The sequence below is a fragment of the Corylus avellana genome, chromosome ca11 (genome assembly GCF_901000735.1).
Source record: "Corylus avellana chromosome ca11, CavTom2PMs-1.0".
Classification (NCBI taxonomy): Eukaryota; Viridiplantae; Streptophyta; class Magnoliopsida; order Fagales; family Betulaceae; genus Corylus; species Corylus avellana.
Window position 1 is genome coordinate 4,385,207 of NC_081551.1, and position 71,221 is coordinate 4,456,427.

General features: G+C 35.7%; 6 protein-coding genes across 7 annotated transcripts; 4 read left to right on the forward strand and 2 right to left on the reverse strand.

The window, feature by feature from the left end:
• Positions 1-4,143: 4,143 nt before the first annotated feature.
• On the forward strand, positions 4,144-5,534 carry LOC132166482 (succinate dehydrogenase [ubiquinone] iron-sulfur subunit 3, mitochondrial). Its single transcript, XM_059577300.1, has 4 exons — positions 4,144-4,446; positions 4,521-4,759; positions 4,834-5,043; positions 5,145-5,534. The coding sequence occupies exons 1-4, from the start codon at positions 4,177-4,179 to the stop codon at positions 5,329-5,331; spliced, it is 906 nt and encodes a 301-aa protein (XP_059433283.1). The 5' UTR covers positions 4,144-4,176; the 3' UTR covers positions 5,332-5,534.
• A 4,251-nt stretch (positions 5,535-9,785) lies between these two features.
• Positions 9,786-16,406, forward strand: LOC132165908 (protein SCO1 homolog 2, mitochondrial). The gene is made up of 8 exons (XM_059576607.1): positions 9,786-9,916; positions 10,151-10,330; positions 11,393-11,525; positions 11,706-11,781; positions 15,316-15,516; positions 15,599-15,688; positions 15,804-15,936; positions 16,018-16,406. The coding sequence occupies exons 1-8, from the start codon at positions 9,786-9,788 to the stop codon at positions 16,124-16,126; spliced, it is 1,053 nt and encodes a 350-aa protein (XP_059432590.1). The 3' UTR covers positions 16,127-16,406.
• A 2,491-nt stretch (positions 16,407-18,897) lies between these two features.
• LOC132166541 (inactive TPR repeat-containing thioredoxin TTL3) lies at positions 18,898-22,353 on the forward strand. Its single transcript, XM_059577372.1, has 5 exons — positions 18,898-19,921; positions 19,989-20,184; positions 20,277-20,449; positions 20,594-20,927; positions 21,999-22,353. The coding sequence occupies exons 1-5, from the start codon at positions 18,948-18,950 to the stop codon at positions 22,173-22,175; spliced, it is 1,854 nt and encodes a 617-aa protein (XP_059433355.1). The 5' UTR covers positions 18,898-18,947; the 3' UTR covers positions 22,176-22,353.
• Positions 22,354-23,561: 1,208 nt separating this feature from the next.
• On the reverse strand, positions 23,562-24,403 carry LOC132166254 (PLAT domain-containing protein 3-like). The gene is made up of 2 exons (XM_059577039.1): positions 24,295-24,403; positions 23,562-24,214 (listed from the first exon to the last, which is right to left on the reverse strand). The coding sequence occupies exons 1-2, from the start codon at positions 24,370-24,372 to the stop codon at positions 23,768-23,770; spliced, it is 525 nt and encodes a 174-aa protein (XP_059433022.1). The 5' UTR covers positions 24,373-24,403; the 3' UTR covers positions 23,562-23,767.
• Positions 24,404-28,088: 3,685 nt separating this feature from the next.
• On the forward strand, positions 28,089-28,895 carry LOC132165910 (NDR1/HIN1-like protein 13). The gene has a single exon (XM_059576616.1). The coding sequence runs from the start codon at positions 28,089-28,091 to the stop codon at positions 28,893-28,895; it is 807 nt and encodes a 268-aa protein (XP_059432599.1).
• Positions 28,896-41,910: 13,015 nt separating this feature from the next.
• Positions 41,911-44,840, reverse strand: LOC132165627 (probable trehalose-phosphate phosphatase J). Of its 2 annotated transcripts, none has more exons than XM_059576267.1 (11): positions 44,623-44,840; positions 44,213-44,515; positions 43,943-44,083; positions 43,761-43,832; positions 43,528-43,620; positions 43,268-43,423; positions 43,011-43,088; positions 42,848-42,917; positions 42,540-42,610; positions 42,358-42,450; positions 41,911-42,225 (listed from the first exon to the last, which is right to left on the reverse strand). In XM_059576267.1, the coding sequence occupies exons 2-11, from the start codon at positions 44,486-44,488 to the stop codon at positions 42,157-42,159; spliced, it is 1,119 nt and encodes a 372-aa protein (XP_059432250.1). In that variant the 5' UTR covers positions 44,489-44,515; positions 44,623-44,840; the 3' UTR covers positions 41,911-42,156. The 2 variants fall into 2 exon arrangements, with proteins under 2 accessions (XP_059432250.1, XP_059432249.1); XM_059576266.1 differs by having other exon boundaries at positions 43,519-43,620.
• Between the last annotated feature and the right edge of the window lie 26,381 nt (positions 44,841-71,221).

Genomic DNA, 71,221 nt, shown 5'->3' on the forward strand with positions numbered 1-71,221 from the left:
TATTTGTTTTTTTTTTAAATTTTTTTTCATATCCCGTTTCATATTCTCTACAAAAACATATTTAATAATAGAAAAATACTTATAAAAAATTGTAAATATATACATTGAACATGCAACAAATAATGGTACTAAAATAGAAATCATTAAAATATAATGTTTATAATAATTAATGAGTAATGGTACTTTTTACAATCATTTTACACCAGCTGACTTGGCGTATTTTAAATAATTTTTTATGTTACCCACTTAAAAAACAAAAAATGGTAGCCACTTAAAATACATTAGGTCATGCGGTATGAAATTAGAGTGATAAATGGGTGTAAATAGTATCATTACTCTTAAAACAATAAAACTTAACACTATTAGAGTAGATACAAACTACCCCAATACCATCCAATCACTCCAATACGTGGCAATAATCATATAGTCATACGTCTAACATGTGACAATTATTAAGTAACCAGGAACCATTTGCAAAGAGCTTTCCCTTAAAAGAGGCTTATATGCCCATATATGTACAACTTTCCCAGTCTCTACACACACACTCTTCCTTTTACAGAAACACCCATTCTCTTCTCCTTCTCTACCACTCTTTTCATTTAATTTTTTGGCAAAGAATCATTTACTGACTTAAACATCAAAGCTTTTCTGGTCCTCTGGGATTGGCAATTTATGGTGACTTTCTCTTGTTTTGTAAAAGCCCCATCTCTTGTCCGATTGTCCATAAATTTACATCAACAACTATGATGATAAGCGGTCGAAATTCAAAACAACAATTAACTAAAATCAACGGCTTATGATCATAGATAGCATGTGAATGTAGGGGAGAAAATATATAAACTAAGAAAGAAACGAAAAGTGAGATAATATATTGACAGAACAAAAAGAAAAAATTAGAAATGATCGAAGTAAAGAAGAGGAAAAACAAATACAAAAAGAAATCACATTGACACATGCATGTAATATCACCATTTTTTTTTCTTTCTTTCTAAACCCTTGTAGTATGCCATGTTGCATTCTCACACGCATTTTTCTAAAGTCTTTTTTTTTTTTTTTTCATAGATTTTTTTTATTAGATCAGTATTCACTCCAGATAGCGTTAAATCTTAAGCTATGCAAAGTATATAGGAGGATTAGTTATGGAAGGCCATAAAGTGAGAGGATGGCGGCCGCTCCACCTTTGATACCTAAGTCAGATTTCAGATAGAGTATAGTAATGTATGATGACAAAAAATCTCGGAGAGTGTAAAACATGTTAGAGGAGGCAGTAGAAAAAATAATAGAAGCTTCTTCTTCGTTTGTTTCTTTGTTTTTTTTTTCTTCCTATTTTATTATTACCCATTTACCTTTGTAAAGAAGAAATCAGCGGATGGATGGGATTTTGGGCAATGTAGTGATTGGCAATGTGGGCCAAATTAAGAATAAATCAAAGCTGAATTTTCTTGATGAAGGACTACCTAACCCCAATATTCAATTTTAAGGTCTATTTCTAGAACCCCTCCATACGTATTTGATTAGACACCACTTGGCCTTTGCTTCTATTTTTTCCTTTCTTTTTGACTTCATTGTTAAAAATTGCTCCCAAATGAATTGAATGCCGCTCCCTTTGCTAAAATTTTAGAATATATATACTCTCAAACTCCATATTCTCTCAAACTTACGAGGTAATTTATAATATTTTAATTGTAATGTATTTTATTTGTACAAAAAATGAGAAAAATATTCTTACAAAAATTTAGAAAGAATATTAAAAAAAATAAAAAAAATAGTGTTCTCTAAGGTAGTCATCAGACCCAAGGCCACAGCCACTATGTTTTTTTAAAAATAAAAATAGAGAGGTATATTGCAGCTTTCTGGTAGTTCAAGAAAAGAGAGACTGTTTTAATTGAAAATTTAAAAAAACATTGTAAATTGTCTAGCAGTTCGAGGGTACGTGTACTTTTTTCAGAAAAAATTTGTTTTTTCTTTTCAAAATAAAAATATTAACAAATAACTCAAATACAAAACCCTCATTTTCATTTCTATGTGGTACCAAAACACGCTTTCAAACTAAAAACACACACCAAACAAATGGAGCCCCTAATTTTTGATTATGTAATTGAATACGTCAAGAAGGGGAAGGTTTGCTTATTAATTTTCAACAAAAGTAGTCGGTGTTTATGGATGAAAAATACACAAAGATATTAAGCTTGGTATAAAGTTGCAGATTTATGATTGTGGTTGCTTGGTATGGAATAGACCACCTTGGTATATTCTGAATTGAACGTTGAATCTTCAAAGGGCTCTCTCTCTCTCTCTCTCTCTCTCTCTCTCTCTGTGCAACATTTCCTCCTTCAATTGCAGTCCACTAAAATGCAGTAACAAGACAAAACACCTCCATTCTTTCACACTTTCCACCTCAAGTTTATGTATTAGGCAGGCCCTAAAAGCCGTACACTTCGAACAGTTACATCACAACTCACCAATTTCTCTTTCCTTTTTTTTCTTTTTTTTTTTTTTTTTTTTTTTTAAATAAAAAATTATTTTAGTTATCAATTTTTTCAAACATGTCCATTTCACTTTCTATTTAAGGTATTTAATTTTATTTATTTTGTTGAAGTAGCTAGCCAAACTTGGGTAATTCTTCATTCAAATTTGCATCATTTGACTAATCGGGTGTGAATCGAATGCTACAAATACTTTGAAAAACGTTGGAGGTAGTCCAATTTTTACAACAATTTCTTTACAAATTGATGTTTCTGTTGATAATTAAGGCCATGTTTGTTTGCATCTTAATTTGTTTTCTATTTTCAAGATAAATACATGAACAAAAAACTCAAAACATTAAAGAATTTTCACCTTTATATCACACCCGAACACATTTTCAAATTAAGAAAGAAAAAAAAAAAAAACACAATAACAAACATACCCTGAGAGTTTATAGTTGACAAATCAATTACTAACTAATCAAATTATGATAAGAAAATTTGTAGTATGATTAAGTTGTAGGATTGGCCGTAACGCCACTCCTTGTAGATATGTTGTATCTTTTAATTTCTTTTATTGGGTGATAACATAGCACATGAAGGCTGCTCAGCTTTAGCTTGTTTTGCTCTTAAACCTAAACTTAATCAATGGATTTGATATGAAAGTGATATAAAGAGCGAGCATAATTTTCATGACAAGAATGTAATCACGATTAACAAGGAAAAATTGAAGGAGAAGTTGCCCCACCCCCACCTAACAGCCAAAAGTTTTAGGAGGGCCATTTTCTGGCTTTTAGGAAAAGTTTCCAATCAATTGAATCATATTGGCTAATTCTAACCAAACCCTATCTCTAACTGCTTCCATTTTTGTGTTCTTTATGGATCTCTCTCTCTCTCTGTCTCTCTACAGTTAATTTCGTGTTGATTTTCAGATAAAGTCAGATACTTGTGGCTTGGCCTTAGCCTCCTTCCTGCCCAAGAGGCCCCCATTTTCAGGCTTGGGTAAAACCCTGTTAAAGTCTACCTTACGGAGGTGGTCCATTGGTTTCCTGGTCCATAACTTCCTGTCCTTTAAACCTAAATCTGTGGTAGAATTTGACGGTTGACTAGTCTTGCATGTCTGCAGCACCTGATCCAATGCTCTGACTATCCAATAATTAGTTGACAAATGCCAGCACCACAGCTGCCGCCATGTTACTGTGTCTGCCACATTTTACCATGTTAAAAAAAGTAAAAAATTTTTCCTCTTTTCCACCGCCAACTCCTATCCACTAAGCAGTACGGTGGTGGTCCGGTGGACGACTAATAATGGCGGTGAAGATGATCATAATAAATATAAACGACCCGTATTAGAGCTAGCATGCAATACCCAAGATATTGGACGGGATCTCAATCTCATTTTTATTATTTTTGTTATGTGGCTTATTTTGACTCAATTATAATTTTCTTTGAAAACGGCCCAATTCACTTTTGTGCATTCTTTGACTCACAAATTTTGGGCCAAAAAAATCCAAGCTCATGGCCCAATTTAGAGCATGCATGTGTTTCAATTACAGGGTCACACATTTTATGTACCACTCTTAACACGTATGAGTCATGCAACTACGTGTCCCTAACCATGAGAAGCCTTAAACCGAGCAAAGAAGCTTCCATTCCAGGCTGAAGAAAACAGAGCAAAACCAAAGCATTTGCAGTACGTTTAGGGAGAGAAATGTCAAAAATCTGGCTTCGCCATGGCTACAGCAAGATAGCAAGGATACTTGGCAGAAAAGACCCAAAGAAGCAAAAATTTCCTGTATTGGAAGGTCACCCAGTGGGCCAAGAACATGCAGAAGAAGCTGCTGAGGCCCATGACACCATCCAAAGCAACATCAAGAAGCTCATAAAGGAATTCAGAATCTACAGGTGGAGCCCTGATTATCCCAACAAGAAGCCCCACCTGGAATCCTACTTTGTCGACCTCTCCAAATGCGGCCCCATGGTAAATTTTACATCTTTGATTCCCTTTCTTTATGGATTGCCAAAATGGGAGCTGAGTGTTAAAATTTTGTACAGGTTTTGGATGTGTTGCAGAAGATAAAAGCAGAGGATGATTCCAGCTTGAGCTATAGGAGGTCATGCAGGGAAGGAATATGCGGCTCCTGCGCCATGAACATTGATGGAACCAACACGGTGGCTTGCCTGAAGCCCATTGACGCCGACACTTCACGACCCACGATTATAACCCCTCTGCCTCACATGTTTGTGATCAAAGATCTGGTCGTCGACCTCACCAATTTCTACCATCAGTACAAGTAAATTTGCTCTGTTTTGCAATGTTTTTTAATTGCTTACAGTTACAGACGTGTGCTAATTTCCCATGACATAGATTGATTGAGCCGTGGCTGAAGGCCACAAAAGCTCCGGAGGACGGGCGGGAATATAGGCAATCGCCGGCGAACAGAAAGAAGCTAGATGGGTTGTATGAGTGTATACTCTGTGCTTGCTGTAGTAGTTCATGCCCTTCATACTGGTGGAACCCGGAGGAGTTCCTCGGCCCTGCAACATTGCTGCAATCTTATAGATGGATTTCTGACAGGTAAATTGTTCAAGACTTATCCTTTTATCAGTTCCAATGTGTTCAATTTCCGTCTGATTTGATCAAAAGGTGAGGGCTCTGTTTACTCGTTGGTTTTGCAGCCGGGATGACTTCGCGGATGAACGATTGCAGGCGTTGACGGAAGATGAGAAGAGATTATATAGATGCAGGACTATTCAGAATTGTACGGCTACCTGCCCCAAAAGCCTCAATCCTGCAGAGGCCATTCACAAGATGAAGACTAGGCATCTGCTTTCGCTGCCTGTGGAGGAGGTTGAGAGCCTGTAAGGCTATGAACATTCGATGAGAGCGGGAATTTTCAACAAGTTTTTTTTTTTTTTTTTGGTTTTGGTTTGTTTTTATTTGCCTTAGCATTGGTGAATAATGTTCCATCATGTTTGATAAATCATTGCCTACATGAGGTTTCAAGAAATTCAAGATACCATGAATGCTGGATGATCTTCATTGATGGAACTATATAGTTACAGAATTGGAGTTGAATTACAGTAGCAACTAAACAATCGAAAGAATTCATATCAATGTTACAGTGATGTTATCTTGAAACTCTGTTTCTCTATTGGAATTCAAATGACTGCCTTCTTTGTTATCTTGAACTCCATCCTTGTCGGCTACCATATTAGCAATACTTGCTGCTGCGATGCCTGCAGAATCATCTGCAGAATTTGTGTCAACATTAGTTACTTTAACAAACATCACCATATTGAGCACTTGTTGATGTTGGTGTCGGCGTGGTTTAAGATGGGGGTGTTAATGCGGTTTATAAAACCGCTAACCGCACTAATCGCTAATTGCCTTTAAAAGCGGTTAGTAAAAACTGTTAGCGGGATTTTGAAAACCGCTAACCCTTTTTTTAATTTTATATATATATATATATATATATAATATTATATTTTTATTATGTGTATTGAGTATGTTTATGTTTGTGTTACTTGTTTAGGATATCGACTCTAAGGTTTTTTAACAATTGGGTTTTCTTTGATTTTCATAATTGTATTATTTTGGGTTAGGAACTTGATAATCCTGATAATTTTCATATAACTATGTTTTGGGGTTTTTTTAGGTACCCTTTACATTTTTTTTTTTTTTAATTTTTTATATGGGCTCATTTTGGACCAAGCCCAATGTAGTATATCGCAACCTATATGCTTGTTAAATAGTGCACATTTTCATGCCAAAAAAGCACATGAAAGGCTAGAAAGGGCAAAATAAGCCCAAAACTAAAAATTGGACCAAAAGGGGGAAAAAAAAAAAGGTGAAAAAAAAAGGAAAAAAAAAATAATAAAGTGAGCCCAAAAAAGCCTAATTCTCAAATTCAACCAAAAGAGAAAGCCCAAAAAAGTGGTTAGTTAAAAAAGCGGTTAACCGGATGCGGTTAGTAAAATGTACTAACCACTTAAGCGGAAGCGGTTAGTGGTTTTAGCCATTAACCGCTAACCGCAACCGCATTATCACTCCTAGTTTAAGAGCCTTGATGTGATGGGTCTTCGCTCGAGGTTAGTTCCCAGTGGCCAATATCCATTAGCTCAATTAATGAAAAACATACTAAAGTTAAAAAAGTAGTTACTTTGATTAGCATTCAAATAAATAAAATCAAACATCATAATTAATAGTCAATAAAATGCAAAGTGTGATCTCCATAACAAAAATTTAGCAAAACAATACTTCAATTATTATATTTAATATTGAACAAAGAATACATCTTATAATTATTATTGGAAAGGTTATTCTCTCGGGAGGAATCTATTTCTATCCTTTTGGTACCTCTTAGTACCACGGACCAAGATGATAAACTTATTTGGCAAGGAACGGCAAAAGGGCTCTTTTTAGTAAGAAGTGCTTACCACCTGGAAAAAGAGAGAGAAGCGGCTTCTCAGGCAGAAAGTTCATCTCGGGTCCGTCACAGTGACGTATGGAGATCCATTTGGCAACAAAAAATAACAAGTATGGAGAAACACTTCCTCTGGCGAGCTTGTCATGAAATTTTGCCTACAAAAGCAAATCTTTGGGCCAAGAAGGTGACTATGGACTCTTACTGCCCAGTCTGTGAAAGAGCGGAGGAGACAACATACCATGTGCTATGGCAATGCCCTGCGGCCAGGGACATCTGGAGTGCTGGGTGTATTAAATTCTAGAAAAGCTGTCTTGAAGGGCTGTCTTTCCTACAGGTGGTGGAGGGAATGTTGAAGAGCTGCGACCAGATGGAATTTGCTCAGTTTGCAAACATTGCTCGTCGCATTTGGCTTAGGCAAAATGAGATGATTCACGGTGGTGATTTTCTACATCCCAATATTTTAATTCAGCAAGCCACACGGGCAGTGACTCTGTTTCACCTGGTGCGAGATGAGGTGGCACTGCTGGAGGTTGCTTGCGAAGCTTCTAACCACTGTACTTGGAAAAATCCTCCAATTGGGTGGTTTAAGGCCTACTGGGACACCGACGTTAATCAACACTCAGGGCGTGTGGGTCTCGGGGTTGTCATAAGGGATCATCAAGGCAAAATGTGGGCGGCAAAAAGCATGACTCGTCTGGGTTTTTTGGACCCAATATCAGCAGAAACTCATGGCAGCAAGTTTATGGCCAACGGCAAGTTTTACGGTTGGATGTTGAAGCAGGTTGGCTTTGACTTTTCCTACTTTTTACGATTTAGGAGGATTGAATCTCCTAGAATTCTTTTAAGATTTAAGTTTCTTAAATTTTGAATCCTAACTATTCATTGTATCTTGACGCTAAAAGTAAAAGGCTTTTCAGTTTTCACCTTTAAATTTCAAAACAATAATAATTAAAAAATCAAAATGTATTTTGACTTTAAAGGTAAAAACAAAAAAGCCTTTTTGTTTTGAACCTTAAGATACATTAATAGATGGACAAGATTTAAAATTTGAAAAACTCAAATTTTAAAAGAATTTTAAAGAATCCTGATCCGGTAGAGTACTCTTAAATCTTAATAGAGAGGGTGAGGTTTGTTAAATACACTAACGGAGCTAATTAAAGAGGTTGGTGACAAAAATAAAATAAAATAAAATTCCTTAAAAGTTAGGTATTTTTTTTCTTTAATTTGGCTCTTAAATTGTTTTTTTAATACAGTTTAAACTTCCTAAAATTAAACTCTTAGTTTAATTCGTAGATACCTAGTTAAATTGTAAGACAATACTTAATAGTAAAAGGACCTGGTGTGGCCATAGCCAAAAATTCTTAAAAAATAGTTTTTAGCCTTTAAAAAATATTAACCATTAACTACTTTCAAAGCATAAAGTGAACGTAGCTTAAGAAAATTTCATTTTAAATTCTTGAATTACCATACAATTTGATATATTTTTTCGAACTTTGAAGAAAATGATTCTCTCTAGTTGTATTAAACTAGAGAAGTCTCCGGTTAATGATCAAGATGTCCCTAGAAAAATCCTAAAGCCATCATGCTAACACGTCTCATTATTAAAAAAATAATAAAATATTATTTACGGTTTTAAAAATAAATATGATATAATATAATATAATATTATTCACCACAAACCCTTCTCTCCGTCATCACCAACCTCCTCTCCGTCCTCCTCCTCTCCTCCCTCACCGCCAAATCCTTCACCGGAGTTTGGCAAACCATCCACTCCAAGCTCAACTCCCTCTCCTCCTCCCCCCACGGCCCCACTGGTCCGAAAACCCTCTCATCCACTCCCTCCTCCCCCATTGGTATTCCGATTATAGCTTATGGGTTGGCTAATTTGGGGTTTCGGTTAGTGCTAGCCGAAAGAGATTGAGAAGTATCTTGGGTTGTGATTCTTGGTGGAGATGATGCTTGGGTTGAATTGATGTTTTAATTGCTGGATGAGAGGTTTGCCATGATCGGATTGCTTGAGTTTTGAGTGGATTTTAGGTGTTTCTCCAAAGCTACAATCTTACAGGAAACTATTGCAGGTTTTGAATGGGGGGTGGGGTGAAGCGCCAATGGTTGGGTCTGTTTGGGTATCACTGGAATTGAATGTACCAACGGGGGAATGGGTATCACCAGAATAGGCTGTACCCACAACTCCGGACTCAGATGCTGCCATCTTCTTCTTGGCTGGATCTGGCATGCGGAGAAGAGAGTTCTGGGCAAGACTATTGCAAAGAAGAATTGGTAGCACCGGAGGCACCCGAACTGTACCCACAAATCCCAAATCAGACCTTTTCACCTCTTTCTCGGTTGGGTCTGGAACACGGGGGTGATATTAAACTGCCAACAAGTTCTGGGAAGGACCCCTGACAAGTTCCTTGAAATTTTCTGATCTTGATGAGTACTGCGAAGAAACTTCGGTAAAGTCTGGCCTCCCACCGATACAAACATCTCCTTCTCGGGGAGGATTGGGTCATGGTGAGAAGGACCACCGGGTCATGGGAGTGTCTTCGGCCACTCCAGACCACCGGTGGCCATTGGGGTGGTCGGCCATCCAAGAGTCATATAAAAAATTGGGAAAATTACAGTTTACCCCCCCAAAGTTGTCAGCGATTTGCAATTCCGCCTCCAAAGTTTCAATTTTTGCAATCCACCCCCCTAAAGTTTCAATTTTTTGCAATTCAGGCAATCCGTCAGTCAAAGCCGCTTTGACTGACGGAACAGTGATCATGTGCGCCACACGTGATCACTGTTGGCCTTTTTGTACCCAAAATACCCCCATGCTTTTCCATAACGCACGCACGCCCAACCCATGTGACCCATGCCCAACCCAACTCACGCCCAAAATACCCCCATGCTGGAGTTCGTTGAATCCCTAAAACCTGGCTTCGAACTTGGTTGGCTTTGCTTAGATCTGGCTTGTCTGTGGGAGGAGAACAAGGTGTGGGGCAAGCACATGGAAGAGGACAAGGCGTGGGGCAACGCGTTAGCTTTATGGGATGCTCTCATCTCCCAACATCTTTCTTTGAGCTTAGACTTAATTAACCAATCCAAATGCAGCACATGGTTTTCCTGAAGATCTGTATGCCACCAACAAACAAAACATACAAGCAACAAATTGACTTGTGCGATCCCTTTAGGAAGACTGTCAACAAAATGAATAATTAAAATTTGAATTAATTTTGTAGAAAATGACATTCAAAGTTTGAATTAATTTAGTGTTAAAGGGGACTTTGTCTTTGAACGCCAAAGGGGGCAAAGGAGGAGATTTCGATCTGTTGCAGGAGATTCCGTCATTTGGGCTCTCCATCTTGTTGCAGGTAAAGGCAAATTTTCGAGCAATGACCCATCAACGAACTCTGGCGAAGGAGCAGCATCAAACGACGCCGTTTGCTGTGGGTAAGGTGTGGGTGAGGGCATTTTGGGTACAAAAAGGCCAACAGTGATCACGTGTGGCGCACATGATTACTGTTCCGTCAGTCAAAGCGGCTTTGACTGACGGATTGCCTGAATTGCAAAAAATTGAAACTTTAGGGGGGTGGATTGCAAAAATTGAAACTTTGGAGGCGGAATTGCAAATCGCTGACAACTTTAGGGGGGTAAAGTGTAATTTTCCCTAATATTTATGAAATAATTAAATTTACCATTTCCTACAAGTTTAAACTTTTTGTGATTTCACAAATATATTTTTCAAAAAATGGTTTCGGTATTTTCATGTGTTTGTTGCAAGCAAGATTGTTGGCCAAAGAAAAGGTTTTTTTTTTTTATGATCAGCAGTAGATTATACCCAAGTACGAGCCAGATAGGTCATTTTCCAGATCAAACCGTGTCCCCTCCCCAATTCCCTCCCCCATCCTCCACTTCTTTAAGGTACTACCACTACCACCACCACTACCACTTCCCTTCCCTCTCCCCACCGCCCCTTTGCTCCGCCACCAATAGACCACCTTTTTTCTTTCTGCTGCCACCACCACTCCGTTTCCCTCCTTCACTCTTCTGCACCGCAAGTACCCCCTCCTTTTCCTCTCTCACTCCACTTCTCCCACCTCCACCTCCACTGCCACCACATACTACCACTACCAACTGATATTTTATGAGTTAGGTGTTTTTTTCTTTTCTTTTTTCTCTTTGTTTTAGAGAAGAGATTTTCAGTGCAGATAAATACTAGAAATTGTTTTCAAGGCTGATCCAAACGATAGAAAGCCAATAATGTTTTCTAAAGATATTTTCTACTAAAAACATTTCCGCTAGGAAAATGTTTGATGTTGAAATAAATGGAGCCTAAATGAGCATGTTTTTATGAGTCTGGGATGGTGGAACGTGTTTCTCTGCCACATTTTCAAGTGTAAGATATATCCTAACATTTGGGAACTACCGTGTGTGCTTGCACGCCACAAAGTCTCTTGTTTTCTGGTTATTTTCACATATGTATTTATACTGAATCATATGTATATCTTGTAGGAGTGGTCCATCGAAGAGGGTTCAATCTTGTAACTATACAAAATCATCGGGATACAGTAATGGAAAGACACATATTCAACCTGTAATGCCTGTAGAAACAAAGGCTTCTCGCTCGTGGGGTGTATATGTTATTGTAATGCTGTCATAGCCCTGTATAATCTCTCATTAATGCGTGCTACTTCTTGTTTGCATTGTGCCCTTCTTGAAATATATGAATAATGAACTGATTAGGATTCCTCATATAAGATAATAATTTATCTAGATGTTTATATTTATCTCTTTATATATTTTGACTTATTTTATCATTCCACAGCCAGCTGCTATGCTTGGATTTGCTGGACTAGCAGCTTTTGTTCATTATAATGATGAGAGAAGAGCAATTTTAAAAGGTACGTGTTTTACACTCTGGTACTGCCAGGTTACTGATTTTAATGGGCTGGAAGTTGGAATCTGAAAGTTAATGGTTGGGAACTTTTATGTCTTTTGGTTGTGGCATTGTTATTTCAGTTTCATCTTTCTTCTTTGATTTCTAGTATGTGAGATTGAATAATTTGTTTCTTTGTTGTCTATGTCAGATAAAAAAAATTTAATGACACAATTTTGTGCTTTGTTGTGATAATTATGAAGTGGGAATCAGATGGTTTGGATACATTGTACCATAAGTAGGTCATTCCAACATCTCAAGAATTTGAGTCTGTCTACTCACATGGACATGAGGAATTGTGTTTTTTTTTTTTTAATTATTTTTATTCGTAAGGTACACACCCGGTGGGCCTTGAACCCTCGACCTTCCTACAATGGGAGAAAGTACTATTTGAGACCCTTTCAAACACTAGGAAGTACCATTAGGGATACTAACCATGATTCTAGCACTTTCAATCTAAACCCCTCAGTATGCAATTTATCTGGTGACCGAAGTGACTAAGCAATGACAGTAGATTGCAGGCTAAATTCTTACTTTTGTTTATTCTGAGATCCTTCAGTAAAGTTGTGGCACACTGAAGAACATTAAAAAAAAAGTGATGCTATATTTTTTCTTAGATCATAGAAATAAGCTAACGGATCTGTGTACAGAAGAAATTACAGTCGCATCATTTGCATTCTTGTGTAAAGTCATCTTAAAGAGCCGGACTGCATCTCTTGTTCCTATTTTGGACTTTAACCGTAATGATTTATCCTTTGGGATTTGATCATTATTTCACTTATTAAAATTTCCTTGTTGACCATCATTGAATAAGGAAGAAGAGGATATAGTTGTTAATTAGACATGCGCCATTACTTTGAAAGACATAAAATTGTGGAGCGGTATAGATATCACATCCATTTTAGAATGATGAATTAAGTGTTATGCTTACAATTCAATGACCTAGCTGATGTATTTGTGACAGTCTGGTACTGATGGATAGATGAGTTTGTGCTGTTTGTGTAGATCAGAGTTGATAGTCTTGCCTTCTGCAACTCTTGTGTAGATCTGCTTCAATGCTAGTACCCAATAATATCTGGTGCTGACAATTTTAAGGGCCATGATCTTAGAGCTCAAGTGGTTTCATGAATGAATGTACTTAACAGTTTTTTGTGCCTTTAGTGGAACTGATTAGGAAATGTCTTCAATAGGCGGTAGCTTTGTTGGTATCAATAGCTGTCACTGGTGGGAGGCTATGGATACACTCCTACTCTATCAGGGGGGATAGAGTGAAGTGAAGTGGCAGCCTATATAGACTAGGATTTTGAAGGAACACCATGAAGGAAAGGAATGAATAATTAAAAAATTGTTTGTGTGTGCAGTATGTACGAAGTGGCCCTTGTGTAGTGACCTGGAATGGTTAATAGCCAATTAGGCGTGAGAAGCTTCAAAGGAGAATGCACTTAACATGTAAATATCTGCCTTTGTAATTATAAGCTGTAAATTTAATGATGAAGGGAACTTCTGAATTTAGAATGCTCCATCGACTATGATGCTAAGGGAGCATCCTCTAAGCAGGGGAAAGGCAAGACTCATGCTTTCTATCGTTGAGTGCCTAGGGGGGTTTTAGGCTTTGTTGTTTTGTGGGTTGGGTTTGATGGCCTGTCGGGGTTTGGTTTGAGGGCTTCGGATTGAGGGCTTGGGTTTCTTACTCATTTGGAGCCTCTTGTGTATACTGCCTATATACTTAGGAGCGTCTTACGCTTTTTTATAAAATACATATAAAAAAAAAAAAATTAATGCTGATTTTTTCTTCTACTCTAGAAGAACGCATTGTGGGGAAGGAAAGAATGCAGATTATTTGTGATATTTGGTCAGCAATCTAAGCAAGACATGTAAAGGAGGAAGGTGGTTGTTCATTGGACACAAAATGACCCTGACTTTTGCAATGCACAGGAGACTACTTTGGACTTAGGAAGGAGAGGAATGATAAACCTTGAACTTACCTTCTTTGTTCCATCTTCTAAAGCTCCTGTATTGAAGATGAGAAAAATTTTGAATGCCTAGTGAGTGGGCGCAGTACTAGCTGCTTTAAAAAAAAACTTGTCACAATTATATGACTCTAAATTTGGAATCTGAGCTTGTTGGTCCTCTTCATCTCTTCACAAATTTTGGATTTTTTTCCCAGCCAATTTTTCTGGATAGACTGAGTTACCAAGATTGATGGCTATGGAGGATAGCCATGTAGGCTTTGATCTACTTCTATTTCAATCCCTACCCTTTTGCCCTTCCGCACACGTGAGTCACCAGAATAGGGTATTCTTTTTCTGTTTAATTTGATTAGCTGACTTAGGAAGCAGATCAACATCGCAAAAATATCAAAATTATGAGGTCAATTTTTTTTTTTGCATAAATAGAGATAATGCTTAAAATTAGGGAGGGAAAATAACTTCACCTATGAATAAATGGTTTCTTTTGTCCTCCTTGACATAAATCATTCAAGATTTTATGTATGGACTTGGAGGCCGTTTTGAAGTCTTATCACATTCAACTGGGCATAGGAGTATGGAGCAGTGGTTTAATTCAAAGTTTTAATCTAGCTCTTGATATTGTATAAATTTATTATACTAAGATAAAAGTTTTCTGGTTGTTCCAAATACCCATGCTACTTGTAGTAAGCTTCAAAATTTTGATTTGGTAGCCAAAATTCGAGGTCCAGGAAAGTTAGGAAGAGATGGTATTAAATTAGATAGCTCAGCTGCAACTGTGATAATCCCAGTTGAGTATTGATTATCTGCTTCTACTGTTCCATGTCAGATTATACCCTCTAATAGCTAAAAAGCCCTGAATTTTGGCTTTCATCTAACTTGAAATTAGTTGGAAGTTAAGAGGTGAGTTATGAATATGGAAAATTGGACCCCGTTGAGATCCTCGTCTATGTGGTTCTCTTAAAAGCATTATATGCTGTCACTAGGTGAGACTTACCTGGATTAAGGCCTAGAGTTACTGGGCACACTCTCAGCCACTAATATTTTTTGCTATAGAGCATGGTGGTATAAGTAGCCTGAAATGGTTTAGCTGGGTTTCTATTATTGATCAGGTTTTTCTTATCACCATCCATCAACAGTATGAAAACTAAAGCAATTCGAAGTTGAGAAGATTAAAGTGACCCATTCTAGAACCATTCCCATATCAGCAATTTAATGGTATTTCTCCATCAATAACGAAATTTCACTGTTGTATGAATCCTTTCTCCATCCATAACGAAATTTCACTGTTGTATGAATCCTTTTAGGTACTGATTACAAGTAATAAAGTAGTTGCATATTCTCTGTTTTCTTTTGAATTTGAAACATAAAAAATGTAAGCATGAGAAATGTGAATTGACTGTTAATAATCTAGCCAAAAGCTATATTAGTAAAAATATATGTTTCCAGATTTTAGTTGGAGAGGGAAAGTTTTTGATTATGTATATAACTAAATAATATAGTAGTTCTAATTTCTCTCTTTACCGACTCAGGCCAGGGTAGTAAAAATGGTGGAAATACTGTCAAGGGGCCAACAATTGGTGGTCCATTCACTCTAATTGATACAGAGAATCGGATTGTTACTGAGCAGAATTTTGATGGAAAGTGGGTTCTCCTCTACTTTGGTTATACCTCATCTCCAGATATTGGGCCGGAGCAAGTAAAGATTATGGCCAAGGCCATAGATATATTAGGTTGACATTTTTATCAAATAAAATAAATGGTGCTGCTTTGCTGTTATGATCACTGAAATTGTGTAATTTTACTTGGAATTAGAGTCCAAACATGATTCCAAGATTCTACCTGTGTTTGTTACGATTGATCCTCAACGCGATACCTCTTCACAACTTTGTGCTTACCTTAAAGGTTAGGGTTCCCTAACTGAATGTGTGCTGCAATATGCTAACTATTAGAGATACAAATGGTTTGTCTGATCCTCCCTTTGTCCTGCATTCTTTTTCATCCCTTTTACTGATTGCAGAGTTTGACTCAAGAATAGTAGGATTAACGGGACCTGTATCAGCTATTCGGCAGATAGCTCAGGAGTACCGTGTCTATTTTAAGCGGGTAGACGAGGAAGGAGATGATTATCTTGTTGACTCTTCCCACAGCATGTAAACCCTAAGCTCAACCTTGTTTTCTCCCTCTTTTCTGATTGAAATCAAAGTGGAAGTGACCTATCTCATAACAAGCAGGTATCTGATGAGCCCAAAAATGAAGGTTGTGAGATGCTTTGGTGTAGAGTACAATGCAGAGGAACTTTCAGATGCAATAATGAAGGAACTGAGGAGCACCCTGACCTAATGTCTCCAAGATTTTGATAGGTTGCCAATATTTCTCCGATGCGGTAAGGAAAATATTATATTTTAGACAGCCATTCTAACATGACCTTTGTTTTTGTGGTTCTTTCATTCCCAAATTTTTGAAATTTCACTCATATGTTACTGAGTTCAAATGTCAATGAGTTTCTTATTTGAAAATCATCTAGACAAGAGCATAGAAAGATGAACAGAATCTGATTCTTGAAGGCTATCTGTAAAGTTACATTTGATATTATATGCACTGCTTAATCTACATTTTTTTTTTTTTTTTTTTTTTGAGATGGAATGTAAAGCACCATGATAGGGTGCCCCCATCATGGCTAGTCTATTTTGCCCTGGTTGATGCCAAATGAACTTGATTTTGAGTGACCTAATCTTCCATCAGAAAAAAGGTGGGGTTGGGAAATAAGTTGGGGAAAGGAAAGGGGTTGACCTAACAAGCTTCTCAGTCTCCTTTAGGGCACTTGCTTTGTTTCCCTTCAGTTTTAGGCCTGTTGATTATAAATTTATAGGATAAACAGAAAAAAAAAAAAAAACCTTTCTTTTGACTTTGATGTTCTTTTGGTATCTGCTGAGTTGATATCAAACATTTAGTGACAATAACAACTGCAATAATTTCACATAGCCTATACACCGTTCAAGAAATTACAACACATATGATGTAGTTTTTTTTTATTTTTTTTTATAGCATCTAAGCCAAATCCGTGGATCAAACGAATTCAAATAAATCTTTAAACAGTACAAAAAGACAATCGAATTGTGTTTGCACTTGTTGAACTAAATGGCTTATTTGTGGACTTGAATTTTAATAGCTGGTAGCACTGCAAAAAATAGAGCTATTCTTCTATAGAAAAATATGTAAATTCCTATTTTTCATTTTTTATATAAAAATTTGGAAATTTTTTAATATCTTAAATTGTTATTTAGTTTTAGTAATTTTACAAGTTTATAATCAATTGTTCCATAAATATACATAAACTCCTTGTTATCTTTCTTACAATTATGAATCAACTCTTTTGTTTGGGATTGTGTGAGTTTTTTCGACCCCCCCGAATGATTCAATCCATTGATCACGATACTTAGAAATTAAAGGATTTGGAGGAAAATCTTAACTTGTTTTTGCCAATGTTCCAAATTGACCGCTTTCATCAATTTTTTTGACAGAAGCAAAACGAAGTCATATGTATTTGCTATCACTGAAATTAGGTATAAGAAAAATGCTTGGGTTACTATAACTTTTACTATAGTTATATTATAAATTGATGTGGCAGCCTATAATTAGCAGAATGATTAAGAGTGTATGGTTGACAAGTTAGTTACTAACTAATTAGATTGACAAGTCAAGTTTTTTCTTAATCATTTTACTAATTATGGACTGCATGTCAGTTTGTAAGAGATTTTGCAGTAAAAGTTATAGTACTTCTAGCGACACTCTTGACTATAAATATCATGTCTAGGACATAAATGATGTCACAAGAATAAATTAATCTGGAATATTAAATTATTAGAAATCTATATAGCAAGACACCATTTTTAAGAAAGGAGAGAAAAAACCACATACCTGTTGTTGAAACTCTAGGGTTTGATAAAACAAACCTAAATTAAGTGGATTGAAACTCTTGTGTTTGGTTTTAATCTCTAACCATGAGTACCATCTTTTTCTATTGTGAGGCTAATGCAATGGTACATGAAAGTAATGGACGGTCAAGAATCAATTTGGAAACGGAAATTAATTTTTTCTCCAAATGGTGCCAGAGAAAACTCTTTCAATCTAATCTATAAAACTCACGTGCTAATTAAAAAAATCTTGTACTTCTCATATACTAAAGGATACATGATAATTTTATAGACTCGATTGAAAGAAATCCCTCCTAAATTTATGAGATTTGAAAATGCTCAATTTTTTTTTTTTTTAAAAAAATACCACACCATGTGGAGATGGTTATGTGATGGGACTTTGTAGACATGTCTGCACGAGTAGAGACTGGAAATTGAAGCAATTTAAGATCATGAGCTAGAGTTGCCAAAAGACAAATAATTTTTTCCTTTTTTTTTTTTTTTTTGATATATCACAGCTGGCCTCGAACGTGGGTGCTCAAAATAAATAAATATAAAAAAAAATTAAAAAAAAAAAAGGAAAAAAAAAAGAAAAAGAAAGAAAGAAGGAAACTCGAACGTGCCCCCCCACTCTCTCTCTCTTGGCTGTGAATGAAATAAAAAGAAAATCCCAGGCTTGAATTATAAGCTGCATATGATAAGGCCAAGTCCTTTAATTTCTAAAAATCTAGAGATCCTCATTGAATCCAAGACCGGGTCTCTTGGTTTCCCTTTTCCACCACACAAGAAAGTAGAAACCCAAAAGGAAAGAAAGAAAAAAAAAAACACAAAAATAATAATAATAAAAAAAAAGGAATGAAGGTCAACTAGATCATTTTTAATAAAACAACAAATCTGCAGAAATGTTCTTCGCTTTTCCTGCAATCATTGACACCTAATTTCGTCATCTCTATAATGGAAAGAGACCCAAAAGAAAGAGAGATTGTTTTATGGAAGCCCCTCCAGGAGGCAATGCAGATCATCTCCTGGGGGTAGGCCTCACACAATATTCATCAGTAGTTTTTTAACATGTGATATTATTGAGTTCAATCTCATCATTTTCCATTTGTTTTATTTTAAGCCTGTTGTTGTTCTTCTCATTGTTGTATAGTTTTATCAGTTTTAACATCAAAAAATGTTCTTCTCATTGTCGGCTAAATAACATTCAATCCTTCTCCTTCATCATACAACACAAGAATTGAGACGAGATGACAAAAATGGAAGACGACACCGTGGAGAAGAAATCAGGCTGTGGCCTATTAAATGCAGTTTTTGGGCGGCGTAGTTTTTGGCCAAGAAGATCTACCTCTACTGGTTCGCTTCCTACCGGGAATGGAACCAATTTCGGCAAGACACCAAGCACTCCGAATTCAAGGAAGCGACGAGGCGGCTCGGATGAGTCCCTTGAGACCTCATCAAATGTATCAGAATCCTCATCAAAACCAATGGCTAGACCTTCCCAAAATCCTCACAGGGGGCCTCCTGCGTATCACCAATACCAGGGCAGAAGACAATCCTATGAGGCTGCAATCATACCCTCAGCAGGCGCATGCGCAAAACAGATGACTCCTAGCCAAGAATATGTTAACCACGGCAAAAGGGTGCCAAAGGAAGCCATTGGCATCTCTGGTGAGCTTGAAAGCATGCTCATAGATCAGCAGAAAAACTTAGGAAATGGTAATCTTGTCCGGGCTTCGTCGAGCAATGTCATGCTTTTCGGAAATCTTGGTAACTTGAGGCAACCGGGAGGAAATCTGAATAATTCACATAATGTTTTTGATCACCTTCCCAAGACTGCAAGAGAAGAGATCCCAAAGCCTAAAGCAAGTTACCCAAATAGTACGGCAATGGGAAATGTGGTAAAGAGTTCTTATAGAGACATGACACCCAATGAAGAGCAGTCGGGTTCCCTGTGCCGGGCAATCTCGACTAGAATGGATCCTGAATCATTGAAGATTATGGGGAATGAAGATTACAAGAATGGAAGATTTGCAGAAGCCTTGGCCTTGTATGATGCTGCAATTTCCATTGATCCCAATAAGGCTTCATACAGAAGCAACAAAAGTGCCGCATTAACCGCTCTCGGCAGGCTTCTTGAGGCAGTTTTTGAGTGCAGAGAAGCCATTCAAATCGAACCTCATTATCACAGAGCTCATCATCGTTTGGCAACATTATATGTGAGGTAAGGAAATTGATTCTCACTAGACAAACAGAGAATGTACATGGCTTCTCATTCTTTTTTCATGCAGATTAGGGGAAGCAGAAAAAGCATTGTATCACTACAAACAGGCAGGACCGGAGGCCGACGGCGACGACATTGCTAAAGTGAAAACACTTCAGGTGCATCTCAACAAGTGCACAGAGGCTCGCAGAGTACGAGATTGGAACACCCTGATTAGGGAAACAGGGTGCGCCATATCTGCAGGCGCGGATTCTGCACCATTGGTGAGACATACGCTTATCCTTTTGATTTAATCTAGCACCATATATAGTGTGATTTTGTGACTCACAAATTGCTTGGTTTCTACTTTGAAAAGATATTTGCTTTGCAAGCTGAGGCCTTGTTGAAGCTCCATAGACATCAAGATGCAGATGAAGCAATGTTGAAGGGTCCACATTTTCACCTTGACGCCTGTACTAGATTCCTGGGCCCTATTGGTAGCGCAAATCTGTTGGTTATTCGGGCTCAAGTTGACATGGTAGCCGGCAGGTTAGTGTTGTATATCGTTATCCGTCGTCGGATTAAGCTTTTGAGACAATTGATAAACTTAAAATCTGACTGAGACTTGGATCCCAAGTCAAGAAATTGCTTATAATGATGGTTTTGTTGGTATATATCCAATTGAGTTCACAGATTCGATGATGCACTGGAGACAGCACAGCGCGCAGCTCGGCTAGACTCGAACAACAGGGAAGCGAACCCAGTGGTGAGGAAGGCTCGGGCAGTTTCAGCAGCTCGATCAAAAGGCAATGAGCTTTTCAAGAAATCAAGGTTCTCTGAGGCATGTGTTGCGTATGGGGAGGGGCTGGAGCACGACCTATATAATTCAGTGCTGTTGTGCAACCGTGCTGCTTGTCGGTCCAAACTTGGCCTATTTCAGAAAGCTGTGGAGGATTGCAATGCTGCCCTCCATGTCCGACCCTCCTACTCCAAGGCTAGACTAAGAAGAGCCGATTGCAATGCCAAGGTGACCACGTTGCACTTCATATATATCATTCTTCTTTTAAAACAAGAGATTTAATAATATATATTGCATTAGGAATATATAGCTAAATCATTGATACCTATTAATCCCCGCCAATTCATACGGTAAACAACACAAAACAATCACACAAAAGAGCACCAAGACTTATGTGGTTTCTTCAATGTGAGGTATGTATACCGGCGAAAGCGATTATAAAGAAATTCACTATCAAAGATCAAATATGAAAATCACTCAAAACCCAAAACTTCAATACACCTAGATATCATTTTCACATAAAAGAGATTTTTCCTATGGCGAAAGCGATCATAAAGAGATTTTTCCAATACAAACTTCTCTTTTGCTACCACAAATGATGATCTGTTTCTCTCTCTCACTTTTTTTTTTTTTTTTTTAAGAAAAATGAAAAATCAGTCCTTGTAGTTTATTGTTTACCTGATTTGCAATTAGCTCCCTGTGGTATCAAAATGAACTTAGAGGTCCATGAGGTATACCAAAAAAGTAATTTAGTCCCTACAATTAAATTTCGTCCATCAATTTAACAGATTCCATTAGTATGACACTTACTTAAATAGAACACAAGTCACAATTTTATTAGCTTTAAAGTTTCACGCTATCGAAATCTGTCAAGTCAATTGACGAAATTTGGCTGTAGAGACCAAATTATTTTTTTAGCATACCTCGGGGACCTCTAAGTTCATTTTGATATTTTAGGGAGCTAATTGCAAATTAGGTAAACCACAGGGATTGACCAACCCCCCCTTTTTTCCCTCTTTTTTATGTGAAAGTGATATTTAGGTATATAGGAATTTTGAATGATATTCTCTTCACTGTTTTGTATTCCATTTTGATAGTAAATTTCTTTGTCGTTGCCCCTGCTTGTGGACATATCTTACATTGAAAGAACCACTTAAATCCTAGTATTTTTTCAGTGTGAATCGTGATCTTTCACACAAAAAAAAAAAAAAAAAAAAAAAAAACTGAAGGCCGGAGTTGTTTAGCAATGTTGATCTTCAACAATATGATTAATTTTCTTTTTTGGGATGTAATATATAGTTGGAAAGATGGGAAGCTTCAATAAAAGACTACGAGGTGTTGTTAAAGGAAACACCGGAAGACGAGGAGGTGAGGCGTGCGTTGTCAGAGGCCCAGATACAACTGAAGAAACAACATGGTGAAGACATGGGCATGAAATATAGCACTGGAGCTGACTCTGTCGTCACCTTCTCCTAGTAGAGAGATTTAGATGTACGTATAGAAGGAAAAACCAGCCATGCAGCTTGAACAAAGAGGCCCGAAATAGACAAGAAAAAGAGCTGCTCCTCTGCTTCGGTGGTGGAGCTCTAGGAGTGTAACGATGACATGATAGGTAATCATCAATAGGGGGTAAAAAGTGAAAACAATGGTTTGATTTTGAAGGGGGATAGGGGGAAGGGGGAGAAAATTGATACTTTTTTTTAGAGCAAAATGCAGTAGATTTAATTGGAATCAATTTGTTTATGTGTATAGTTGAATGCGTGGAATCTTTGTTTGTAATTTTTTAATCAATCTTTCTTCCTTCACTACTTTCCAAAAGTTGGACGAAAAAGATGAAACTCAGAGCTCAAAAGGGATGGTGTGAAAATGCTGTCGAAAGCATATGCTTGTTGGATATTTAGTGTGGCATTTCTTGATCATTTTTCTACCCTAGTTTGTTTTTCAAGATTTATCAATTTGCTAAGCTTTATTTTAAATAGGAATTCTGATTTAATGAGAATTTATTTGTAATTTTTTTTTTTATTTTTTTGTTGCAAGAGAATTTGTAACCATTATGGAGAAAGACAATGTAGTTCTGTCCAAATCGGGAATGTAGGTTTGAAATGAAAACTTTGTTCACACTTTGTGTTGCAACTAAATTATTATATTATTTTATTATCCTTTTGCCTTGCTTGGCATTTTCTAAAGGGTTAAATGCATAATTGGTATTTGTGATTTACCTACCTCTTTATCAAAAGGGTATCTAGGTCTTAAAAAAGTGACAAAATCGACACTTGTATTTTACAAATTTATCAATTTGATGTCTTTGTCGATAAATTTGAGATTTGACTAATGCAATTGGATATTGTGAGTTTAGATCAATTGAAAGTAATTTCGATTGATCAAACTAACATATATAGCATTGTGCGAGTATGTGAGAAATGATGTGTAATTAATAGGGATGGATGTTCTTAAAGGGTAGCTCAATCGACTATGATCACGTTTTATAAAGCGGAGCTAGTTCGAATTCTTCTTCCCCCTCTTGTGTGGACATTTAAAAAAAAAAAAAAAAAAAAAACAGGCGTACTCATTTCGATCAAACAAACTTGGGTTGAAATGTGCGAAATAAACTTAAAAATAAAAATATATATAGGGGAAGCTTCGATAATTTTTTTTAGTTAAAAGAAAAAAAAAAATTCATGTTCACAAACCTACCAATTAAACTCTAGATATTTGTCTCTAAGAGGTAATTCAATGAGCTGGAACCACGTCTAATAAAGTGGAGGTCACTAATTCGAATCTTCCTCCCACTCTTGTGGGGACATATAAAAAAAAATCCAAATATTTGAACTTTATCTAAACAGAAAATTAAAATTAAAAAAAAAAAAAAAAGGTCACTAATCTTCTTTCCCAAAATAAGCATCCTATTCAGATCATAATAGCCATTAAAGACTGTGACGACAAAAGCTCTAAGTTCGTCATACATAGATGATAGATCCGACACAACAACATACATTAAACCTTAAACCTTAAACCTTAAAAAACATAAAAATAATACAATAATAAATAAGCACGCGGTACAAATAAAATTACACGCTAGACTTGAGGCGTCCACGACGATCCTGAGCGACGGAGGGGCAGTAATTCCTGATAGCGGTGAGGTCGTACGGCTCCGTATCGAGGGCGAGCCACTGCTCCACCGTGAAGAGCTGCTGGGCGCAGGGGATGTGGGGCCCGGTGGACGTGACCTCGACGTAGTTACAGTACCAGCCGTGGTGGTGACCCGAGCCGTCGGATGTGAGGTTGATCGCGCAGATTGGAGCGGCGAGGCACGGTGCCTTGCCGCTGAAAATGTCGAGATTGCCCCTCTCGAAGTAGTTGTGCCCCCGATCCATGAGCCCTCCCCAGGCCTCGAGGTTCGTGATGTGCACGTACTCCCCGTACGCGTCGTACAGCTTTAGGCCGATGATCGAGTCCGTTCCGCCCTTTAGGACCGACCCGGTCCTAACGTACACCGTGTAAACGCAATCCTCGTCCTGCAAACAAACAAAAAAACCCACCATTTTCGTTAGAAGAATTACCAGCTTGCAATGGTGGAAGGGAAAGGGGATCTTACGTAAGATTTGGCGATGGAGGTGAGGGAGAGAAAGAGCAGAACGGAGAGGAACACAGTGTTGGATGCCATTGCCATCATTGAACTAATGGATAGATTTTGACGCGTGAAGCTTCGTCGCCTCTTTTTATATATAGCCCTTCCACGCCAACGTGTTTTGCATTGTTAATTTGCGAATTAAAAAAATTATTTATTATGTTATATTTTTAAAAGTGATTAAATATTTGTACCAAAACTTAAAATTTTATTTAATAATTTACATAGAATGCAATTTCTTAGAAAGCATAATTATTACTCTAATTAATGAAGAGAAATTACGGACGGAAGGTAAATATGAAATATTCTTAATGCTCTTCTTGACCACCAATAATAATATTAGAACAAAATATTTTCGATGTGATATAAATAAAAAAAAAAAATTATATTTTTAAGAATGTTTTGTTTTTGAATTATTTGTTTTTAATAGTAAAAAAAGATTGGTGTTTAGAGTCAAAATGGAGTAATTTTAGAAAGTCTATTTGTGTCATACTAAGAATGATGTGATTATTTATTTATTTTTTTAATATATCTACACAAGAGAGAAGAGGAAAATTCAAACTAGTAACCTTCGCTTCATTAGGCGTGATTCCAGCTGATTGATCTACCACTCAAGAATAAATAATGTGACTATTAAAATTACTCTTTGATCAAAATTCAATAATAATTAATTACGAATTCAATAATCATTTTAATAACCACGTCAGTAAAATACAAATAAACCTCATAAATTATTCGTTGGCATAGGATATGGGAATGACAGTGTGACGCGGGTGCAACTTGGTTGGCAAATGCGGTAGAAAATTACTAAATTAACACTGACAAGTGACAGGTCACAGGTGGGTAAAATTGGTAGCTCAATCAGTAAAGTAGGTGGTGGGGTTGAGAGTCCAACCGGACAAAATATCCGAAAACTTTAATAATTTTGGCCGCGTCTTCATAATTATAGGCAGGAAAGAAGAAGGGTCTGGAACTTTTTTTTTTTATCCGATAAAATGAAGCATATTCTAGTGGGGGTGCCAGAAAAGGTGCGGAATTGGTCAACACGACCACGTTTGGCTTTGGAGTATTTATGGTGGTGAGCAAGAATTGGACAAAAATCACACGTTATTGTGTTGGTTTCCTGTGCGTCCTCCTTCCAACATCTTTTCATGTTGTATGGATTCATTATTATATGTAATTAAACAAGTCCCACAGTTGTTTGTACACACTAGACACCATTTATGTCGTTTTAATCCAACGGACTTCTTTCAAATACACGACTCCACCAAGAAAAACAACACTAAACCAAAACAGCATATATAGGAGTTGGTGGGTCTTTTTCTACTTATAATTTGGATAAGGGGAAAAGAGGGAGGAAAATGCAAATGCGGGTACAACCTTTTTTTTTGGCTCTAGCCTAATGTGTCACATTGCGGGTACAAAAGTTCGTATTTCTATTGAACTTCATAATTTTCTAACAAGAAGATATTGAAATAGAGACGATAACTTTTTACTTTGTTAAACCAAAAGAAAAAGATGAATGAATGTTTATTTATTTATTTTTCCCGAAAGAATAACTTTTCACTTTGTTAGTCTATGCCCATTTACTGAGGGAGAAGCATGACTTTTTCACTTAGTTATAGAAAAAATTACACTATTTAAAGGAGAAATGAGGGTTAGTAAGGGTATTTCAATGTTCATTTGAGGGTATAAATGTAATTTTGATAACTGGATATTTTGAGTATCTTTTTAAGGATATATCTGTCAATCTATCATCCATAACGACGGCAAAATAGGGAGATCAGGTAAAAAAATGCATGTGATTTGGATTATGTTTGATTTACCAAGCTGGACTAACATAGGATTTTTTTTTTTGCCAAAAAATTATAGTTAAAAAGGGGGTTGAATGTAACAAGTAGTAGTTCATAGAGACAATGTATAAATGAGTTGTGTGTTCACGCGCAGGGGATAAAGTTCACAGAGACAATGTGTAAATGAGTGGTAGTTCACGCGTAAGAAATAAAGGTAATAAACTAAAAAATAAAGAGAATACCGAAACTAAGACAAGCTAAGCAAATATGAAGTTAAAGAACTTCAAATGTTTGAATGTTATTATGCTAGCTGATTACTAATACATGTCTATGAGGCTAATGGCAAGGACCGACACAAGAAGGGGTGCGGGGGGGGGGGGCTCTCCCATAAGTCTGTTCTTCGCACCATGGCAACCATCACTATGCCACAAGGCCTAGTAGCAGGGCGCTTGACAATGTATACACCAATAAATCAATTGACCATTAACTAACAATTATCAGTGTCAACGTAGTTTGAGAGTCCTAATGTGATCGGTCCGGTGTGGGTGGTCATTAGCCCTCAAGTGGCTACCATCACTATGCCACATGACCTAGTGTGGCAGGGCGCTTGGCAATGCATACACCAATAAATCAATTGACTATCAACCAACAATTAGCAATGTCAAACGTAATTTGAGAGTCTTAACATGATTGGTCTGGTTTGGGTACATGGTCATCCGTCCTCAAGTAATCTTCCCTCGGGAGGACGAGGATTTTGGCCCTCAAGCTTTCTCCCCTATAGGGCATCGATGTTAAGGACAAGAAGCAAACAAATCCATCAATGCTGTTGATAAGGAATGAGTTGGTGGAGTAGATGAACATGGGAGACAAATTAAGAAGGATTTTTCTATTTATGCCGTTAAGTGCTAGAGGAGTTTGTTTTGTGAAGGGGGTGGATAAGATTTTGATCTTTGAATGTCTGTCGATGGACTAAAATTAGGAGGAAAACTAGAGTTATTCAACTGGAGGACAGCTATAAGGCCTCAAATCAATCATTTTCAAAGTTTGAACAAAGAAATTAAAATAAAGTGTTTAATATAAAAGGTGGGTCTTAGTGAGTATGACATAAACATGTGACATATATGATCATATTTTGTAATTGAATTGTAGTTTCTATCTTAATTAATTTGCTTAGATAAAGGGCTTTTTTTGCAAAATCCCCAGATATGCAAGTTGTGTAACAAACCCTAGTGAATTTCCACGGTAACAACCCTGACTTATTATGACCTAAATCAGGAATATTGCTTGGTGTAATTCAAGAATTCTTCTTGCATATATCTTGTAAAGTGGAAAAAACTAAAAATAGGTAAATTGTGGTACCAAAAATGGAAATATTTGTTGTCGATTATGGAACCTTCACTTCAATTATGTAGTTGAGAGAAAACTATTTCGCAGGATGCCCTTTTGGCAATTAATGAAGCATTTTCACATGCTTTTAAAAATGTTATTAAAGAAAACATATTCTCAATATTGTAATAAAAGTGATCATATATAATTAACTAGATGATCAACACTTTCACATGCTCCTTTTTATTTCATTGGATGCCACTTTCAAATTGGAAGAAAATTGTAATATATATTATATCATGGCTCCAAAAATAAGAACACAAGTTAAGGTTGCCTGGCATTGGCAATATAAAAAAAAAAAAAACATAGATGTTTGAAATTGTTAACTTGTTGATTGACCAAGTAAAACGATCCAAAAATAGGGTTTTATTGGGAAACATTGTGACCCTAGAGCTGTACTCAACCCCACATACTCACTCACAACATGCGTTGTCCTTTTCTCAAACATGTAACCTCCCCCTTTCTTTCACCTCCTATGTTCTCCAACCACCTATTCCCATGCAATTATTTTTCCTCCTCCACTCTATAGCCTTGGCCCTTGCCACCCTTTAAACCCATTTGTTCACCCCCTCCCCTTTACTCATGGAGGGGCGGGTCCCACCTGCCGGAGGTGATGAAACCGACGCCAATCCTCAAGTGGGGCGACTGCAACCACCACCGCCGCCACCCCCAATACCACCACCTCCGCTTGCATACCACGCCGAAACGTACGTAATTCAAGTCCCTAAAGACCAAATTTACCGTATTCCACCTCCGGAGAATGCCCTTATCGCCGAACGCTACCGCGCACCGAGCATGCAAAAGAAGAAGGCAGCACGACCTTGCTCCTTCTGCCTATTGGTAATTGGTCTCATCTTGATTATTCTTGCTCTAATTGGGATTGCCATTACAGCATTGTCATTTGCGTTTAACCCAAAAGCTCCTACATTCTCTGTTGTGCAAGTCATAGCCAAGAACCCTAAATCTTCCCCTCATAAACATTCCCAGCCTGCTTACGATATTTCCTTAAGGGTCAACAATCCCAATGACTTCATGGGAATTTATTACAGAACCGGCGGGGTTGCCACATTATCTTTCAAGAGCAAAAAATTTGCCAAGGGAAAATTTCCAAGGTTGTACCAGGACCTGAAGAAATCTACAAAGATTAAGGTTGTCCTAAAAGGATCAAGCGCCACGTTGCCTCACCAAATTGAGAAGAGTATGAAAGACAAGAAATCTAAGTTGCCAATCATGTTAGCTCTAAATGTCAAATTTCAGTTGAAGATGAAACTTGGTACCATGAAGACATGGATTATTGATACCCAGGTTGCATGTAAATTTAAGGTGAGTAAATTGGGGGTGGGTTCCCGGATCTTATGGCAAAAATGTCAGACAGAATTCGAGTCCTAGAAAAGAAGGCAGTTAATGGTGGTGATGGGGGTGTGTTGTTGGTTGTGTTCTTGATCATGCAGTATGAATAATTTCAATTTTTTTTTTTATTATCATTTTTCGTCTCTATATGGTATGTAGTATTCCTCCACTCTGAGTTTTCTTTCACGAATCTTTCATGTCAACCAATTCAATTTATGGGCTTATATATATATATACATATATATTATTCTTTATGTAGAAAATCCCATCTGTAGTTTTAATTTTGTAAAATTTGCACCTAGGCAACATGCAATTTCTTGAGTGATTCCTGCAAATGCTTAATTAATAACTCTGTTTAGTTACATTGGACATGAACATTTGCAAATGCTTCCTCCTCTGTTCTAGTCCAGAGTATTTTTTTTCCTTTTTGGGTCTGCTTGGTTTTGAGCCCAAGAAAAATTGGACCAAGCTGTGACTCTTAAGATGTTTTCTTACAATATTTTGATGGTGGGTTATAAAAGAGTTCCAAGAAACCCAGTGTCATAGTAAAGCAATCCACCTTAATAGTACAGAGATTGTCCTTTATCTTTAGGGTAGTCTCAAACAAACTCTTAAGCTACAAGAACATTCTCAGACATACTCCTATTAGGTATGAAGGCTGCTTGGTTATGACTAATACTGATCTATTAGCCAAAATCTTAGTTATACATTTGTAAACCAGATTGCAGCAAGCAATTGGTCTAAAATCTCCCATCAATGAAGGGCTTTGCTTATTGGGAACAAGTGCAAGTATAGTAGCATTAACCCCCTTAAGTAATTTTCCTGATTGGGAAAAAGATTGATGGCCTCAGAAACCTCCAATCCCATCCCTGCATGCAATACCAGAGAGAGCTTCAATAGAAAGAGGTTTCTATGAGGTTTCTATGGTCAAAAGAGAAAGAGGGGTCGTCAACTGGCTACCGGTCCTTTGACTATAGGCACTCCGACGCACAAGTCAGTCTTTTTTTTTTTTTTTGAAACATAAACCTTTGCAATTTCATTAATAATAAGATCAAAAGCATAAAACTCTTATATCAAAGAGTATAAAAGCTCTGAAAAATCACAGCTCCAAGCTGATAAAACCCAAGAAAAATAGTGAGAGAATGAAGAAGAAAATACTTGTATATTTCTTGATTATAATTGATTTACATGAGGATCTATTTATACAGAGAATTTGGTTTACATAGCCGTTAAGGATTGATATTGTGATCTTTTATACAAGGAAATTGTTCACGTAGATGGAATGTTAACGTTACGAGCTTGAGATTTTATTTTCTCAATTAATTTATGACCGTTGCTAATATTTTCTTCCTCAACACTCCCCCTCAAGTTGGAGTGGATATTCATAACGCTCAACTTGCCAAGTAAGTGATGGAAATGTTTTGAACCCAGTGCCTTAGTAAATAGATTAGTAGGTTGTTGAGTGGTAGGTATGTGAAAAGTCTGAATTATGCCATCCTGCAGCTTTTCGCGAATGAGGTGACAATCAATCTTTATATGTTTTGTTCTTTCATGAAAGACGGGATTTAAGGCGATGTGGATGGCCGCCTTGTTGTCGCAATACAATTCCGCTGGTTGTGGATGTGGGATATGGAGGTCTGCCAACAGTTGTTTTAACCAGGTAATTTCACGGCAGGTTGAGGCCATAACTCTGTATTCTGCTTCAACTGAAGAACGGGATACTGTTGTTTGCTTCTTTGTTTTTCAAAATATTGGTAAGCTTCCAAGGAGTATACAATATCCAGTGACTGAACGTCGAGTGTCTCTGCATCGTGCCCAATTCGCATCACAGAATGCATGTAATTAAATGTTGCTTGTGGCTGATAAGAGAATTCCTTGTCCTGAAGACTGCTTGATGTAGCGTAATACTTTATGTGATGCATCTAAATGAGATGTGTGTGGCTTGTTCATAAACTGACTCAACGCCTGCACTGCATATGCCAAATCTGGTCTGGTGATAGTTAAATAAATCAACTTACCAACTAGTCGACGATATGACGAGGGATCCGCAATGTGGTCTCCATCATGCTTACTGAGTGCCAGATTCTGCTCCATGGGAAAATTGCTGGGTTTGGCACCGAGGAAGCCTGTGTCTTCAAGTACTTCAAGAGCATACTTTTTTTATGATAGAAAGATGCCTTTTTTTGAGCGAGCCACTTCGATGCCTAAAAAATACTTTAGGTTGCCCAGATCTTTGAGTTTGAAATGGTCACCCAAATGTTTCTTAAGTTTCTGAATCTGCTCTAAGTTATTGCCTGCCAATATAATATCATCTACATATATGAGAATAGCTGTGAAGTTACCTTCGTGGGATCGGACGAATAGTGAGTAGTCGGCCTTGGATTGTTTATATCTTGCATTAATGAGAGTGGAAGAGAGTTTTGCATACCATTGTCTTGAAGCTTGTTTAAGCCCATACAGGGGAGTTTGCAAACTCTAGTCTCTCCCTTTCGTCCGAAACCAGGAGGAAGGTGCATGTAGACTTCTTTGTGAAGGTCACCAAGAAGGAAGGCATTGTTTACATCAAGTTGATGCAAATGCCATCCGCATGAAGCAGCAAGTGCAAGGAGAGAGCAGACAGTCACCATTTTAGCGACAAGAGCAAAGCTCTCCATATAATCAAGGCCTGCCTGTTGGTTGTAACCCTTAGCCACTAAGCGAGCTTTATACCGTTCCACTGAACCATTTGGGTGATATTTGATTTTATAAACCCATTTGCAGCCAATGAGTTTCTTTTCAAATGGAAGAGGAGTTAGAGTCCATGTTTGAGTCGACTCAAGAGCATCCACCTCAGCACGCATAGCATCACGCCATTTGGAATCTTGCATGGCCTGTAAAAACGACTTTGGCTCTTGTGCAAGGGAAATAACAGTGGTAAAGGCACGATGGTGGTTAGAGAGGCATGTATAAGATAAAAAGGCATCAAGGGAGTAAGGGTTACCTGACGAATGCACCAACGCTAATTCAGATGATTGAGTGGTACAAGATGGCAAAGCCTGAGCAAGATGAAAATCACGTAAGTATGCAGGTGGTTGGGTCAATCGAGTTGGTCGCCGAGTGACTGGACAAGGAGATGGGGCAGTCTAGATGGTGGAAGGGGCAACTTGAGCTTCAACAACAAGTGACAATGAGGTAGCGACATCATCAAGAAGATCAAAAGGGATAGGTAAGACCGGTAGAGATTGCTCAGGGGTGGCTTGGGCAAAAGGAAAATGATCTTCATGAAAAAGGACATCACAAGAGATGAAGGTTTTGTGATGATCAAGATCATATAGACGGTATCCTTTTTGACCATAAGGATAACCAAGGAAGACACATCGTATGGCACGAGGGTCAAATTTTGATAGATTTTGTGAATGAGTGGAAGCAAAGCATAAACAACCGAAAACTCGTAAGTGATTGTATTAAGGTTTCGAGTTGTGTAACTTCTCATATGGAGATTTTCCAGATAAGAGGGGGTAGGGGTTCTATTGATCAAATAGGTAGCGGTGAGGATAGCGTCTCCCTAGAAACGTGTGGGTAAGTGGGCTTGAAAGAGTAAGGCTCGGGACATATTGAGAAGGTGACGATGCTTGCGTTCAACAACTCCATTCTGTTGGGGAATAGAAACACAACTGGTCTGATGGATGATTTCTTTGTCAAAATGAAAGGATGGAATGGTGAATTCAGGGCCATTGTCACTACGAATAGATGTGCGGTAACCACCCCAAATATCAACATGTATTAAGGCAAAAGGTGCAGTAGAAGAAATTTGACTAGTTGGAAACGGAATATGTGTTTGCTTAGCGAGAGGACAAACAAAACATTGTTCTGAATTTGAATTACAAATTTCAGATATATTATTGGAAAGAAATGACAAAACTTTATTGGAGAGGTGACCTAATCGGCGATGCCAAAGCTGTGGAGTTGACTTTGCCACCTGACACCGTGAGGGTCTCGTGTTGGTGAAGTAATACAGGCTATCCCGCTCAGTGCCCAGACCAATCATCTTCATCGAGCGAAGGTCCTGGATGAAACAAAAATCAGAAGAAAAAATAATGAGACAGTGCAATGTCCTATATAGTGTACGTACATAGATCAAGTTAAAATGAAAAGTAGGAACACAAAAGACATTATGAAGGATGAGTGATGGGAAAAAAGCCATAGATCCAATGTGAGTTACAGAAGCATATGAACCATTAGGTAATTGGACAGTACGACCATGAATAGGATGGGACTGGGTCAAGGCAGTGGGAGAACATACCATATGATCAGTAGCACCACTATCAAGAATCCATAATGAGTCATCAAATAAGACAGAAGGCGTACCTGATAGAGATGGTTCGGGATTACCTGCTTGGTGGGCGATGGAATGTTGTGGGGTGACGTTATTCAAAATTGCAAGGAGCTATTGGCATTGATCAGGTGTAAAAGGAAAACTGTTGGTAGTGGAAACTTGATGAGCACGGGGCTTAAGACTAGAACCTGAGCCTGAGTTAATCTTGCGATGAGTAGGGGGAATCCGTGAAGTTGGTAGCACTGCTCAGTAGTATGACCATCACAACCGCAATAAGTGCATTTTGGTATTTCCTTCTTCTGAAAGCTAGAGCGGTTGTCCTTCCGTGGTGGTAAATTGCCTTTTGCAGCCAAGGCAATGCCCTCAATGATGGGTGGGATGGTAATGCTGCGTTGGCGTTCCTCTTGAAGGACCAAGGCATATGCACGACTGACTGAAAGCAATGGTTCTATCAAGAGGATATGTCCCTGAATAGCTGCATATGACTCATTGAGACCCATGAGGAACTTGATGGTACGCTGACATTACTGTAGTTTGAGGCCCTCCTTTAGTGCGCCATAAATGTAAGGAGAGCTAGGCTGAAGTGCTGATAATTCATCCCATAACCCTTTGAGTTTTGTAAAGTATGTGGCGATAGGCATGGTGCCTTGAACGAGGGTGCTGATATCTTGCTCTAGTTGGAACATACGAGAACCATTCACTTGAGAAAATCACTCTTTAAGGTCCAATCAAATGTCGCTCGCAAGGTTGCAATAAATAACACTAGTGCAAATGTCATTAGATATGGAATTTAATAACCAAGATTTTACCATATTGTTACAACGGCTCCATTGTGGATAATCTTTGGAGGAGGTCATTGGTGGAGAGATGGTCCCGTCAATGAATCCGAGCTTGTTCTTGGCGCTAAGAGCCATAATGATGGCTAGGCTCCAAGTTTGATAATTTTTTCCATTAAGAGACTGAGATGCCAATACTACACCAAGGTGATCGGAATGCCAATACTACACCAGAGAGTTTGACTACAATGAAAAAAAAATTGACCAACCTAAGAGCAATTTTTCTTTTCTTCTTGCCTCACAACGATCAACAGATCCAGCAGAAAAACTGCACCAACGGAGAAACTGAGGGATGGGTGGGGCAAATTTGACAACACGAAGTGGTGGGCTTGTTGCGGCTTGGGCATTCGACGGAAGTGATGAAACTGGCTGCACAACGCCACTGAATCAAAATTTGGGCACTGATCGGAGTGGGCTCTGACCAAACGAGTACCACACTGATGTAGATGGTGTCCTATGACCAACGAGGATCACTAGGATGGGTAGAGAATGGCCAACACGTTTTCTGACCGGCAAAAGCGTGTGGGACTAGTACCCAAAATCTGGCAAGAATATTGTTGACAGGTAAAAAAAACGAGACTATGTTTTCAATTGAAGAAACAGATTTTTAATCTCTAAGAATACGCTCTGATACCATGATAAAACCCAAGAAAAATAGTGAGAGAATGAAGAAGACAATACTTGTATATTTCTTGATTATAATTGATTTACATGAGGATCTATTTATACAGAAAATTTGGTTTACATAGCCGTTAAGGATTGATGTTGTGATCTTCTATACAAGGAAATTGTTTACGTAGATGGAATGTTAACGTTACGGGCTTGAGATTTTATTTTCTCAATTAATTTATGACCGTTGCTAATATTTTCTTCCTCAACACAAGTTATGAGGTTATAACATTATAAATACAATACAGATCTTACAATTACGTACTATCTATGACCTCAACCTTTCTGCTAACCTATATACAACTATGGTTAAAGCACAGATCTGCTCTTAGGCAGACTAGATCTAAGACATAGGTAGCTATATTTCCCAACCTTTATTTTCCGTCCGTGAGAGAAAATCTATCACACCGATCTAATCCTCCTTACCTCATAGATCACTCATAAGGGCAGATCTAGAGAGAAGAAAAATCTTATTCAAAAACAAAAATACAAACAAACAACCAACAAGCAACAGCAGCGGCCGAGGTGCACTGGACGGCATTGGCGCGTGGCGCAGTGAAAATTGATTGAGGAGAGTAGATCTAAGTTTGAAGACCTAGATCTAAAACCCCACCGATCTCGAGGAGAAGATGAGCGGCACAACACGGTGGAAGAGACCGAAGTTACTAGTTTGGTCAAAGAACACCTAAAAAAGCAAGAAACCAAAAAATAAGAAAATAAAAATTAAAAAAAAAAAAACACAAAAGGGGAGGTGGAGGATAGGAGCGGGGAGCAGAGGGGGAAGGGGAGAGGAGGGAGTAGGTCTGACTTGTAAACTATGGGAGGTGAAAATGGAGAGAGTGAGAGAGCTCCAATGGTTCCACTTGGACCCTCCTTGGGCCTTTGTATTAGCAGGCCTTCCATTTGGCTGTTTTGGGCTTTTAAGAAATACTAGGTCTTTTATTCGACTAGGCCTCGAGTCTTCTTGATTAGGTCTAAGTGGGTCCTGGGCTTATTACATGGGTGTATTTCTGCTCTATCAGTAGCAAATGTGCCACTCGTGCAGCCTTTTTGTGATCAAATTGAATATTCTATTAGTTGCTCCAACCAATCATTTGTAATACTCCTGATCAGCCACCTTTACCCCATTTACAATATCCCATATATGTTTGATAAGTTTCTTGGAATTTCTGACCTCAACGATTCTATGAAAATAGGTATTATTATGATCTCCAACATCAATTTCAAAACCACAAATAATGCAGCATAAGATGATGATAACACAACATGCAACAGGTTCCACTTGAAGCTGTCACTAGAGATAGCATTAATTGCTGATCAAATTGTAACTTGAGATAATGCTAATGATCACAACACATCTCAAAGCTCCAGCAGCTTGAATTTGAATCAGTTACACGATATTGAATATCTTCAATCTGTATTGATCTAGCTGTTTATTTGAAATTTCACATGTAACTTATATTTTCACCACAAACATTCGTGATACACTGAAAGTCTGAAACCGGCCTCCTCCTTTCATATACCCCAAATGGTAATTAATAATCCTAAAAGGAATGTCATCTGCCTATTTTACCGACTTACTTGTTTCAAACTTGCTCGATAAGGAAATGAACCGTTGGGGGCACTCTCTCAAATGAAAGTAATTTATGAGACTTATTGTACGTGTTGCCTGTTTCAAACTCACTTGATAAGGAATGAAGCTGTTGGAAGTGTTATCTGATCGAAGAGAATTAAATTGTGAAGATGCATCACTTTCATATTGGCCACCAAGACTTTTGATACTTGTCTTGTTAGGTCTGGTTTCCAATTGAAGACTAGAAACCTTTATAAAAGTAAAGCAGTTGACATCACATATACACAAGCTCTCTCGCCCTTCTTGTTTACATTTTGTCCATATACGCTCTTAATTTCACTATTTCTAACTTAAATATTGGAAGTGGTTCCACAATTACCCCTGACGTGTCACTTTTATATCTTCGGTCTTCTTACAATCAGGGGCGGAACTACCCCCGGACTTGGAGGGTCCCCAACCCCTCAAGCCAAGGGATGGTTCCCAAAAAAAAAGAAAAAAAAAAATTTAAAATACCTTTAAAAATTAACTTTTACCCTTCCCCAAATTAAATATTCTAATCCCAACCCTGCTTACAAGTCTCCTATACGGGACATTCAACGTCAACAGTTGTTTACTTCGTCCCTAGGCCACTTTCGTGGAAAGATACTTAACATCATAATCATAATAATAGAAGAAGAAGAAAGAACAAAAAAAGAGAGAGAGAGAGAGAGCACCAAAAGTAGAACAATAAGTGTATACGGCATTTCATCATGTTATCGATCTAAGAGCAAGTTGCTTTGCGGTGGCAGCTAGTACTTTAAAAAGAGAGTTGGACTAAAGGAGAGAAGCTTTTTATAAGAGTGTTAACTATGGACATCAATGTATTCTTTAGAATTGAAGAGCCCCTTTTCCTTTTTCCCCCTCTTCAAAAAACACTAACTTTACAACTCAGTAATTATTATGAAGTTTTGGAAAGTGGCCTCCCCCCCTCCCCCAAACCCCTTACCCCTTCTTTTCTTTCTTGCATTTGCACATGGCTTTCAATCTTAATCTAATCTCTAATTAATCCCTCCTTCCTTTAACCCCCCACTCCTTGATTTCTACGTGCAAATCTCACATGCACATACAATAATTCATGTGTTTGATGAACAGTAAGTAGTCATGCATGGCAGAGAGGCCAGGGGTCTCACAGGTTGCTCCAACCAATGGCTCACTCACACATAAACACTGTGTATTTGTTCCCCATAACGAGGGCATCAATGGTCACATGGGAATCCAAGTGAGGAAGCCAGCCAATTATCAACATATATTTATATAAGAGTACTTATAGTATTCCAAGACAAACCACCACCCTCCATGGCTCGACCCTCAATGCCGGGGACCGATTCTCGACCGCAGCACACGTGTAAACAATCTATTTTTAGTAATGCAGGGTACCTGACACGTGTGCTTCAGGACCATGACTACTTCTGACACGCCATTGCCAAAAAGGTTCCCTCTTCCGTGCTCTTTTGAATCTCACCACAACTTCTCACCAATGCAACCATAATAAACTATATGGCAAGGGCTTAGTTGTTGATCACATGAAAGATTTTGTATCAATTTATTTATTCTTAAGTATAAGGTTGGGGTTGGTCCATAAAACATTATTATTATTATTATTTTTCCTTTTTTCCCAAAGTATATATATAATGAATGATATAAAGAAAAAGGAAGGTGGGATCTTCGTGGTTGCATTGGAGGGAGGGAGGGAGGAGTCTCTTTCTTTTTTTCTTTTTTTTTTTTTCTTTTTTTTTTTTTCCCACCAATAATTGAATGTTAGAAAGACTTAGTTTAATTCAGTTAAGGCGCCAATGATGGTTGAAACTAGTGGACTCCATCTTTCCACGTCCGAAAGAGACGAGGTAGCCAAAGCTTGGAGCTAGTGTGTCTCTATTCCAAAATCCATGTGTGTTTCTTCACATCAAATACACCCTTTTAAGTGGATTCCAACTCCTCATTCAACCATAGATTCCCTTACCTAGTGGTGGGTTTCCCTTTCACAAACCTAACCAAAAAGTTCTTTCTTACTCAGTCTCCTGAAAAAGTAAATAAAAAATAAAAAATAATAATAATGCCCTTTCAAAAAAATGAAGCAGATTCCAATCATCTCTGCAAGGTGGGGTTCCTTCAAATCTAAGAACCCAATGGGGTACTCTTTCTTGTTTCTGTGTTTGTAATCGAGCTATAGTTATATGCCTTTTCTTGTACACCTACCCATGTAATAAAGATCTAATTAATAATAATACCCAAAAAACCAATTGCCCTCTTGGTTCAAGTGTAGTAGTGTGAGGATCATCTTTCAATAAACCCTCCCCCAATTAGTATTAATTAATGTAGTTTTAATTAATTTCATATATATATATATATATATATATATATAGTCAATTCACATAAGTTTGTGTCTCTGAATATTTTATTGTGTTGCCAACTCATATTTCTACTTAAAAAACACTTAAGAAAAGAGTATCTCTAAAGCATATTAGAATTGTCCTAAACCTTTTCTACTCCCTTGTCTGAAAAAAGGGCGTATGCAGATCTACGGTATGTTGAAAAGGAAGCAGCTTTAACATGAGACAACCAAATAGATTACTTTGAGCATAGTGCCTAACAATAATTCACTCCTAATGTTTCGTTAGTTTATTGCCAGCCTACATTCATCAAAACAATAAATAATTTTTGCATTTCATAATCCAACTATAAAGAACAAATAAAAAAATTGTTTAGCAGTAGTGTTGGTATCACTCTCAGATCTAAGACCAAATGCATCCTTACTTTATATATGTTGAAAGTTGTGGAGAAATATAAAATATGAAAATAATAGCGGAAGTAAGAGAGATAGAAAAAAAAAATAAAAAATTTACGGGTCATTCGGTGTTAGACACTTACGTCTATCACTCTGAATGGCCCTTAAAACTATATTAATGTTCTTATTTATAGGTATGATGGATACAAGTATGATATATTATAATATTCTCTCAAACTCAAGGTGGAAGATTCTATCTAGAAGCTTGAGTTTGGAAGCAGAAATTTTTTTTTTTTTGTTGGACAATAATTGAAAATTGAAGAGAAAATGTTATTTGCTGACAATTTAGAATGCCCTCTATTGCACCAATTATTGATCTAGAAACAAATGTATGTCCATTGGGGGTTGAAATATCACCTTCTTCTAGAAGTTCGACTGGTGCACATGAGATATTTAGCTTTGACCATAGCCATTCATGAATCCATGAGGCAAGGAGTCGAAAATTGTATTCATTAGATGTACTGGTCAATACTTTTTAAAGAAAAGAGAAGAGATGGCTCAACTGTGAAGTAAAAATATCAAGCAGGTAAATTTGCAAAATGTTGCTGCTAGCTAGCTTGACCGTACACCATCTTTTTGATAATAGATCAAGATCTAGTGCAAAACTTATCCTTGTGACTCAGCATGCATGTGATCATACAATTGAAAGCCAAATAGTGATCTCTGATCTAATTGTTTATAAGGGGTCCTCACATTTACTTGAATATGCAATATTTATCCAATCAAAAATGGTGTAGAATCTTATCTTGAAAAAGTGGATATTATTCCTATGAGCTATGATGATGAAGTCTATAACTGCTGCTGATCTTAATGCAGGCATAATGAGGGATTGAATTTTACTTAATTTGTACCTAAATATATAAGGACTAATAGGGTTCTTGTTTGATGGTCAATTAATTGATCCATAATAGAATATGAAGCTTAATTATCAGTGCTGCCAACTAATGATGGTGTACCAATGCTGATAAACTTGTTGATAATACAACACCAATAATGCATCAATTGCCAACCCATCTTGCAGCAAACACAAAGTCCTTTCCAAGAAAGAAATGAACTTTGATTCCCTAAAACGAGGGAATCTGTCCTATACTTGTAAAAGCCACCCATTTCCTTATAATTTTACTGCTTAATTCTTCTGGATATTACTCTTTAAATATTTCTCATCCCCACCAAGGCTTATATCCAGAAGATGGAAGCTTACCAATTTCTCTTAATTATTTTATTAATTATTAATTTTACAGTAAAAATTGTAATACTTCAAATATATATATATATATATATATATATATAAAATTTTTATTGCAGTAAAGGTTATTGGGTACAGCAAATATAACCATATATATAAATATGCATTATCACAATCAGCAGACTGTTGGTACCATGCCACATTTGGAGGTTGCCTTTTTAGTTTTTAACTTGAAATATTCCTCTGTGACTTTCACTGCCATCTTCTCAGTCTAAGCACATTTATGGCTTCAAAAGCAGCAGGGTATACTATAAAGCTGCTAAACTTTCTGCCAACATTTTTCTATTAATTTTTTATAAAATAATTCCATTTTATTAGAAAGGCAGGATATTAGTTTGAGACTTGAGTAGAAGTTGTAAGGCTGTGGGGAAATACTCGTGAAGTGTGGACCCATTTTCTACCTAATGGTAAAATGGCCATTAAAACGTCAATCAGCAATTTCTTACTGCTGCAGAGCAGTGCTGGGTACACACTAGTAACTTTTTTTTTCCTATTTTTGTTTTTGGATTTCATGAATAATGATGTTGAACAAACTTATCAAGCAAGTTTCAAACCTTAAATGTGTTTGGGAGATTGAAGCTTTGGAATTTTTTTAATGAGACCATAATATAATATATTGAGTCATCACTCAATCTTAAAGCTAAACATATGGAGTAGGACTGACAATTTTTTACATGACATGTGAATCCGACACAAACTTACCACAAAATTAGAATATTAGAGTTGACGAGTCTTGTTCGTTTAATTAAATGGGTTTAACTAAAGTGGCTTATATAGTCTTATATACATGCTTAAACACGATCAAAACCCGACATGTGACATTTGCGGCTGATGTTGAGGGAGTAATTATTGAGATGCAGTAGTGTCGCTATACTCACGTGGACGGCTCTTAAAACATGACTTGCGAAGTGTGATTTTGAATGTCATAAAAGGCTTTGGCTTTCCTCACTAAACACTAATTGGTTTTCATATGAGATGGTTAAAGGTCTAATCCAATAGGTCGAGTTATGATTGAACTATATATATAATCTTATACTTATGTCTCGATACGATCTGAACCCGAAATACAAACATGAGTTTGGGTTCAATTATATTATATTAATCACTCACACTTTGTCATATTTTCAATGTAAGACTCTTTTGTTTTCTTTTCTTTTTTACACTCACGTACATAATTAACAAAATCACCATCATTTCATTATACTTAAAAGATGGTATCCATCAAAATCTTGATGCTATATATGCAGGAAAATTTTGTGAAAGGGACCATTTTCCTAGTCCAAGAATGGTATAATTTTGTTCTGAAAAGTCGTATGAATTTTCGATCGGTTTGCACCCAATCAAAATGGACTGTTCTCTCTCTCTCTTCCTGAAACAGAACCCATTTTCCACTGTAGCCCTCTATGTATGCATTGGCCATTGAGTTCAATTGACACTGAGAATTCATGTATTATCATTTTACAATATTCAAAGAACAAAAAAGGATTTCAGATTAAACATTCCATTATTGCATTATATATCGTATTAATTAAGAATGTTTTGTCAAATATGAGAGCCAGAGAGAAAGAGATAATTAATAAAATCTCTCCATGCATTGAGACAACTTACTAAGTTACAACTTCTTTTTTCCTTGTACAAAGGTAGTTACAAGATGTACAAAGACAAGAAAAGATTACAGTTAGGTTCTCTTCCTTCCCTTGCCCATCTCCCCATTTTTTCATCTTCTCTCTCTTTTTTTTTTTTTTTACCTACCATGAACAAGAAATTACATGTTCCCATTGCACCCTTGTACACTTCTTGGAAGGGTGGTGGCAGTATATTTCATATTTTTATCACTTTACACCCTGGCCTGTCCTCCTAATGACAGGCTTTTCCACTCAACCAAACGTCCCAAAAAGTCCATAACCTGTAAAAAAACAAAGGGTAAAAAAAAAAAAAAGATTAGTCATATATTAGGCATGCAAAATTGCCAAAAAATTATTGGTTTGTTGAAAAGAAGTAATGAAACAAGGTTTAATTGCATGTATTGGATACTTGCCTGTGCTGGCTCTTGTAAGGAATAAGATGCGCTGGTTTCCTTTGGAAACTTGGAGACAAGAATGCCAAAACCTTGTCCTCTGTCTCTTAATATCTAATCACAATATTAAAAACTTAATTAATTGCCTTAATCTTCAACTAATATACAACTTTTAACATGGTATAAATCAAAACATAGGATACCTTGAATGCATCCTCGTCCGACCGGTCATCTCCAATGTAAACGGGAAAAACATCGGTGCAATTAGCAAATCCTATCAAAAAGAGAGAATTTTCTTATTATAGTGATTAAGAAATTACTTTTTGAGCACTTTTTTTTTTTTTTTATATGGTTTGCACGCTTTGGATCACATATATCCTCCCAACTACCAAACCAAGATCTTAAAATGACTTTATGGGAAAGAATGTATGTTTAGTTATGATTAAAGTATGTTTATTATTATATATTAAAATTAATTAAAACAAAAGTAGTGGCTTGAGGTAAAACTCACCAAGTGACTCTAACAAAAATTCAAGAGCCTTCCCCTTGTCCCATTTAATGGTGGGACGGATTTCTAGCACCTGTATTACACAAACAGAACTGAAATTAGTGACCCATTATTCACTAATACAAGATTATTAGCAAAAATTGATAGATTAAGAATCCCATGTCACCTTTCTTCCTTGGGTAAGACGTAGTTTTGGGTACTCTTTCAGTACTGATTTAACTTGCTGGGCCAGTTCACTCCATTTCTGCAATTTGTTTTTTTTCATTCACTGTCAGACTTTTTTTTTTTTCTTTTTCTTTCTGTTTTCCATGTTTGGCATGAATACATAAGAATATATACATTAAGATGTACGTAAACAGTAAGAAAACAAAATAATCACAAAAACCAGGAACAGTAGTGATGATTGTGATGGTTGCAATATACCTTTTCCTCAACACATCGAAAATGAACAGAGACACAGAACTTGTTGTTCTCCACTTTAGCCCCTTCAGTTGATTTTGTTTTCTCCACCAATTGTTTGTAAACGTCGTCGATCATGGGAAGAAATTCACTGGCGGGTTGGAACAGAACGCCATTACCCTGAGGAGAGAGTGAAGAAAATTGTTATAAAGTTGTGAATTTATTTATTTATTTATTTCAGGAAGGGGGGAAACAAAAAGTAGGGAAATCTTCACCTCACTCACTTTCTTGTATTTTGAACCTTTTGCCGGTCCTTTAATGTCCATGCCATGGCTTCCGGCATAGTACAGCTCTGCTAACTTTACAAAACTATAGACCTACAGAATTTATACAAGAATACTGTTTATAACTGGGAAAGGAGTCAAAATTGTTGAAGAAAAGCAAAAGTTTAATAATCGAAAACTAACAACCCAGAGAGTATGACAAAGAAAACAGAATCAAACAACTTGAAATGTACCTTATCTCTGCACCTCCCAGTCACAATAGCAGTGGGAAAACACATGGCAAGTTTTCTCACTGTTTTTCTCATCTGAGTTAATCGAAAGGAGACAAAGTTCAGTAACTGATAAAGAAAGAAGAAGAAAAAAAAGTGATGTGAATGAAATTATGATGAACAGAGGCAAGGAAGGAAGGACTAACCGGCCTAGACATGAAAGCTCGATCAGGGTCATCGACAATCGGTGAGAGTGTGCCATCGTAGTCCAAAAACATTACTATTTGCTTTCCCTTTGCGGCATCAATGATTTCCTCAAACATGTCCAGGGCAGATGGGTGGCGAACCTTTTTTTGAGCAACACAACAAAATCAGATTCTTCATTGTGAAGCCCAACACCACAGAAACCAAAAAAATCCTCCTTTGTTTGAACAATTTAGTTTTTTTATTTTTTTTTTATTTATGAAAATACTCACAATCCAGGAACTCTGGTCATGATCGGCCAGAGAAGGAGTGGCCTTGATATGGGTAGGAGAAGAGGCTTTCATGGAGTCAACCCAAGTGTTTATTCTTGCTTCTCCATTGATCTCAAGGTTCTTCAGCAACTTCTTCCTTGAAATGGAAATGTATCCGCCCGGTGCTGCAGGAGGCTTCTGCGCCGCCCTCGTGAAAATCGACGAGTTCGAAATGGGCAAAATCGCCATGTTGAATGTGGATTTCGTGTCGGAGACTAGCACATTCTGTTTCGTCATCTTTACTCCTTTTTCCCAATGAAATCACTGCAAAAACAAGCGTAACTCAGTTTTTTTTTTTTTTTCATATAGTTTTTTGCTCAAAACCCAGATTACCAATACCAAAATTAAAACAAACCCATTTGACAAAATACCTTCAACTTTTGAGATTCAAGGGTGTTCAAAAGTCAGGCGAAGCGAACAGAGAACAGAGAACAGAGAAGAAATAGAGAGAGTACTCTCTGTTTTACGAGCGTGAGCAGAGTTGTACAAGGAAAGCTGAAAGAAGTTAATATGGAAAATGGAAGGAAAACTCGAGCCAAACAGGCGAGTAAGATTCGTAGAAAAGCAGAGAATGCAAAGAGGAAGTGTATGTTTGGTATGGGTTGCGAGGGAGACATTGCCCGAATGGTCCATTTATAGCTGCGACCAGACACAAACGGACGAGTTCGAAAGACTCTCACTTATTGGGACCCCCACTAAGCTAAACTCTTCCCCATATCCCGCGGGTCCCACCCCCGGGTCCACACCACTCCCTTTGTTCCATCACAAAATTGCGAAATAACCCGCCGTCTTCGCCGTCACAGAAACAGAGTTTCTCATCCTCTCCTCGTCGGCCACCTAAACAGTTCTGTCCACGTGGCGCTTAACTCACCTAACGTGGGTTCCTGCCACTTGGGCTCTCCGTCTCCGTCCACAGTTCAGATTCAGGGGCAGGTATTTCCTTAAATGGGTCAATAATTTGGGGCATTCATTCCCAACCGGCCCCTTCAAAACCAGGCTTAAGCCACCAAGGTTACCAATTTTAGTAACAATTGGTCCCCCATTTTGACAGAACAGCTTTCTCGCCCCTTGTAATGTGCAGTAAAACAAGCAGCTGCCTCAACCCACCTGGTTCTGCAGATTAAAATATCAAATAAAATAATAATAAATTAAATTAAATCTCCTACTTTCTCTTCAATTTCCTAATGCACTACACTACATGTTGGTGTGGGGGAGTCCCAATAATGCATGCAATTGCGCATGCATCTTCTCACCTTTGACCTATGACCATGGCCGTATCATTAATTTGCCGTGTAGAAAAAAAGAAAAAAATAAAAATAAAAAATTACTCCATAATTTTCTTGGAATAATCTCCCCCATTGATTTCATATTCATATTGAAGAAAAATCCTATAACTTGTTCTTTACGTAATCCAACCTAAGTCCGAATCAATACCAACCCATGTGTTGGTTGGACAACTCCCTCTTGTTGTCATCAATGGTTGAGTTTTTATTATCCCTCTTAAGCTTAATTAGTTTCAATTCAAATCTTTTACCCACCATTTGAATCCCAGAACAAAATAAATTCTAACGTACATCATCTCAACTAATCGTGTTTGGTTTAGATGAAATTAATATTGGATGTTTTTGTAGAAAAAAATAGAGAATGAGATTCTAACACTATCAGTACTCGAGATCTCTGCATAATCCATAATCCATCTCATAGAATCTTTTTTTTAAAAAAAGAATAAATAAAAATATATATAAGTTCAAAGAATCTCAAGTGCTTTTCTTGCTTTGTATATATAACTAGAAACTCCACGTGTTGATTGACTAAAGTTTAATAAGAAAATTATAGTAATTACTATACATATATAACAAGTTGAAGTAAAATTTTTATCAAAAGAATAAAAAGACAACTTTAAAGTATGTCATTGAAGTTCTAACATTACTAATTAAGTATCCTCGTCACTTGTTTAATTAATTCAATAACTTGATTGATTAAATATTTTCCATGCTGTCAAACCAATACAAATATCATGTCCTTTTAGATAAATTCGAAAACTATAATTACTAAAGTTGTTTTAAACAAAGTTTTAGCAAAAGAACCTTAAGTCAATAAGTCGTTTGAGATTTTCACATGCATTTTCCTACTTAATTATGCACCTGTCTTGCATCTCATTAATTATGAAATAATTAAAGTTGTGACCTATATATTTTTTAGGATATGAATTTCTTATAAATTAGGTTGAACGAACTCCTCTAACTCAATCTCTAAAATTGTGTGTTCTTTTAGCGTGTAAGAAACAAACGTTCGTTTGAGATTTTCACATGCATTTTCCTACTCAATTATGCACCTGTCTTGCATCTCATTAACTGTGAAATAATTAAAGTCATGACCTATATATTTTCTAGGATATGAATTTCTTATAAATTAGGTTGAATGAACTCCCCTAACTTAATCTCTAAAATTATGTGTTCTTTTAGCGTGTAAGAAATAAACATTTGTTTGTGATTTTTCCATGCATTTTCCTACTCAATTATGCACCTGTCTTGCATCTCATTAACTATGAAATAATTAAAGTCGTGACCTATATATTTTCTAGGATATGAATTTCTTATAAATTAGGTTGAACGAACTCCCCTAACTTAATCTCTAAAATTGTGTGTTCTTTTAGCGTGTAAAAAATAAACATTTGTTTGAGATTTTTCCATGCATTTTCCTACTCAATTATGCACCTGTCTTGCATCTCATTAACTGTGAAATAATTAAAGTCGTGACCTATATATTTTCTAGAATATGAATTTCTTATAGGCTGTACGAACTCAATCTCTAAAATTACTTGTTTCTTTATGCGTGTAAGAAATAAACTTTTTATTATTATTTATTATTATTGAATTAGCAGACATAATTGAAGGAATATACCACGAACGTGTCGACAAGCCACTAATTTACGTAGTGCCCCAAACCTCAGCAGCCACCTGCCTAACCACATAGCTAGGGTGAACTGTTTTATATATATATTATTATTATTAATTTATTATGCTCGAAAATTACGTTAATGGAAAGAGAGAGTCTTACATTATTAATATTGTCTTTCTACATAGAAAAGTCTCAGAATATTTATTATTGGGTCTTATTTTTAGAAAGAGAGAGAGAGAGAGAGAGAGAGAGAGAGAGATGCCATTAAAAGAAGAGGACAATTCGTCTTCAACCCGTTGGTTCTCCTTCTCTGAATCTATCCTTGAAACTGGAGAGGGCTGGGCTTTTTTAGGTATTATATCCACTTTCTAGATCTACCCCATTTCTTTAATTTTGTGTGTGTGAGAGAGAGATTAGAGCATAATAATGTGACAAGTAATGCACAAACATTAACATTAATTACCTCGCACAAGAGATGACTTGCATGCCAAGAATATGAATTATAAAGATTCTTGAAGAAAAAGGGCGATGCCCAAGATTTGAATCTCATATATTATTGGGTTGATTAACTTAATTATATGGTCTGATATTATTTGGTTGGTCACGTTCAAAATTTCTCATCACATGCCTGCCCATTGATTTTGTTAACTCTTATGTGTACGTAGTGGGTATCCATCTTTCCAATTTTATATTTGTTTTCAAACCACATTTCAATGACTTTGGGGATCTTTAATTCGCCTAACACTTAATTTACTAGTCAAACACGGGAGGCAATGGACTTTGGAGTTAGAGTTGGAGTTGCTCTAAAGCTCCTGCCTTTTTTGTTTTTGGTTATTCGCCTAAATCTAGGATTTAATCATGAATTAATAGTTCTTTAATACATAATTGACGAACTGAATATCATATTGTTTCTAGATTTGGCAATCCTCCTTCAAGTCTTCTATGAAATCACGCAATGACCAATTAAAACCGACCAGGTCAACGAAGAAAGATTCACGAAGTACCATTTTATGACACCCCCCCATAACAGCAACAGGTCACTTCTTTTTGTGTCTGTATTTTGTAAATCATATTTTAAAATATAATACCAAACCAATCAATTCGGTTTATCAAAAATAAAATAAAATCTATTTTTTTCACTTTTCAATAATTTTTTTTTTTGAAAAAAAAAAAAAAGAAAAGGTCAAAAGTTATTTCACTTTATGTCACATCATTTTTTTCAACTAAAAACATACCAAAAATAATAATAATATTGCTCTAAAAAAGTTTAATGAAACACGCAATATCTTCAAATGGTTGGGTAAAAAGAAAATTAAAAAAATGATATAGCTAATTCTTTCTTGTGTTCACACCTTCTATATACGTACAATATTCACGTGGTCAATAAAATTCCAAGACTTTCAACACTCGTGTGTTTTAACGGAAAGGCACGAGTGATTGAAGGAATAAAAGTGGGATCATTTCTATATTTGCTTTTTAACAAAAAAACAAAGAGCTTAGTTCAATCGGCTGTGATTACTCCTCATGAAGAAGAGGTCATTAGTTCGAATTTTTATCCGCCCTCTTGTGTGGATATGTTAAAATAATAATAATAATAATGGATCAAAATTTTCGGGCCGGAATTCTTAAAATTTATTCCATAATTTTTTTTTTATTCCATATGTTTTCAAAATGTAGCTTAATCAGCTAGAATCATGTCTAATGAAGCAGAGGTTACTAGTTCGAATCTCCATCTCCCTCTTGTGCGAGATGTCAAAAAATAAAAAATTATTCCATAAGAATTTTTCTTTTCAAAATTTTAATTATTATTTTTCGGATAAATACCATATTAGTATTTATGGTATTAATCTGAAAAAATAAATAGGTCACTTCTTTTTATGTCGGCAGTATGTAAATCATATTTTAAAAAATACCAAACCAATCTATTGGGTTTATCAAAAAAAAAAAAAAAAACCATTTTATGACACCGATAATAGGTCATTTCTTTTTATGTCGGTAGTATGTAAATCACATTTTAAAAATACCAAACCAATCAATTGGGTTTTTCTCACTTTTCACTTAAAAAAAAAAAACAAAAAACAAAAACTTATTTCACTTTATGTCACATCATTTCAACGAAAACACACCCAAAAAAAAAAAAAAATGCTCTCAAAATTAAAGGTTTATGAAACACGCAATAATATCTTCAAATAGTTGGGTTAAAAAAAAAAAATTATATATATATATATATATATATATATATATATATAGCTTATTCTCTCGTGTTCACACCTTGTAGGCTTCTACGTAACAATATTCAAGTACTTTAAACACTTGTGTTTTTAACTTGAGTGATAAAAGGAATAAAAGTGGGATCATTTCTATATTTGTTTTTTACGAAAAAACAATGAACTCAATAATGGACCAAAATTTTCCGGCCCGAATTCTTAAAAGTTATTCCACTAAGTAGATTTTTTTTTTTCTTTCAAATTTTTAATTATTATTTTTAGGATCAATACCTTGTTAGTAGTATTTATCATTGTTAACAAATAAGCATCTATCTATCACTTTACTATATATCATGTTTGTTATATTTTACAAGTAATAAATGTTAATATGACAACATATTCACCGTCTCATAATATATACTATTAAATTTATTTTGGGTTGAGGAAGATGAGCTTTGGCTTGGAGTTCTTTATTCTCAGTGCTGGAGAATAAGAGCTACCTATGCATTGGTTTGAGTCTGTTTGGCGCAGATTTGTTGTTTAATTTAAAAATTAGTCATAAGTTAGTCAATTTTGTTTGAGTCTGAAATGTAATACGTCATTTTTGACGCTTGTAACATCATAGTTTCGGTTATGGTTGCATTAGAGCTTTTGTTCTGTGTTATTTGAGATTTATGCTCGTTTATTAATGAATAAGACTAAATTGATTCCTTTAAAAAAATAATAATAATAATAAAATTTAATATTGAAATAAATTACCTCAAATTTAAGTGAAATTGAGAAACTACATGCAGTAGAAGATACTTATGGGTACATGCAATAGTTTTAGACATGCTTGTTGACTATTTGTATTAATTTGGTAAATTTGTAGTTTGATTTTTACATGCTCTAATCGAGTCTGAGGTTTTACTTTTCACTTTTCACTTTTCACACACAAATTTTTATTTTTCCATCTTTTATAAAAGTCGTTTGGAGTGAGTCATTAGCCACCTTCATTCTCTCTAGAAAGGCAGGTAACTTATGAGAAAGGTTTCATTGATTTGCCGTCCACCCAACAAGAAACAACCACGGATCGATCTCCAAGGTGTCAAAGACGACGTGTACCGCACGCGTCTCGTTTTCACAGCTCGTGGGGACAACAGACACGCACGCTGTTGTACTAAATCCCCGACACCACACGTGTGCTGATCATCAACTTTCCTCCAATAATAGGTACCAAAGCAACTCGGCACACGTGGCGGAAGTCCTGCAGCCCCACGGCGATCCATGTCGTGGAAACAAGTCAACTCCGATGGTCGGCGTATTCGGGAATAAAGCACAGACGTCTCTCTAACTTGCTTTTTAATGGTTGGTAGTTTTGTGTGCAGCGTGTCCTTGTTTTTTCTGCGTGTCCTCATTCTTTTTGGACAAAGTTTTCATTCAAATTGAATACGAGAAATTTCTTTTAATTTAATTTATAAAAATAATATGTGTCTCTTAAACATATAAGATACACATATTTTTTTAATAGTAATGATAAAGTTGTAATAAATTATATTAAAAACTCATATGCATCTCACATATTATTAAAAAAATAGATACATTCACTTTTATAAGCTAGGTTGAAGAAAATTCTTCCAACCCAGTTTGAAAGAAAATTTTGTCATTCATTTTGGACGTAAATTAAAGCCACATCAATCACCATGTTCATGTTGTTTCTAGTCATTTCATGCTTTTTCTTCTTTATTTTTTTGTGTGTGTGCGTGTATGTGGTGGGAGTAGGAACAACTTATTTGATCAATTTGGAGTACTTTGTGATTCTGTTTAGCACATGGTTTGCAACGTACATAAACATGCAATGTTTTTATCCTCCTCCGATTGTGAAATACGAATGTCTAGCGACTGTATCTGTCAATCATTATTCCGATTCCAAAGGCCAAAACAGTTGGACTGAAATCGTAAGATCGATGTTATTCCACGATAACATATTGAGGGTATAGGTTTACTTTGAACGTACACTCTAATGTTTTCAACATCATGACGTCCCGGAGATGCGTATTTGGTGGGAAAGGGAAGAAATTGAATATGGAGTATAGCTAGCTAGCTAGATAGTTATGTCAAGTACATTGATTCTGTTGAGCACATGGTTTCCAACCATGATGTCAACATAAATACGAAATGTTTTTATTCCCAAGTAGAAAAAGACTTTTGCTTCAAAATGTTGTTGTCTGTTCTTTAGCTCTTTAGCATTTTCAAGTTGGCAAACGTTAAATCAGTTGCTTTAGAGTCACTTTTAAATTTGAATCTTTTTTTTTTTATTTAAATTCATATGACTTTTCTCGATTCATCTAAAGCTATTTTAAATTAGCGTTTGTTTGTATGTTTGTTTAAAATATATGTTATTTTAAACGAAATGAGTCATTATTATTGGAGATATATAGATCATGACAACGTGCATGGTCTGTGTGCGCACATATATACAGATAGTTTTTAAGTTTTCCATATTTTTATCTGGTGGGTTGGGGAGGGGGTTTCGCAGAAGGTGTCACTTGAAATCCTTGAAGAAAAATCTATATATATATATATATATATTAAAGTAATTTCCATGACAATAATGGTTTCACATTTCATTTTCATTACTGGTGTGCGCAGTTTCTATAGTGCCCTTTGATTGCGTTGGGCCAGGAAATCTACTTATTATATGATTCAATCTGAATTTAGAAATAATTCTCAAGTACTTAGTTGCATAAACAAAGGAAAGAAAAAAGATCCTGACAATGCCCAAGCACTTTGGCCAACACAAAACAAATCTCACAGAGGAGAAGAGGTTGTGTTTGTGGCGAGCACTTCAAAAATGGCTTATTTATTTATGTTAAAACATAAATAAACATAAATAATCTATGTTTGTGTTGGTAAAACATAGCCAAAAGTTTATTAAAAGGTATGAAAAGAAACTAGGTAGATGGCTAGAGTCAATTATTTAACTACTTCGAACTTGAGCTTATTGGCCTTTTAGTTGAGTGGGAGTGTGCACACCAAAAATCATTGAAAGTCCACTTTCCTTCTTGTGGGGTTAACCCATCAATTCTTCCTCCAACTTTGCATATACCATATAATTGGCCATTAGGTATAAAATACTCTTAGTGCACGGCATCCCATGTATGCCACGTACTTCTTCATTTGACCTGTGCTGACCCACTTAATTTGCCATCCCACATCAAAATTAAATGTGATTTTAAAAATAATCGATTTTTAAGTTGTACGTTTTGAAATAAATAAATAAAAAACCTTGTTCTAGCTCCAAGGGAGGTGAGGCTTGAGAGATGCAGCTCCACACGTGAAACAGCCAACAGGGTTCATAATCATAAGTAGGAATAAAAATGTCGATGACCATGTAATCATTGGAACAAGTGTTGGTTGACAGCCAACGGCCAGGGATATCATGTGTTATGTTCATTGATTAGGATTTGGACCCGTTTTGTTTTCTTTGGATACATATATATATATATTTCGAGAATAATAAAAACTCAGCTAATATTCTCTCTCTTTCCTCTTATTTTCTCTTTGGAATTATTATTTTTTGATTGACATAATCAAAATCCTTCTGTAAGACCAAGTCAGCTATGCTGGGCCATTGGATTGGTGGGACTATGACCTCTACCATATTCTGGCCAACTCTCATGTTTCCTTGGCTGTATTGTCTTTCTATTTTTCTCTTTCATTTCTGTTATTTTTTTTTTTATTGATAAATTCAGTAGCAAAATATTTTAAGTTCTAAAGTTTAGATTTAGGTTGAGTCGGTCTCAAGTGCGGTTCAAAGAAAACGACATTGAAATTGAAGAAAAGAAGGCTTCAATCGCAACTTCGGTTGTACCTCATTCGATCGAGCAAATTCGTCATGGTTAAATTGTAAGATCTGAGAGGCTCGATTATAAGTTTTTTTTTTAACAAATTGATTTGGAGGAAATTTATGTCTGTATGAAAAAATGAAAATGAATGTTTGGCATGGAAAAGTGAAAAAATTTTGTTTTGTAGTGATTTTTTTTTATTTGAATAGGAAAAAAAAAAAAAGTGATAGATATAATTATATAAAAAGTAAGAATGTTACGAGTTAATTTTTTTGTTTGATGAATAGTAACGGGTTGTTGGCTGTTGCAAAATGATGCACTAGTGCTTTGGTTTGACTTTTGGCCCTCAAAGAGTACTTAACCTACACTTTTGGTTTCATATACTTATTTATGCAGCCTAAGCTCCTCACAAAATTAAGGCTTTAAACTCTTATTAACAATTGGTCACACATATCATGCTACCATTATATATGATTTATAATCGAAAATCTTTTTTGATTGACAAAGTTTTCCAAGCACAGCCAAGCACCTTAAAATACTGAAAATATTTTACAAAAAAAACATTTTACTTTGAAACAAACAAAGTATAAAGTCTGTCTTTTAATTGCTATTGTCCCCTCCCTTCACCCTCCTTATGGGCTTGAATATGGCATAAAGTCTTAATAATGCAGGTAATTTGGTAAACTACTTGATAGAAAAAATTTGCTTTAAAGGTACCTATAATACACGAAATCAAATTGCATGGTCAAGGTATACTAATCTTGCATACAAGTTCACAAACTTTGAAAGTCATAGATTTACACAATAGGACGCAATTATGGACCAACAAACCCTATTGGGTAGAATAGGCAAGGACCATGCTATTATAATATTAATTAGAGGTAATAACCTTTGGTCCCCATAAACTAACAGACATTTTGAACATTGCATTTCTCGACTACGTTGATTTACCATTTACTTACGAAAAAACCCCGCCATTAGGAATCTCATTAAATCATATGGAATCTTGTTAAAGGACAAAAATACCCTTAAATAAAAAAAATATAAACATTAAAAACTTAGAAAAAAAAAAACTAAATAAAAAATTAAAAGTAAACAAAACAACAAAAATTTTAAACTTAAACTTAAAATAAAAAATAAATTTTTTTAAAAATAAAAATAAAAAATTCTAGGGGTGGCCAGACTATCGCCTAGTGGTTTGAGGTAGCCGAAGCATCCCTTAGATTCTTGAGGGTGGCTTAGCCACTCCCTAATCAACTCAAAAATCCGTAAGTGGGGCGGGGAGTGACTATGGGTTTTGAGGCCATGTGGCTGATCCACCCCTTTGGTGATGGTGAGCCACCCCTATATGTTTTTAATGTGGTCGAACTACCTCCCCAAACAACTTGGGGGTAGCTTGGCCACCACCCCAACACCTGGGGTGGGCCAACCATTACCCCCAATAATTTGTTTCTCATTTTTCTCTTGGTATTTTGATATATATATATTTTTTTTAATTTTGTGAGTATTTTATGTAAATTTTGTTTTGTTTTGTTTTGTTTTTTTTTACATGTCTGCACAAGAGGAAAGATGGGGATTCGAATTAGTAACTTCCGCTTCAGTAGGCGTGATCCTAGCCGATTGAGCTACCTCTTGGAAACATGTAAATTTTGTTATTAATTAGGTTCTTTGCATCCATTCAAGTTTTTTAAGAGGTTGACTAACGTAAGGATGATTTTGGTAATTAAATGGTAATTCAATGCACCCAAGTGTCAAGATTGTTAGTTCATAAAGCCGTGTTGAAACTGCATGTATTGTAGTTCATGGGGGTTAAAGATAATTACCTATATTAATTAAATGTACATTTTCCCATTAAAGTTTCAAAGTTTGAATTCTAACTTTATAATTTACAAACTTTTTTAGTTGAGGTTGTATTACTAGCCTAGAGCTTTCCTATATTCTCTTTTAGATGAGTAATACTAAAAGTCTCTTAATGTTCATCTTGTATTCATCCAAAACTGATATAGCTTTAAAATTATTATTAAATTTGCAATAAATTACTATTGAATTTTGATTTAATGATGATTTTAAAAGTTACATCAATTTTAAAAAGACACAACATGAACATGAACGTAGAAAAGACTTTTACCATTACTCCTTTTTGATAGGCAGTGAAAATCTCTTGCGAAGAAGAAAAAGTAAAAAGAAATAGAAAACTTTGTAAAATTACAAGTGATGTCGGTTTAGGTTGTCTTAGAATTAGCTAGGTAGAAAAAATTGCTTGGAAAAATCCTGGTCAATGAAAGTGCATTAATTTTTCCACTTTGTGATGTTTCACTAGCTAGTACTTGTAGTTTCATTGGATAACATAAGCAGACAAGTTTGCATGGAAGGAACTCGTAATTCTGAGGATGGGATTAGGATCTTCATCTTAAACTCTTAAAATGTTTTATTATATAGATTCTTTTGAATTTTAATTATTATTTTTAAATTAAGACCCCTGAAAATCATATGAAGTTGGGGCAATCAAGTTGTAATAATTAATTCTTTCGATGGAATCGAGGAAAAAAGTCACATTTATGGACAGAAAAGACATAACATATAGTCCAATGAACCAAACTTTGTAGAATAGTTGGGACCATGCCTCACAAAAGGAAGGTCCCAAGTTTGATTCCCACATTCGGGTAATTTTTTCCTTTTTTTTTTTTGTAAAATATTAAAAAAAAAAAAGAAAAAAAAAAAGAAAAGGTCAACAATTTTGGTTTAAGTTGTCTAGCTAGATGAGACGGTAGTGGAAATATAAAACATGTGTTACTACTTTTGCGTCTCGTATGAGTTAAGTGTAATCTTAATCATGTATATGTAAGTTTTGGGGCTTTCTCTCATTGCAAGTTGGGTTTTCAATGGTAAGTTTTATCTAAATTTTGTATTATTTGGTATCAGAGTCAAATACCACGTCAAAGAAGGAGCGAACTATAAGTTGGATTAAAATACTAAGAGATGAGTGGACTCGTCAAAAAAGAAATGGTTACCATTGAATCAGTGTCAATAGAATGAGCCGTCATGGACATCAGCTACAGAAGGATGGTAGTATGTTACAATCCTTGTGTCCCACATGAGTTAAGTCAAATCGCAAATTTTGGAGACAAAATTAAGGACAATGTATAACATTTGCTCAAGGCTGTTTGTGAATCATGAATAGAGAGTTTCCAAGATTCGACAAGATTGTTTCATATGGCTTAAATGCGATGTTAAGTATGTGTAAATAAGTTTTTGGACACTTTCGCCCTATAAGTTAGTTTTCAAGAATGAATTTTACTTGAAGTTTGCATCGTTTGTTATCAAAGCCGCTACTACGTGTGACGTATGAGATCGGACACAACTCATCGAGTATAAAATAGATTGGGTTGCAATTTTGTGATCGAGTTACAGAAACTGTGGCTTATAAGATGAATTAATAATGTTAAATATTGAATACAATAAATAAATAAAACCGTTAAAAAAAAAAAAAAAAAAAATACCATCAAATCAGTGCGAATAGAATGAACGGCCATAAACCTCGACTACAGATCATGGTGGTATCTCCGAAGTTCTTTCTTTATCTCTTTTTCTTTTTCTTTCTTCCCATTTTTCTTCTCTTTTTTTTTATGGCGGAATAAATTCCTCAAGCAACTAAACGACAAGTAACGAAAATAACTGCCACCCCAACGGTCTAACAACAACTTTCGGTTGGAGGGCGAGTCATCAAGGAACTATCATTGTCAAGGTGCCACGTATGACAGGGGCCCGCTTTTTCTTTGAGGACGTTGCATATCACGTGGAGGGGTGAGTTGACACGTGTGGTATCTATCATGGAAAAGACACGTGTGGGCACCACCCTTTTATTTTAGTGCCCGTCCTCGTAAGATCAATCCTTCTCTTTTCTTTTTCTTTTTTTATTTTCCAGGACAAATGGAGACCAATCCTTCACTAAATCTGGATATCCTCCTTCCCTATCTTCTTTCAATTTGCATAGAGTTTTGTTTTATTCATAATATCCTCTTGCCTTTACCCCACAGATGAAGAATACCAACAACATCAAAAATGAAAGAGAATGAAGAAACTGTCCTCTCATCTTCTGTAGATTCAATATAATTTATTATATTTCATAAAAATCATAATTTTTTTTTTTTCCTTTTTATGAGGTTTTTAGCTTCGACATGCGCACAAAATTTGTAGGTAACCACGCGTGCGATGCTACATAGGAAAATGTTCAGGATACTACAGCTTTTAAGTGTTTTATTACTATTCATTACGATCTCAGGTGACAGTCTACGTAACAAGATCTTAGGCATGTTTATAAGGAATAGGCAACCTTCTCTTATTGAACCGATTTTATGAGATGAGTTAGACCCACGAATTTCTTTATGGTATTAGAGCTTACCACAAGACAAATATGGCTCACACTACTTATTCCGTGACAAGGACCGAGAAAAATACCGGCCTGCATGTGAGGGGGGTATTGAGGAATAATCACACATTGCCTGTGAACAAGACTTTGGACAAGTTTATAAAGAATAAACAACCCTCTCTTATTAAACCGGTTTTATGAGATGTGGGTGAAAAATTGAGCAACAAAACTTGATGGGTAAATTTAATTATTTAGTAGATGATGTAATAGGTCTCACATGGATGGTGAAATAAAGAAACTTTACTCTAAAAAGAAGATAGAGACACCTAATTAATTTAAATTAAAAGAAAATATTCTCAGAGCTAGGTTTAAAACGAACTATTTTTCCTGTTATGATAATTTGGTTCATGCCATCTGCCCTTTAATCTTTAAGAAATTATTTATTTGAAGCACATAGAAATATTCCTTTTTGCTACCATGTGGCATATCCCTTGATTCGGACTAAATACCCAATTATATATTTACATGCATACATTAATTCTCTTTTATATATAATTTACAATATTATCTCTTAAATATTGTGCTAATTAATTTAATACCTTGATTTACTACAAGACAAACCAATTGTGCACATTCAAGGACCAACAGGAAAAATAATTTAAGAAAATAAAAAGGAAGAAGAATGAAAAAGTTTTTCCTTGCAAGATTTGGGGTTGATCGGTTCATGGACCCCAGATGGACATTTAAAAAACTTAGCTCCTCTTTTATGCTATTGCTAGAAAGTAATTCTATATCTTTACTTTTAATTAATTAACACTAATCAAATCTCATTGCCATGTTGATTTATCCTAATGCCTAAAATAATATGATCACAAAGAAAGCAAAGTGGGTATTTTTATTCACTACGTACATCAATATCTCTTCCAATGTTCTTTAATTAATTTATAATCATATGAAACTATACAAACTGGGTTTGCTGTAAACACGTACAGACATAAGATTAATGCTATACATCATCATTTTAATTCTCTGTCAAATGTAGGAGGCAACTTAATTACTTTCAATATTTTTTTTTTAAAAGATTGAAATGCTGGTATTTTTCAACATGCATAGTAGGAAGAAGCATTGTAAATTATTAAAAGTGTATCCTTTTATGGAAAAATAAAAAGCTTTACAAATAGTAAACGGAACTCTTAAAAAAGTAGCAACAATGTTGACGGGATGGGTCACTTATTGTTTGTAGCATATCCCTTTGCTATCACCTTTTCCACTCTTTTATCATCTTATCCTTTGTTTTCTTCTTTCTTTCTTTTTTTTTTTTTTTCTTTTTTTTTTTTTGGCTCTTTTTTTATTACTTGCTTTTTGATTGGGAAATATCCTGGAAGCACACTAGCACGTAAAGAAATAACTGTGACATGATAATGAGCTTCCCACCCATATGAATTGTTTATTGATGCACTTTTTGATCCTATTGTACTTTTATTATTTTTAAAGACCATTGTTTCGGAGACTTCATTTAGTAATTTTTTTTCTTTCTTTCTATTCAAGTGTTATTTAGAATACCGATGTGTACATATGTGCACTCTTCCTACCAATATTACTATATATATCAACATGCGCACACATGAATTTACTTATATACTACTATATACACATAATGCTAAGATCAGAATTAAAATGTCAGAAAAACTTCACTTTCAGTCCTTGATGTTCCATCACTTTTATTATCATATCCTTAAACTATGGGTGAAGATTTAAAACTGCTAACCGCTTTAGCAGTTGTTGGGTTTTAAAAACCGCTAACTGCTAACCACTTTATATATAGTTTTTTTATATATATTTATTTGTATGTTGTGTATAAGACTACAAGTGAAGTGATAATTTACAAAAATTGCAGTAATTTTATTTGTATTATATGTTGTATAGATTCGTAGAAGGTGACCAACAAGGATTTTGGTATATAGCAATTTTTAATGCGAAAATGGCCATGAAAAGGAAAAGAAAATTTGTTTAAAGTGAGCCCCAAAACTGACCCAAAACCGGCCCAAAAAAAGCCCAATAAAAGGCCCATAAAAAGAGGTTAATAAAAAAGTGGTTATTCAGATGCGATTAACCGTTTAGCGGTTAGCGGAGGCGGTTAGTAAATTTTACTAACCACTAACCGCAAATGCCTTTTCACCCCTACCTTAAACTTTGAAAAGTTTTAGTTTAAGGTTAATTATCATCTTTCAGAAGTTTTCAATGTCAATATTTTCATCCAAATTCAATGTTAAATCCTAACGGAAGAAATGAAATCCCCAAAATACTTTGTCCAATTCAATATATTTTTGTAATTTTATAAACATCTTAAGGGTATTTTGGGCATTTTACTCATTAACCGATTGATTTAACACTGAATTTTGACGGGAGGGTTAGCATTGCAAGCTTTTGAAAGATCGAAACCTTAAATTAACACTTTTTAAAGTTTAATAATATGATTACAATAATCATAAAAGATCATGAGCTATAAGTGGAGTTTTTTATAAGTACTTATTATGAAGGTTTGGGATTGGTGAATATTATCGCACTATAAATTAAAGTGTGCGCTCTCACACACCATACTCTATCATAAGTTCTCATAGGAGATGTCTGTTCGTTGTAAACAAATATAACTTTTTGAAGGGTTGTATCTATATGTACACATAAACATGCGTATATTACTAAGATATATGCATTAGCATGCTTACGCATAAATTTACTTATATACTACGCATAGTCATGGCCGGAACCACCGCCTCCTCAAGCCGGCCATAAGGTGGTTCTCAAAAAAATAATTATATATATAAAATAGACCTTTAAAATTAATTTTTGCCCCTCTAAACAAAAAGTTATAGTTCTGCCCCCGCACATAGTGTAATATTAGAATTAAAACGTTAGTCAAGTTCTGTTAAAATAAAATACGTATATCATGAAGTTTTGTGATCTATGATGGATGAATATCACACTATAAAAGTGTGCACCCTAACACACCATATTAATCTACCATAATGATAGGTTTTCGTGGGAGATGCCTGATCATGATAAATAGACTCAATCCTTTTAAGGGTTGTAAACAATACAACTCTTCCAACTTGTTGCGAAGAGGCACCATTCCTTTGTTAACAATATTCTCCCGTGTGATAATTGATAAACACCCATTAATTATCACCTTTTTTTATAGTCATCCTTCACATCAACTTGTATTTGTTTAGACAACTAATAATTTTATCATATATTAAAGTGAACAGGATTTAATGTATAAAAATGGAAAAAATATATATATATATATTCGAGTAAACAATTAAAGGGTGAGAAATTAAAGAAATTATTTCCTTGTATATATATATTTAAAAGTATAAAACCTTTCCACCAAAGGAATCATCGTATCAATGCCCTCGAGAAAAGACAAGCTATTGCATGAAAATATATTCGTTGGATTCCAACATATGGGGCTGCTTAGCTTGAGCATGCAATTTCAAAAGAATAGTCAAAAAACTGTACGTGATTTGAGTCCTACTGATCAGTACTGTAGTAGCAGATGATCACTTGCATTTATTTATTTATGCTTTATTAATTAAGTATCAATAATTAATCAACTTTGGAGCATGCATGAAATAGTCGCAGACCTTATAATTAATTTAAGCTTAATCCTTATCCCTCAGACCCTAGCTCTCCATGATCCATTCCCCATTCTTTTTGTCACTTTTTAGTATCTTAATTAGCTAGTAATTAATCTATGAGCTTAATTAAAAGCTGCAGATGATCAAAGGGAAAAAAATCTCCTAGCTTAAAAATTAAAAAAAATAAAAAAGTCTTAATCATCATGATTATAGGGCCATCATGTGTACTACTAGGCATCATTATCATGATTCATGAATCGTGTCTTATCCTAACAATTTTATGTCAAGTCGGCATATGCGTCCAATTTTGTGCACACAGAAACTCTATCAACATGTAAAGAGTTTTTTGGCGTACGTCCGTCTTGATGAGTCTCTAAGCTTCCATGTGTTAATTCTTCTGGTTCTTCTTTTTATCTTCATTTGGGGTTTTTTTTGAAGCCACTTGAAGATCAATCAAAAAGATAATAAAGATGGAAGGTGGGATTTCGAGATAAACCCTACCTTTTTGCCTTTTGCTGTGCTATATATGATCACTCCAACCATTTCCAACTGAAACAGTTGGTGATGTGATCTTCCATGGGACCTTCCTAGTAAGGTCCACGTCGGCATGATGGCCTTCCACGTGGACAGCATCAATGTCGAGATTAAAAAATAACTATCAAGATCAATTTGAAAAACATATAAAAGTTTTAATAATAATAATAATAATAATAATAATTAGCGTGATTTGATTTGATTTGATTCCCATCCAAATAAAAAAGGTCCCTCCCTATACAGTAGGATATATATGCTTTTAACTAATAAGAAATTATTCTCAATTAATCTTGGAAACTTTTTTTTTATTTTTTTGTTGGTCACTGATGAAATAGGGAAACAATGTAATAATTATTATATTCTATAGATTATAAAAGTAATATTCGTAGATAATATTAAAAAAAATTGGCACAAATCAATTGGCCTTCAATCAACAAAATAGCACTCTTTCTTCTCGATCACACGGGTTTTAACACTAAAAAGACAAAAGAACTACACCTAGTCTAGTACAACATGGTTATTTTGATGAGGATCCTAGGTTATCTATTAATTCAATCTAATCACTACACAGAAGATGTTTTTGGAGCCTTCAATCTTTATCTATAATCATTGAATGCCCAAATGGCCCATGTCTGACTATTCCAACCAACTATGACTTCTGACTTTTTTTTGGAGGCGGAAGCAGCAGAAATAGCCCCCGTCAAACTCCTAATATTCTTAATTAGATGGTAAGTGAAGATTAATTCTCAAATTTGTGTAATAATTATAAAACAAGAATAAGAATTTTCTATGAATAAAAAAGCATTGAAAATGAATTTGACTGAAGGAAAAAAAAAATGGTTTCTTTCAAATTAAACTTTCACAGAACAAGAATGAAATAAAATTATAAATGATTATCATAATTTTATGAATGAAATTAAAAAAAAAAAAAAAAAAACAATTATAATTTTTTGTTAGGTTTGAAAAATATAAAAACATTAATGAATTAAACAGTACTGTAAATAGAGTAACTAAAACTTGGATAAAACAAGAAAATAATGAAATAATTTAATTATGAAGAATATCCTTTAGTTGAATTTATAAAAATTATACAAAAGAGGAACACGTACAGGTAACAGCTTCTCCAATTAAATAATATAATACAACAAAATAATTATACAAATTAATGCATACCTTAGTCTATTTGTGAGACCAAATGAAAACCACCCTAGTTTTCAAGAGGTAACTCAATCGGCTGGAGACCACGTTTCATGAAGCGGAAGTCACTAGTTCGAATCCTTCCTCCCCCCTCTTGTCTGGATATGTCAAAAAAAAAAATGAAAACGACCCTAATTAATAAAGCTACATTATCGCATGGAAGAGGTAGAAATTATCATTGAGATTGTAGTAATACAAGATATTATACAAGACACTATAACAGTAGAGAAATGTTTGGTTTTCATCTTTTGCCTACCTCTGTACAAAAGATGGGCAAATCTACCATTGAAAAGAGAATTAGGAGTTAGAGCTACTTTTATACTCCTAATGCTTTAAGGGAATGGAAGGAACATTAATGAATGTCATAATTATAGGAAATTCTAAATATATTAAATGAAATGGTTATAAGCTAGAGAGATATTACTCACCGGTATTCGATCCTTATTAATGGGGTGTCAACAGGGGTTATTTGTCCTACACGAGGGATTAGGTAAGGGGATCCTCTGTCCTCTTATCTATTTCTATTATGTGCTGAGGCTTTAAGTTCACAACTTTTACAGGCAGAAAAGCTGGGAAAGTTAAAAGGGGTGGCCACTTCGCCCAAAGGCCCGCGGATTAATCATTTATTTTTTGCGAACGATAGCCTTTTATTTTGCATGGCAACCCCTTCAGAATGGCAACGGTTAACGGAGATTTTGGAGGTGTACGAGAGAGCCTCGGAACAAATGTTAAATCGGGATAAAACTTCAATTTTCTTCAACCGGAATACTAGCAATGAAGTCAAAGAAGTTCTAATTCGATTAGTGGGAGTCCTGGTGACCCAAAGGTATGACAAATATTTGGGTCTCCCAGCTTTGGTGGGGAAGTCCAGAGTCAGAGAATTCCAGTCCATTAAAGATCGAGTTAGTAAAAGAGTCAATGATTAGAAAAATAAGTTTTTATCCCAGGCAGGGAAAAAAATCCTTTTGAAAGCGGTAGTACAAGCAATTCTAACATACAGTGTGAGCATATTCCTACTTCCGAAATCTCTTTGTACTGAGATTAATTCCATTATGCAAAGATTTTGGTGGGGTCATAAGGAGAATGAGAAGAAAATTCACTGAATGAGTTGAGAGAAGCTGGGATGTCCAAAATCACATGAGGGTATGGGTTTCCGGGACCTCATTTGTTTGAACAAGGCGCTTCTTGCTAAGCAGGGGTGGTGTATCCTTCAAAACACCATTCTTAAGGCAAAATACTATCCTCATTATACACTGTTGAAGGCAAAAGTGGGGAATAGACCTTCCTTGGCATGGAGGAGTATAATGGCGTCCATCGACCTGCTCGAAGAAGGTTTCATGTGGAGAATAGGAGATGGTAGATCAATGAACATTTTGGGGGACAGGTGGTTGCCAAGACCTTCATCTTATCAAATTCAATCATCTTGCCAAGGCCTGAACCGAGATGCTAAGGTCAGTATGCTTATTGATGATGCTTCCAACAACTGGAATTCTTCTGTAGTGAGGAATTTATTTAACGAGGCTGAAGCAGAGATTATTTGTTCCCTACCTATCAGCCGATACAAGCAAGGTGACATGTTATATTGGCGGGCTACTAACACCGGGGAATTCTCGGTCAAAAGTGCCTACCATCTTGAGATGGACAGGAAGAAAAGGGCTAAAGGAGAAGGATCCATCCCAAGGAGCAACAATTTATGGAAATCGATATGGCAGCTGAAGAATTCAAATCCCACAAAGTCATTCTTATGGAGGGCATGCAGCAACATTCTTCCAACCAAAGTGAACTTGGCAAAGAGAAGGGTACTGGACAATGATTCATGTGTTCTGTGTCAATGCGAACCAGAATCCACGGTCCATGCTTTATGGTCTTGTCCTGCTGCACAAGACGTATGGGGATGTTGTAATATCAGAATCCAAAAAAGTTTAACCTTGGAGAGGGATTTTGAGCGCATTATTGAGATGTTTCTAGAACGTTGCAGTTTGGAGGACGTTGAGCTATGTGCAGTTGTGGCTAGGGGCATATGGACTAGACGGCATGCAGTGGTTCACGGGGAAGAATTTACCCATCCCAAAATCATAGTAAGCAAGGCGATTGAAAGTTTAAATCATTTCCGGTCGTTACAGGAAGATGGACGGGTGAATGGTGAGGGATTGGGTCAAGTGGTGGAGGAGAAATGGAAGCCACCCTCGACTGGTAAATTCAAAACTAACTAGGACATTGCTATAGACTCAAATCACAAACAGATGGGACTTGGAGTTGTAATAAGAGATGATAGAGGCCGGGTGATGGCAGCTCTGAGCAAAACTCTGGATTCTATTCAAGAACCAGTTGTTGGAGAAGCAATGGGGGCATTAGAAGCAGCGGAATTTAGCAGAGACAGTGGTTTATTCAATATTATTCTCGAAGGGGACTCCAAGCAAGTGGTTGAGGCCATCACCAATACGGGATCTTTATGGTGCAAATATGGACACATTGTGGGTGATATCAATGAAGTATTGAAGGCCTTTAGAACGTGGGAAATTCAACATGTTAGCAGATCAGCGAATGAGGCAGCTCATGTTTTAGCTAAGGCTGCCACCAAGGAGATTTGTTATAGTATTTGGTTGGAAGATATCCCCAACTCCATTTTGGATGTTGTTACACTAGAGCAATTTGCTCTTTTATGTATAGAGCTTTTCAGCTCTAGACTTTTCCACTATTGAGAATAAAGTGAATTCAATTGATTCATAAAAAAAAATAAAATAAAAAAAATAAAAAAGATGTTACTCACCCATATGTAACCCATCTCTTGTGTTGTAACAAAACTAAATTCAAGATCAAAAGAAGCAGCAAAGAGCATAATAGAAAAATAAATCAATCATTCAATACACAAAGATTTAAGTGGTTGAACTTAACAAGTCTACATCTATTGGTGGAGACGATTCCGAAGAAATTCAATATCAAAAGATAGAGTACAAAGAATAATAGGGAAATAACCACTCAAAGCTCCAATACACTCAAATCTCACTCTCGCACAAAAAAAAATTAATAAGAAAAGAAAAAATACTTCTTAAAGAAATATCTGTTTCAAAATGTATAAATATCATCACAAGAGAGAAATAATAATAAGAAGAAGAAGAAGAAAGAAAAATAATAAAAAAATTTAAACAATAGATGAACAATTAAAAACCCCATTATTACAACAAAAAATTGATCATGTTTAAACAAAAATATAGAATTTGAAATGTATTCAAATTTACCTAATGTTCTTTGGCATAGAAAGAAACAAATAGTACAATTACCATATAAAAAGGATTTTAGTGAGAAAAAAATTCCAACAAAAGCAAGACCAACCCAAATTAATGAACCAAGAATTATTAGAATCTTGCAAAAAGAAATTAAATAATTATTAGACAAAGGATTTAATAAGAAAAAAGTAAATCTCCATGGAATTGCTATGCTTTTTAAATTCAAAGGAATGCTGAATTAGAAAAAGGTGGTCTAATTAATTATAAACCACTTAATAAAATACTTCAATAAATAATATATCTCATTCCTAATAAAAAAAATATTTATTAGCAAGCTTGCTTAAGATTATTAGCATTCTTAAGATTACATTCTTAAAATTATTGCTAAATATTTATTAGCATTCTTAAGATTACATTGTGCTACAATTTTTTTTTTTTCTAAATTTAATCTAAAAATAATTTAGAATAGGCCCTAAAAATAGATTCAAAGAAGGCCCAAAACATTAAAATAGGCCAAAAAACGTCATTTTAAAAGAGTGGTTCTGCGATGCAATTATGAGTTTTAATAATTGCTAACTAGCGGTTATTTTTAAAACCGATAACCGATTGTGGCTACAAAAATTCAATAACTGCCTAAGGTGATTGTGGTTAGCAGTTGAAGAAAATAACTGCTAACCGCAACCGCTTATATACCTATATGCATCATCCCCCTCCTCTTATCTTCCTAAAGTTTATGTAGTATGGTCCCTCGTAGCATTTGACCGGTGCATATAGATTGATTTTTTGATTGGAAGAAATCATATCACATGGGATTTGGGAATGGGGAATGTGAGAAAGATAAAGGAGTGATGAATATAATTACTCCCATTAAAAAAAAAAAAAAAGAGATTCAAAGTTGTCAGAATGTAGAACGAGCATCATTAGATATGAAAGTGAAACGATGAGAAAAACAAAATCAAATTCGATTCAGTAATATGTGGAGATGCCCCCTATTAAATTAAACATGTAAAATACATTAATAGAACAAGTACAGAATAAGGATAACATAACACGATAAAAAGTTCAAAAATAACGAAGATGACATATAACTGACGCACATATATGGAGGTCGTGCTTTTCAAATATGATAATAATAATAATGAACATCAAGAAAAAAACAACAACGACAACAGTAATAACAATATATTTCGATGGTACTAGATATTCTGGTTCCTATGCCAAGTACAATGAATACTAATAAGATATTACGTGGCACAGAGCACCGACTTGTTGGTCTGGGAAGAATACAACTTTGAAAAAATGGAGTCAATTGAGAATGTTGTAGGTATAGACTCTTGTTCAAAGCATTAGTCTTCATTCAATAAGCACCAATACCTATATTCCTCTAATCTCTCTCTCTCTTTCAAAAGAATCATTCAAAACCTAATTTGTAAATCCGTGATGCTTTTTTGAAGTTGATTATATTCTCGTCACCCTAATTAGAGCTAAACTATTATATAACGGTCATACAATTTGAATGATCTGATTGTGAAAATTAATTGAATTTCACTGTATGACATTTATATAACAACAATTTATTAAATAGCAATACCTTGTTAGGCATTTGTTCCGAGATGACTTGAGTTAAGATAAAATGCTCAACTCAAGCCCACTTGTTCGAAAGTGACAACTTTAGGAGCACATGGCTGACTCAAAAACTTAGCCAAAAATCATACAAATCTTTGATGATATATATATATATATATATATGGATTTCTTTTTTGTTGTATCAAATTAAAGATACAAATTCTTAAGAATCACACAAATCTCTCAACACAAACAAGTAGCAATTTGCTTTCAAAGAGATTTGGAAAAAGAATTGCACCTTTTTCAGCTTAATTGGCTTTCTGTGGTCTAAAATGCATGGAAAACCAGTGTCAAATCCGCGTGCCAACAAGATTCTGGCATGGGAAAAAAAAGAAAAAAGATATGCCAAATTGGTACACTAATTTCCCACGTTGTTATTTATTAATGTATAAACTGATCAATTATTGGGGGGTTATCTAATCAAATCGCGTGACTATATTTGATTAAGATGGGTGAAAAGATCCTAAAAACTCTAGAATTATGGGAAATTAACGCACCGATATTCTCCATTTTTTGATAAAAAAAAAAATTCGATCAAATGGGGATCTTGGTGGCACTAAATCTCATGAGTCATAGGTTCTTCAACGGTTCAAACTTCCAAGTCCACCTTCCAAATAATATACTCTTGGGTAGGTAAGGAACAATATATCTTTTGAAGAAACTCCCTTGCACTTTACGCTTTGAAATAAATAAGCTTTTCTTTGATGCCCCTTCTATATATATATATATATATATATAAAGTTCAACTACATAGCAATCATGCTAGTCAAGATTGAGAGGTTCAAACATTGAACGATGGGTCAAATTAATCTGTTTCTGCCAATTTCTAGTCATATTGACAATTTACACCTTAACTACAAACCAAAGTCTTGGTCAAAAGTTTGCGAGTGCGATGTGTAAACCGACTCCTATGGGAAACATCATGGAAATTCAGTTGCAATAAGCAAAATATACGCTTAGAATTACTAATTATTTCGACTCAGTGTAAGGAAAACTTTGTCCTAATTATTTTGATCGGAAAGATGCATGACGGGCCCTTAAACTGTGCGAAAAACGGCTGCTAAGAGGGATGTACATGTCCAACAACAGCAGGTGGTTGAGATGAGCTTTCTTCATGTGCCTTGCTGAGAGTGAAATGGAAAGAAGAGATGCCATGTTCAATGGCCCAAGTACAAGAGCATGATGTTTATCCAAATCCCAAATAGATTACTATTGGGAAGAGTTGGAAATTTTTGTCTCTTATTAAGGTTTACCCGACACCAACAGAATTAAGAGATCATTCATTGAAACAAACATGAAATCTTGCTGTGGTAAAAGCTTTAATAGGGTCTTTGATGAAACATATGATGTGCCTCTACTTTTGTTCATACATTCCCCCGGAGTTGTTCATATAATTAATGGCCCCAATTAAGAATCTACCATGGATTTCTTAGTTTTTTTTTTTTTTTTGAAATTTGGTTTAAAATCGTACTTTCAGTTTGCAAAATTGCTCACCGCATTCTGTCAAGAGATCGACCAAATCTCGGGTGAATTGGATTATGGTAGAATGGAATTTTGACAATGGGTTTTAATCCAATTTCATTTGAATAATTATTGTACTTAACAAGAGCATTTAGGCTTAGACATTAGGGATGATCAGCTTCCAATTTCAATGAGGGTCCAATTATTTTGGGCCCCCATTTAAATTGCTTGGAGCCCGATTTCACTTTGACCTTATGTGCCTTCTAATTGGGCCTTGAATTGGGCCAATCCCATCAGCTAATGGACAACCTTTTCACCAGCAACTCAAGTTTATTCAACGGCCCAATTAGGCTATCCCTATGCTGGGCTCATATAGTGGATTAGTAATGGAACCACATGGGAAGATCAGAGGTAAATTTGCCGCTACCTATAGGCAAGAGAGTTTTCAAATGATTGGATCTATGGCCCATTAAGGATGTGTTTGTTTAGGTATAAAACGTTTATATATTGGTGTTCGGTGGAAACTGGAAACCAAACATATTGGTCAACGAAAAATTATTTCATAGATTGCCAAATTTAGAAATTAATTATAGGCCTAATTTTGGACTTTTGTCCATAATCATGTAAGAATTTATAATTTTCGGCCCAATTAGGATTGGATTTTGAAATTGGGCCAAAATGAGCCTAACAATGTTGTAACCCCCCCCCCCCCCTAAATTTGTAACCCCCCAATAATTTTATACCTAATAAAATCACATGGAGCGCTACTAACCAGGGCGGAACTAGGATTAGTTATTTGGGGGGACGACATAGAAGTGAGCGGTGATGATGATGAGGGGTTGAACTTTTGAGCCATTTGACCAACGAGAGAAGTTTAGTTTTATGGGACTGTGCTTATAATTATCAACACAACTCAGTTGTTTATATTCTTAGAAGGAGAAAAGGAAAAAAAAAAACAAAAAAAACAAGTATGGAATTAAGATGGATGCTTTCAATGACAAAAAAAAAGAAAAGAATTTTCTGTTGGTAGGCAACAACGTATGTATTTATAGTCTTTAGAAGAAGAAAAAAAAAAGGCAAGGAATTAAATTAGATAAAATTAACTTATTAAACTCCGAAGGTAAAATTAATTTACTAAACTCCGAAGGATATTCCATCTCAACCAAAACAAGCTAAACGAATTCAAATGTGAATCAACCATCAAATAAGGATAAAATCTACTCCACATATAGATGATGATCATGTCATCTACATTCAAATGTGAATGTTTAAATTCAAGTTTGTAGTGTTATTTACATTTGTTTTATGTACAACTCATACATCACCTGGGTTGAAGGTGTAGGGAAGTCAAATTACAACACTCATTATATTTTGTTATTCTTTAGGCTATAACTTAAGAAATGAAATTAATTCCTTAAAGAGAGCCCCTTGGGTTCGGACCATGTGCAAAAGGGGCATTTTGCGGCCTCCAATCCCCTTTCGACACATCATCATCTCAAAAATTGCAAAAAATTAAAGTGAGAAAAAACACCAAATCAAAGTGCAAAAAAGACCAAAAACCCCTTGCCTTTGGACCCAACCGTGGGTCTGGCGAGACCCACGCTGTGGTCTCGCCGTGGGTCTCGCTAGACTAGCCAAACCCACGACATTGTGGAGACCTACAACGCCGTGAACCGCCTAAAACCGTCGTAACTTGCCTCAAAACCTGATTTTAATGCCTAAAAACCCGTTTCTAAGCTTCAAAACTCGATTTTGGATTCAAAACTAAAACCTAGAGGTGGAAAGTGAACCCTTTAGATTTTTTATCATCCTAAAGGCCGGAAAAAGTGGCTCCGGCGCCAGAGAAGCGCTGGAGAAGATGACTCAGGGTCTGGAGTGACCCACCACCCAGCTCTTTTGAGCTCAAAATATTGTGTGTGGGTGTATGATATTTTTGTAGATTTGTTTTGTGTTTGCTTAGGTGTCAGCTTGTGAGTGGGGGCT

What these genes read in the sequence shown, in the direction of transcription:
- LOC132166482 (XM_059577300.1), top strand. Translation starts at nt 4,177, where the DNA reads ATGTCAAAAATCTGGCTTCGCCATGGCTACAGCAAGATAGCAAGGATA. An exon ending in TCTCCAAATGCGGCCCCATG is followed by an intron (nt 4,447 to 4,520) that starts GTAAATTTTACA and finishes AATTTTGTACAG; the next exon opens with GTTTTGGATGTGTTGCAGAA. An exon ending in TATAGATGGATTTCTGACAG is followed by an intron (nt 5,044 to 5,144) that starts GTAAATTGTTCA and finishes TTGGTTTTGCAG; the next exon opens with CCGGGATGACTTCGCGGATG.
- LOC132165908 (XM_059576607.1), top strand. Translation starts at nt 9,786, where the DNA reads ATGCTGGAGTTCGTTGAATCCCTAAAACCTGGCTTCGAACTTGGTTGG. An exon ending in GACAAGGCGTGGGGCAACGC is followed by an intron (nt 9,917 to 10,150) that starts GTTAGCTTTATG and finishes GAATTAATTTAG; the next exon opens with TGTTAAAGGGGACTTTGTCT. An exon ending in CGTGGGGTGTATATGTTATT is followed by an intron (nt 11,526 to 11,705) that starts GTAATGCTGTCA and finishes ATCATTCCACAG; the next exon opens with CCAGCTGCTATGCTTGGATT.
- LOC132166541 (XM_059577372.1), top strand. Translation starts at nt 18,948, where the DNA reads ATGACAAAAATGGAAGACGACACCGTGGAGAAGAAATCAGGCTGTGGC. An exon ending in GCGCGGATTCTGCACCATTG is followed by an intron (nt 20,185 to 20,276) that starts GTGAGACATACG and finishes TACTTTGAAAAG; the next exon opens with ATATTTGCTTTGCAAGCTGA. An exon ending in GTTGACATGGTAGCCGGCAG is followed by an intron (nt 20,450 to 20,593) that starts GTTAGTGTTGTA and finishes TTGAGTTCACAG; the next exon opens with ATTCGATGATGCACTGGAGA.
- LOC132166254 (XM_059577039.1), bottom strand. Translation starts at nt 24,372, where the DNA reads ATGATGGCAATGGCATCCAACACTGTGTTCCTCTCCGTTCTGCTCTTT. An exon ending in CCTCCATCGCCAAATCTTAC is followed by an intron (nt 24,215 to 24,294) that starts GTAAGATCCCCT and finishes GTTTGTTTGCAG; the next exon opens with GACGAGGATTGCGTTTACAC.
- LOC132165910 (XM_059576616.1), top strand. Translation starts at nt 28,089, where the DNA reads ATGGAGGGGCGGGTCCCACCTGCCGGAGGTGATGAAACCGACGCCAAT.
- LOC132165627 (XM_059576266.1), bottom strand. Translation starts at nt 44,488, where the DNA reads ATGACGAAACAGAATGTGCTAGTCTCCGACACGAAATCCACATTCAAC. An exon ending in GAGCTTTCATGTCTAGGCCG is followed by an intron (nt 43,833 to 43,942) that starts GTTAGTCCTTCC and finishes CGATTAACTCAG; the next exon opens with ATGAGAAAAACAGTGAGAAA. An exon ending in AATACAAGAAAGTGAGTGAG is followed by an intron (nt 43,424 to 43,518) that starts GTGAAGATTTCC and finishes CTCTCTCCTCAG; the next exon opens with GGTAATGGCGTTCTGTTCCA.